The sequence below is a fragment of the Tachypleus tridentatus genome, chromosome 4 (assembly GCF_004210375.1).
Source record: "Tachypleus tridentatus isolate NWPU-2018 chromosome 4, ASM421037v1, whole genome shotgun sequence".
In the NCBI taxonomy this organism is placed as follows: domain Eukaryota; kingdom Metazoa; phylum Arthropoda; class Merostomata; order Xiphosura; family Limulidae; genus Tachypleus; species Tachypleus tridentatus.
In genome coordinates, this window is record NC_134828.1 from 70,945,689 (window position 1) to 71,017,777 (window position 72,089).

At 35.3% G+C, this 72,089-nt stretch overlaps 1 long non-coding RNA gene across 7 annotated transcripts; it reads right to left on the reverse strand.

Annotated features, from left to right (window-relative positions):
• Positions 1-25,773: 25,773 nt before the first annotated feature.
• On the reverse strand, positions 25,774-58,894 carry LOC143249398 (uncharacterized). 7 transcript variants are annotated; one of them, XR_013027756.1, is made up of 5 exons: positions 58,216-58,894; positions 57,722-57,866; positions 55,868-56,010; positions 26,965-27,018; positions 25,774-25,849 (listed from the first exon to the last, which is right to left on the reverse strand). It is a non-coding gene; the product is annotated as an uncharacterized LOC143249398 (long non-coding RNA). The 7 variants fall into 7 exon arrangements; XR_013027758.1 differs by lacking the exons at positions 25,774-25,849; positions 26,965-27,018 and adding exons at positions 34,961-35,160; positions 42,812-42,915; XR_013027759.1 differs by lacking the exons at positions 25,774-25,849; positions 26,965-27,018 and adding exons at positions 39,430-39,761; positions 42,892-42,915.
• Between the last annotated feature and the right edge of the window lie 13,195 nt (positions 58,895-72,089).

Sequence of the window (72,089 nt, forward strand, 5' to 3'; positions counted from 1 at the left end):
TGCCTTTACAGTGTCTAAGTTAAATGAAAAACGCCAAACACAAGTTGTAACAATCACAATATTTATTCATAAACAGAGTTAAGCTAACACTTGAACAAGTGTATTGGGTTAGTCTAAAGGAATTCCGACAAACCTGGGGAAAAAAAAATTATAGTACAGTAGTACCTCGGTTCTCGAACGACTCCTTTCTCGAACAATTCGGTTTTCGAACATACTGTTTCAGAAAAAAATGTCTTAGTTGTCGAATATAAACTCGGTTTCCGAAGCTAGCTGTCGTGGCCTGAACCCCCAAAATAATGACTGATGACCCGAACGACCTTTCAACCATTTTCGTCCTACACTAAGCTTGCCCAAAATATTTTACCCACACCAGTCACTCAGTCCACACCCCCACTAAAATCTGCTGGTGAAGTCTACAGTCTGCACCATACTGAAAAATAAAGAGTTCATCAAAGGAGCTGATATTGCAAAAGTAGTGACAGTGCTTACGAAACAAAGATCACAAACAGTGGAAGAGGTAGAAAAACTGTTATTGATTTGGGTAAACGAAAAACAGTTATCTGGTGATAGCATTTCTGAGACCATCATTTGTGAGAAAGCAAAGCAGTTGCATGCTAACCTCCTGAAAAACACCGCTGGAACGAGTACTGATACAAGTGATGCCTTTAAGGCTAGTGGGGGATGGTTTGAAAAAGTTAGGAAGAGAAGTGGCATACACAGTGTGGTGAGACATGGGGAGGGTGCCAGGCAGAAACAAATCTTATAAGACAAGTTTTTAGTGAGAAATAGGTCCAGTGAGTCTCAAAGAAGGTTGTCGCGGTGCAAAGCGACAGAAAAGAGAAATAACTCCAGAAGTATAGTTACCTGACGTTTTTACCTTCCAAACAATAATAACCCTCTTACTCTCCACGTTTCTCACCACCTTTCACTTACGCCATCAGCTCTCCTCAGCACAGGTAAAGTGTAGTTTAATTTTCATTTATTGTTTTTTTTTGTAGTTGACATGTATTATTATTCAGGTATAAATAGGCAATTTGGAGGTCTGTCACAGATTAATTTAATTTATAGTATTTCTTATGGGAAAAATTGATTCTGTTTTCGAACAGCCTTCTGGAACGGATTAATTTCGAGAACCGAGGTACCACGATACATATAAATTTCTCCTTCCCCAGACTGTTGGTGAAGCTTTAATATAAAGAGAAAAATCAACTATTTGGTCATGCGGGCGTAATCAGAATGTTGAGCATCCCGGTCGCGCCAAACATGCTCGCCCTTTCAGCCGTGGGGTGTTATAATGTAACGGTCAATCCCACTATTCGTTGGTAAAAGAGTAGCCCAAGAGTTGGCGGTGCGTGGTGATGAGTAGCTGCCTTCCCTCTATTTTTACACTGCTAAATTAGGGACGGCTAGCACAGATAGCCCTCGAGTAGCTTTATGCGAAATTTCAAAACAAACAAACAATCAGAGTGTTGGCTGTATTTTTACACACGAAAATTTTAAATCAAGATAAAAACTAGGAAATTTAGTTAAGTAGAAATTTATATAAAACGAAGAGAAACTAATACAGCAGTTGTTGTACTTCCTGGTGAAATAATCCTTAAAATTTTACGTATAAAAACAACAACCATTCATAATTTCATAACTTGTCCGCTGTACCATTTAATCATCAATCACAAGTTTGTTTTATTTTGTTTTTGTTTTGAATTTCGCACAAAGCTACTCGAGGGCTATCTGCGCTTGTTATACCTAATTTGGCAGTGTAAGACCAGAGGGAAGGTAGCTGGTCATCACCACCCACCGCAAACTCTTGGGCTACTCTTTTACCAATGAATAGTGGGATTGACGGTCACATTATAACGCCCCCACGGCTGAAGGGGTAAGCATGTTTGGTGCGACCGGGATTCAAACCCGTAACCCTCGGATTACGAGTCGCACGTCTTAACCTACCTGGCCATGCCGGCCCCAATCACGAGTAACTGGTGATTCTTCAAATTGCAGATTTATAGAGTAGTTTTTCAATCGGATGTTTTATTTCTTCTATTTTAATATCTAAGTCACTATCCTTGAAGCTGTGTACGTATTTATGTATTTATATATTGAATAAATTATGAGAAACAGCTCTGTGTATCTGTGAGCAGATAACGGCCCCTGGTGTTCATTTTCATCAACCAATCATTCGTGTTTTCCTCACTTTCATTGATATATCCAGAAAAATGTATTCATATTATAAGTATTCGAATATTTCAGCACACATTATAGGAATTTTATACATATAGAATATAACACAACTTCTTCAGATAGTTGACAAATTGAAACATGGCTCTTTTTCGTTTAGAGTGAAACGGTGATGTTACCTTGTCTCCAGGAAACATTTGCTTATGCTAGTGTTATGCTTTGTTTGTGTCAGAAATAGGAACTGTCGTCCATCACTGGGAGCGTAACCTTTTTTCCAGACATATCTATGTCTTTCAACCATTTGTCTTTTAAAATCACGTGAAAACTAAAGCACACTCCCGTGCCTTAGATAAACCATTTGATTACTTCTGGACAGAAACTTCTAGACTTGGTGTTGAAATTCCAGGTTAATAGTAATGTGGATAAATTTTTTGTACAATTTTATAAGAATTCAACTGCAAAAAACAAAAAGAATTGTTACACCTTTTATCTGTTGGTGCCATCTGTTGACTATTTATGACAATAACTCGAATATATCTGTACAAAGTATATTTAATGCAAGGGTGCAGAATTCCAAATTGTATTACGATAAATGTGCAAAATAACCTAGTGAGAGCATGGCCGAGCGCGTAAGGCGTGCAACTCGTAATCCGCGGGTTCGAATCCCCGTCGCACCAAACATGTTCGCCCTTTCAACCGTGGAGGCGTTATAATGTCACGGTCAATCCCACTATTCGTTGGTAAAAGAGTAGCCCAAGAGTTGGCGGTGGGTGGTGATGACTAGCTGCCTTCCCTCTAGTCTTACACTGCTAAATTAGGGACGTCTAGAGCAGATAGTCCTCGAGTATCTTTGCGCGAAATTCAGAACAAATAAATTAAAGAATCTTGTGACCCAGAAGTTAACGAATGTCTTAGGATGATGATGTATTCATTTTCTTCTCGCATTTACAAATATTACAAGTCGCTAACTTCATGATGGTTCACGCGCATGTTTCAGACTGTCCTTTTATTTTTGAAATTTTAATAACATGTAAGTTAGAAATTATGGAGTATAGAATGAAAATGTATCACTGTCTAACCCACTGTTCGACTGAAAGAAAAAAAACACTTCTTGGAATAACTGTTTCTTTTGTACGTAATAGTATTAGGCCTCTCTTTTTAAGAGTTTTCTAGACTCCTAAAAGATTCTGATGCTGTTTGGTATGGACGTTTATATTTTCGTGGGAAAAATCCTAATAGAGTTGGGTATACTGAATGGCTATCCCTTGGTTTGGTCCGACAGGTGCTGACCCCTAGCGTGAAAACTGACTGCCTCACTGGAGGTGGAACACGGCTACTTAACTCACCTAGCCACCTGTCAGTATAATGTTCTTATGCCTTTCCAAGGTACATAAATGGCATTTTGTCTTGCAATATTTTCTTTCCTTCTGAATGTCTCTGAAGGCCTTCCATGGTTACCAACTTCATTTCAGTATTTCATGACAGATCAACATCCTATTATGACTGTTGTATCAGATTAGACATATCACATTTTCAGCTTTCCTAGTTACGTTTACACTGACAAAATCTGTAACAGTGGCTTTACAACTAATTTCCTTTATCTTCTGCTATAAACCATCTGACTTTTACGCAGTCCTTAACGGATTAAGTCAGTAGTAGATATTATGTTGGTTGCACTGTCTATCTGTCGTTCATGGACTTCAGAAGTCCAGAGAAGAGCTAATTTTATGTCTTCTATGTCTTTCCTTTGGCTGCTGGTTCTACAGGCAACCAGCTTTCTCACTGGAACCACATGTAGTTGAGATAACAACTGTCGTAATTTTTACATATGTGCTGATCGGTTTTCTTCTGCTGCACTCGATCTCTTTGGTTTTTATTCTTTCAGCTGATGTCTACAGATCGTAATGATGTCAGGTGTTTATTTCACGTCCAGTCTCTCTGAGCTGATTTACACAGATCCTAATGACGTTAGAAGTTTATTCTGCATCCAGTCTTTTAGCTAACTTTTACATATCCTAATGACACCTGATTTCTACTGATCCTAATTATGTCAGATATTTATTATACATCCGATCTCCTTCAGCTGATGTCCACAAATCCTAATGATGTTTATTCCACGTATGGATGACGTTTGAGATCTTTATTTGATCAGTAATCTCGGTGATGAGTTTAGATCTTGTGAACTCATGACGGTCTCCTCATGCGACCTTTGGGCAGCCTCCTTATTGGTTGATGTCTATGTAGCTTCTGTGACACCTAATATCCAAACAGAAAAGAGTGGTCACTTAATAACAAAATGCACAATACTTACAGTTGAAGGCCCGGATGTAGAATAATGTTTATAAGAAATGTTGATGTCAAGCTGAGGCTTCATAGATGCGATAGGGTCTTAAAGGGTTTGGTTCTAAACAGATAACGAGTGAGTGTTGTTATTTAATAGGGTGAAGAAGGGTAATAGGGGGAGATTTTCTTTACCTGATGGCATAATCAACAAAACGTTAAGGTTAAGCAATGTCAAAGTAAAAAAAACAAAAGACGCTTAAAGGTCACCCACTGACCCACAATCATTTCAAATAATCGAAATAACATATCGATATTTCTGGAGGCTAACAACACTATAAAGTTATAAACTAAGTTTCGATACCCGTGATGGGTAGAGCACAGATAGCCCATTGTGTAGCTTTGTTTTTTAATTCCAAACAAACAATCAAATATATTATTATTAATCTATTATCATATTAATTTGAGAAGTTTCAAGCAACACTTTGGTTCATTAACTCTTCGTTTATAGATTTATTTATTAAGAAGATAAAATTGAGCAAAATTCTATAGGGATGTCCTGACTCCATTTATTTGAATACCAAAGACGTTTTATTACCTCTATCTTTACGATTTACCTCTATCTCAGGGACTCAGAATCTTCTGTAAACGAATGTATATAAATCTAGCTAAGTACACATAAACGCTCTACGGTTGGTAGCAAATATATTTTAACATGCAAAGCTAGAAAATGTCGAGCGTAGCTACTTCAAATATGGTTTTCTATAGAGACAGTTATGAACCCCCTGATGAACAGTTCTTATTTGGATACAAATTGTTGTAAATAGTTACGAAAATTTCATTAAATATCCTGTCTATATCTGCTCTCTCAATAAGCGATTAAAACGTGTTTAGTGCATTTCATGCGTTTAAGAGAACATCGAAGTCTTGTCAAAACTGGGAAAAGTGTAATTTATGGTTGATGTGCAATATACTAATATACAGTTATTCATATCCTTTATACACGGTAAGTAAAGTTTACTGGATGGTGTGTTTCGCGTAGTGTGCCACTGTTTCTTTGTCCAAACCTATGAAACAAAAGTGTATTTTCTGCAAACATAATTGGATGTTTTCGACCTCTAGTCGATAAGCATCGGAAACGAGACAACTGTCTAACAAATTTGTGTTCCCTGTATCTCCTGTCACGTACAACTCAGATTTCCATTCTTATTTCAACGACATAATGTGACACTTTAAAATCGGGTCTTTCGTCAACAGACCATTTGACGTACTTTAGGGAACATCTATATACATTTCCTTGGCTATGACTTGTTTAATTTCAAATGGTTAAATTTCGATTTTAATTATACACATGGGATTAAAAATGATTTCTTTCAATAGCAATCAAATTCTGAAACCTAATCAGACGTTTCGATATTATTACTTGTTGCAATAATAGAACAGTTTATTTGCGACGCTACTGTCATCAATAAACAGTGGAGAAGTTGATGTAAAACCGTATTTGTTTTTATAATTGACAGTATAGCCGCAATAACACTTGATTTGAAGTTATAGATACGGGCCCAGCATGGCCAACCGTGTTAAGGCGTTCGACTCGTAATCCGAGGGTTTCGGGTTCGAATCCCCATCGCGCCAAAAATGCTAGCCCTTTCAGCCGTGGGGGTAGTTATAATGTTACGGTCAATCCCACTATTCGTTGGTAAAAAAGTAGCCCAAGAGTTTGCGGTGGGTGGTGATGACTAGCTGCCTTTTCTCTTCTCTTACACTGTTAAATTAGGGACGGCTATCACAGCCCTCGAGTAGCTTTGTGCGAAATTCAAAAACAAACAAAACAAAAACAAACCACATGAAACGGTATGGTTGTGAACCAATTTGTAGTTGTCAGTTACAACTCTCAGCAGTGTTGATATGTTTTTGCGAAAGGTCCGTACTTAACTGAACACAACTATCTATGTAGAATTATTACAAGAAATGATAACATATATAAAACAAAACACATAGGAAAATATCATAAGAAATTTGACGAGAACGTGGATTATGGATTTTCTCACTTATTTTATGCAATAATGTACAGTTTTTTTTATAAAATTAGTTTTAGGTTTATTTTTAAAAGGTATTGATAACTTCTTCAACGGTATAAAACCTGACCCTACAGTTATGTGTTGTTCTGACTTTCAGTTCCCAGAACTGAGATCTACGCATTAGTCGGACATCCGGGAAAGTTACCTTGTAATATTACGCCGGAATCGGACACGGACGTGGTTTCGCTTATTCTTTGGTACAACAACAAATCGCCTTCTCCAATATATAGCCTAGACGCTAGAAGCGGGAGCGTACATTATGGTAGACATTGGAGAAGTGACGACTTAGCGTCGAGAGCGTATTTCGAGATGAACTTTGACCCCGCCTATCTTAAACTGGATCCAGTGATAGAGGAAGACGAAGGGATATTCATGTGTCGTGTGAACTTCTACAAAGCAAGAACACGGAATCACGAAGTCGGAGTGAACTTAATAGGTGGGTTTTAGATTTAAAAATATAATTATATAAATGGAAAATAAGTTTGACACATTTACGCATGAATAACAAAATAAATATCTGATGTCACATATTCTGGACAAAGGTAATTAAGACTCGCATACTTTGATATTAACAATTGATGCTACTGTTACAAAAGTACCAATGCAGTAATTCTAAATGTGAAAAGCGCTATGACTTTAGGGCCCCGGCATGGCCAGGTGGGTTAAGGCGTTCGACTCGTAATCCGAGGGTTGTGGGTTCAAATTCCGGTCGCATCAAACATGCTCGCCCTTTCTGCCGTGGGGGCGTTAAAATGTGACGGTTCATCTCACTATTCGTTAGTAAAAGAGTAGCCCAAGGGTTTGCAGTGGGTGGTGAATACTAGTTGCCTTCCCTCTATTCTTACACTGCTAAAGTAGAGACGGCTAGCACAGATAGCCCTCGAGTATCTTTGTGCGAAGTTCAAAATCAAAACAAAACAAACAAAGAGAGTGTGTCACATATTAACTGCGACACGTTCAGTCGTTGTTAAGGCCCACCGCTAATACAGCGATAAGTCTACGGATTTACAACGCTAAAATCAGGGTTTCGATTCCCATTGGTTGGCTCAGCAGATATTACGGTGTGGCTTTGCTAGAAGAAAACACACACACACTCGTTGTTTAGTGCAAAGCTACATCACTGGATGTCTGGACTGTACCCACCACAAGTATACAGATTTCTCCACTAGGAGGCGTATTGAACATTTTTCATTATTCTTAATGTTAATGTCATTATCAAAATATTTGAATTCCTTTTGTTTAGTTTGATTTTAATTAATAAATATATAAAGGACACGAACATCCGTTTTTTTTTAATTTAAATTACATATATGCGTAATATTTTGACCAGTTATATTTCACTGCGTTTCCTATAAAATTGGTGATTATACTGTAAGTTTGCATCTTTTCCTTCTTTCCTGGCCCTGCATGGGCAAGTGTGTTAAGGCATTCGACTCGTAATCCGAGGGTCACGGGTTCGAATCCCTGTCGCATCAAACACGCTCGCCGTTTCAGCCGTGGGGGCGTTATAATATGACCGTCAATCCCACTATTCGTTAGTAAAAGAGTAGCCCAAGGGTTTGCAGTGGGTGGTGAATACTAGTTGCCTTCCCTCTATTCTTACACTGCTAAAGTAGAGACGGCTAGCGCAGATACCCCTCGAGTAGCTTTGCGCGAAATTCAGAACAAACAAACAAATCCTTCTTTTCTTTCTAATTCATAATAAACGTTTGCAATGAAATTGTGATATAAAATTCATATACAAATTAGTTTCTGTATTTTTATTAGTTTTAATATTCAGTAAGTCCTAAAATTTCAAAGTTATTTGCGCCGTGTTTACCACAGGGAAAAAAATCGTGATTTGTAGCTGTATAAGACTCCAAACTTAGCACTAAACCACTGGTAAGGGCATGAAATGGACATCATTAGTGTCACGTCAATAGACAATGCGTTACATCAATACGTATTACCTATCGGGAAATATTCTTTGATGTTTTGCTTAAAAGTCTTCCTGACCTCTCTTCGTGAGGAGGTCAAAGGTCGCAAACTTGATAAGTTGTAATTTACTGTATGAAGGAAGTTAACTTTTTTCGTTTTCTTGGCGACTGCATAGGGTTTACGTGTCGTAAAACGTATCACTTTATTAGAATCTAAAGACATGCCCAAGTAATATCTTGTTTTAGAAGATATATATGGCTCCCTGTTTATCGCAAATAAATGTTTACCTTTAAAACCTTTGGGACAGTTGTTGATGTTAGTGGTAACAAATTATAACTAGAATACACAATTTCATTATACCTCCATTTTGTATTGGTTCAACTGTTACTACAACAAACTTATTTTAATATGTAAAAAATATCAGTTATGAAATATGTCATAACAGTCATAATAAATCTTCATTTATGTGATCCCCCAGTAACACAGCGGTATGTCTGCCCACTTCTACCACTAGAAATCGGGTTTCGATACCCTTGGTGGGCATAGCACAGATAGCCCATTGTGTAACTTTGTGCTTAATTCTAAAACAAACTGCTCGGCATAGCCAGGTGGTTAAGACACTCGACTCGCAATACGATGGTCGCAGGCTCGAATCCCCGTCGCACTAAACATGCTTGCATTTTCAACTGTAGGGGCGTTATAATGTCTCATTCAATCCCACTATTCCTTGGTAAAAGAGTAGCCCAAGTGTTGGCGGTGGGTGGTGATGACTTACTGCATTCCCTCTAGTCTTACACTGCTAAATTTGGGACGGCTAGCACAGAAAAAAACAATAAATTACCAACATGGCAAATTCGTAGCAGTTACACTGTTGAACTCATTTTTTATAAACAGTTTTGATGCGTTTCGAAATTAGAACCCACGTCATTTACAATAAAATTTATTATTTCTTATATGGACTCCCAAACATCTTCTAGTTTGCGAAAAGTTAGCTTGTGTTGGAAAGCCATAAAAACGTTATATCAAATAAGTCGAGATTCATGATACCACTTGGGGCATCCATTAAAATGGAAACAGGGTAGTGTATCAAGCTGAAATAATAAACAGAAAATCAAAGAACACATCTTTTTTTTTTTTTTTCAGTATCAAAAGCAGTGAAATGGTCAGATGCAGAAAGAAATGTCAGCTCGGATTTGGGAGCTTATAAGAAAATAATATCCATATATGTCATATATATCAGGTTTTGGATATTTTATGTAAAACAATAAGTATGTATGTGTTTTAAATTTCACAAAGCTACTCGAGAGCCATCTGTGCTACATGTTTCTAATTTAGCAGTGTAAGACTAGAGGGAAGGCAGCTAGTCATCAGCACCCACCGCCAACTCTTGGGCTTCTCTTTTACCAGCGAATAGTGGGATTGACCATCACATTATAACGCCCCCACGGCTAGGAGGGCGAGCATGTATGGCGCGACCGGGATGCGAACCCGCGACCCTCAGATTACGAGTCGCACGCCAGTCGTTATTTAAACACAGTATATAGAATTAAACAGCTTTGTTACAAAGTAACGAAGACTCGTTTCAGCAGAAGAAGACAAAAGTCAGAAGAATTATAATATTACGCCTTATGCGGTATCCCACCATTCTTAGATTACTTATTGAAAAATATTCCAAGGAAGATAAGTCTTGGGACTTTAAAGTTTTATACAAAACAACCAACATCACACGTGGGCTGGTTCCTCACGGGCAGAACTGTGAAACACAAGATTCAGGCACTTAACCCTCTGATTATGCTTGAAGATTTAGATATAAGTGTGTCATGAAAGTCACAGTTAACCCTTCGCCTTATTCAAAACTGAATTAAACACTTGAGGTATTGGGTACTGCTGATTGTCTGACGTCACTGTGGTCAGTAGTTTAAAATAAGGAATGGCTAGGACTCAGACCTAGGTCTCTGTCCTAGCGTTTGGCTTAAGAGTTAGATAGGTTTCAGGTTAACAATTAAAAATATACTGAAAACGTTACGTATTTAAGTTTGTAACGTTCTGACATTTATAGCGGGAACATACTGTTTCATATCGCACTTTAATATTCGTTTATGGAAACGCAGGGAACCGAGAAACTGGTAAGTGAAAAAGAACACTGGACGAGATGTCTGCCACTTAATTAAAGTTTTGCGTAATGTTTCGTTCCGATACAATTTATCAAAACAAAAAAAAAAACAATAGCTTTTTCCTAACACAGTAAATACACTTAAAAATTTAAATAAAACTCAATCGTAGATATTCTGTAACATCTCTCTGAAGAACCTCGAATTTTAAAAAATACCAAACCAAAATAAACTGGAGTGTATTAGATTTAATTAAAAAATAACAACATTGTAATCGTAGATGCTTCATTACTAACAACGCCATTTTGGTTGAATGCGTACAATTTTGTTTGTTTGTGTGTTTTTTAAATTTCGCACAAAGCTACTCGAGGGCTATCTGTGCTAGCCATCCCTAATTTAGCAGTGTAAGACTAGAGGGAAGGCAGCTAGTCATCACCACCCACCGCCAACTTTTAGGCTAATCTTTCACCAACGAATAGTGGGATTGGCCGTCACATTATAACGCCCTCACCACTGAAAGGGCGAGCATGTTTGGTGCGACGAGGATTCGAACCCGCGACCCACGGATTACGAGTCGGACGCCTTTACACACGCGGCCTCGCGAACAATTTTAATTGATTGAAACATCATTTCAAACGTTTATTGTTTATCAACTTACCATCAAGGGGAAATAGTAATTATTTAAAAACTATTCTTTGCAACAGAACTCATTGTTGGTTTATTAAAGACCTCCAAACCTGTTTTAAACACGTAACATTAATACATAATTATACTAAAATGCATTAGCTCTTCACCAAATCATTTCACTTGTCGGTAACTAAGACGTTATACTTTCCGAGAAAAAGTCTTTTGTTTTTATCGAAATACTCCAGTGGTTTCAAACAGCGACACAACAGACATGTTACACATACACTTTACAACGATTATCATAAGTGTAATAGAATCATACATATAAATAAATTCATATGATTACTTTTGAGAAGGTATGACCAAGCGTGTTAAGGCGTGCGACTCGTAATCTGAGGGTCACCGGTTCGAATGCCGCTCGCACCAAAGAGGCTCGCCCTTTCAGCCGTGGGGGCGTTATAATATGACGGTCAATCCCACTATTCGTTGGAAAAAGAGTAGCCCAAGAGTTGGCTAAATTAGGGACGGCTAGCACAGATAGCCCTCGAGTAGTTTTGTGCGAAATTCAAAAAACAAACAAACTTTTGAGAAAAAAACAGTTGGGTTATTATCAATGCATTGCTAAAATTTGGGTTTCGATACCCGTGTTGGGCAGAGCACAGATAGCCCATTGTGTAGCTTTGCGCTTAATTCCAAACAAACAAACAAAACAATCAATACATTGGCAAACAACAAATATCTGAAAAAGGATAAGCCGTTATTTATGACTAAGCTATCTCATCTGCACTTCAGACGCATAACCAAATAATTTTATAAACTTAGCTAATGTTTGAAATTAAGTCTTGCAAAAATCGAGATAAATTTATATTTAAGTTTAAATACCAGCGACGTAAGACGAGATTACGTAAATACAGATTAAAAACTACTAGAAAGTATGAATCGTTTTTGCAAATGTATGATGTAAATTCACCCCTTTGTTGTTCACGGTTTTATGTAGATTCAATAGTTACATTAACAAATATTATTAGGGAATACTTCTCCCTTTGCTTACCCCCGTTGCTAGTGACATTTATCTTCCTGTTTAACTTCATTGCTAGGGACATTTCCTACACTGAATATACCCCGTTACGAAGGACATTTCCCCACTGCTTACCCGTTGCTAGGGGCATTTCCCGCACTGCTTACAACCGTTACTAGGGACATTTCCCCCACTTCCTAACCCCGCTGATATGGACATTTCGGACATTGCTAACCCCCGTTTCTAGGGACATTTCCGACACTGCTTATCCTCGTTGGTAGGGACATTCTTCCCTTTGGTAACACCCTAAAATAAAGATTTTTCCCCCTCTCCTTTACCCCGTTGCAAGGAAGATTTCCCCTACTGTTTACCTCCGTTGTTAGGGACATTTACCCCACTGAATACATCACGTTGCTAGGGACATTTACCCCACTGAATACATCACGTTGCTAGGGACATTTCCCCCACTGCTTTCCACACGTTGCTAAGGACATTTCCCCCACTACTTTCCACACGTTGCTAAGGACATTTCCACTATTGCTTACCTCTTGTTGCTACGGACATTTCCATCTGAAAACAACTCGTTGATAGGTAAATTTCCCCCACTGCATTCCCTCTTTGCTAGGGACATTTCCCCCCCTTCTTACTTCCGTTGCTAGGTACATTTCTCTTACTGCTACCACCCGTTTCTAGGAACACTTCCCTTATTAACTACCCCCGTTTGTAAAGAAATTTAGCTCACTGTTTACCTCTGTTGCTAGGGACATTTTCCCACTGCTTACCCCTGTTGCCAAATGCATTAAACCCAATGACCCTGTTCTTAGGGTCATTTTCCGCAATGGTTTTCCCCGTTGTTAGGGACATTTCCCCCACTGCTTACCCCCGTTGCTAGGGACATTAACTCACTGTTTAACACAGATGCTAGGGACATTTCGACACTGCTTAACCCTTTGCTGAGGACATTTCCAACTTTGCTTACCACCAGTTGCTAGAAACATTCCCCCACTGTTTACCCCCATTGCTAGGGTCATTTTTCCCACTTCTTTCCCTTCGTTGCGAGGGAAATTTCCCCCACTGCTTAACCCTGTTGCTAGGGTCATTTCCCTGCTGCTTACCCCTATTGCTAAGGTCATTAACCCATTTCTTAACACCGTTGCTAAGGGTATTTCGGACACTACTTGCCCCTGTTGCTAATGACATATCCGACACTCCTTACACCCCATTACTAGGGACATTTTCCTTACTGATAACCACCCTTTGCTTACTCCCGTTTCTAGGGACATTTACCTTGCTGTTTATCTCTGTTTCTAGGGACGTTTTCCCCACTGAATACACCCCTTTCTAAAAACATTTCGCCCACTGCTTATCCCCGTTGCTAGGGACATTTACCTTACTGTTTAGCTTCATTGCTTGGAACATTACCCCCTTTTAATACACCCCGTTGCTAAAAACATTTCCCCACTGCTTACATTGTTGCTAGGGGCATTTCGGACACTGCTTAACAACGTTCTAAGGAACATTTTGGACACTGCTTACCCCCTTTCCTAAAGCCATTACCAACACTGCTTACCACCGTTGCTAGGGTCATTTCTAACACTGCTTACCCCCGTTTCTAGGGACATTTCCCTTACTGTTTATTCCCGATTCTAGGGACAGTTCTTCCACTGCTTTCCCCCCGTTGCTACGGACATTCCCCCACTGCCTATAGGTGTTGCTAGGGGCATTTCGGACACTGCTTACCCCCGTTGTTAGAGGCATTTCCCCCATTGCCTATAGGTGTTGCTAGGGGCATTTCGGACACTGCTTACCCCCGTTGCTAGGGACATTTCCCCCACTGCTTACACCCGTTGCAAGGGACATTTCCCTTATTGGTTACCACCCGTTGCTAGGGAAACTTCCCCACTGTTTACCCCGTTGCTTATGACATTTCCTCAATGTTTATCACCGTTGCTAGGGACATTTCAGACACTGCTTATCCCTATGCTAGGAACATTTCCCCTACTGTTTACCCCTATTGCTAGGGACATTTCCCCACTGCTCACTCCGTTGCTAGGGATATTTACCCCACTTTTTGACCTCGTTGCTAGGGACCTTTTCCCCACTCATTACTTCCATTGCTAGGGACATTTACTTTTTAGTTCTAATAATGAATCATTAAAACACAATAGTTTGAAGATCACGATAACTTAACACGTTTAATGATTTACCAGCAAGTTGGAATATACCTAAGCCTAAAGCAAGGTTGCTACTGCAGCCTGTGTTTTTCAACTCTTCTGCAAAAACACATTTTCTGGGACTTTGAGAAAATTTTTTTTTTTTTTTATCTAATGGGGGTATTTCGCTGTTATACATGATAACTTGTATAACTACCTCTTTTTATAGGGCATTCGCCTCTGGCAAAAAAGGTTCAGAGCAGAGCAGGTATACGATACATTAAGCCTTATTTTTTGACTGTTTAGAAAGTTGGAAAGTCATTTCTGAGATAAAGTTATTATATTAAATTAGAACAAATTTTAAACGTTAATTGGAAGAGATGTTTTTAAACAATGAGATACGGTGCTTAAAAGTACAACCTACTTTACTCTCTTTCCAAATCTGAAGATATTGCTAAATTTTCTGCCGAAATTCTCTGCCATGATTCTTTTCTAAATTTATTTAAATAAAACTTGTCCCTTAGCGACAAGTGAGTTCTGCTTTTGACGTAATTACGTATAGGCGGTGTTTCTATTGGACACTGTTACAAACCAACGTTGTTTTATATTAGGTAATGATTGTTTCTGCTGCGATCTAAATTAATTTTGAAATACAAAAAAAAGGAAGTTTGATATAAAAATAATAAAATTTAGGAACCTTTATTGCCACCCAATGTTTCAAGCATAAACCCTTTCTTTCAAGTTATTTCTGTTAAATATACACGATTCGAATATCACTAAAATATAACAAGTAGATAATTTTTTTTAATATCGCGCAAAGCTACTCGACGGCTATATGCGCTAGCCGTTGCTATTTTTCAAGTCTTCAACCTTCAGAAAAGTATGAAATGTAATTCATTTAAACTTCTATCGAGTGTTTTTTAATCAGAAATAATATATTTTGTTGTTTGTATTTTAAAACAGCAGATAACGCTACTAAAGTTTTATTGTAACCACCTTTTTTTAAATTTCGCACAAAGCTATACTAGGGCTATTTGTGCTAGCCGTCCCTAATTTAGCAGTGTAAGACAAGAGGGAAGGCAACTTGTCATCAACATACACCACCAACTCTTGAACTACTCTTTTACCAACGAATAGTAGGATTGACTGTCACATATAACGCCCCCAAAGATGAAAGGGCGAGCATGTTTAGCGCGATGGGGATGCGAACCCACGACCCTAAGATTACAAGTCGCACGTCTTAACACGCTTGGCCATGCCGGGCGAGATTTGAGAAGCAGTTGTATTTCAGTATTTTCACATAGCAAAGCCACATCGGGCTATCTGCTGAGCCCACCGAAAGGAATCGATCCCCTGATTTTAGCGTTGTAAATCTGAAGACATACCGCTGTACTAGCGGGGGGCGTTTGAAAAGCAAACATATTCCTGACACGAGTAGTGATAAAGTACTTTACACTATACAAAATAAAAATTGTTGTTTTAATGTTTCTAAAAGTATGATACTTAACTGAAAACATTTGTAATTGAATTATTGTTTCTTCAACAAAATTCTCATTTTTCTCATAAAAATAAATATTTTCGTGTAATGTGCCATAAGGAGTTGAGAAAATGAAAATGTTATTTATCTTTATTCATGGAATAGTTTTTCATCTGCATAATCAGTTTTGTTTTCATTGTGAACTGTTTTGTCAGTCTTCTAAGTATCATTTTCTAATTCCTTATGTTGAACACTTGGCCTCCAGTCTGATTTCCTTCAGAAAAATATATTTAGGTTTATATTGTATTTATTAACATATCAGACATCTTTGATGTATGTTCATTGTGTAGATTAGAATGTAGAAACTTGAACGTTTCGAAACTGAACCATCCTTCTATTCTTATTTATATGGATGGTTTGAAATCAGGTCACTCTGTGGGCTCTGCCATCGTTTGTTGTGGCTTGGTGTTCGTACACAGAATCCCCTCAACATTTTCTGTGTTCACTGCTGAACTGTATGCCATTTCTCTTATCCTGGAGTAACTGGTTTTCTCATATGATTTAAAAAAAAAAACAACATTTTGGGACTGTAATAAGCCATGGTGAGATGGGCTGACCAGTGAATACTGCTATGTTATCCAAGAGCAGACCCAATGTATTTTGTAGCTCTCCAACCATTGTAGCACAAGCATCTTTGGACTCATTTGTATGGTCTCAATGCAGATATATGGATTTGAAATTTTTTATTCATCAGAACTTCAAATGCTCTGTAGAGATGAGGAACCCATATTGTTCCTAGGATGTTCACAGGATTTAATGTTTTTTTCTTCTAGAGCATCACTGACACTTTTTTAATTCCCTGCTTGCTTTTGCACTCAAATGATACTATTTGTAAAGTCCTAACAGAAGGTATTTTATGTCCGATAAAAACTTTCAATTCCTTCACAGCATCCAACAGTCCCCTTTCAAATAAGTTGGCCACACACTACACCCCAACTAACCATGGCATCCCATCTCTAGTAAGAAGAGCGATAAGTCCATTTTCTGCTCCATTATTGATGGAAACATCAATAGTGGTTGCCTTTCTTTTGCAGTTCTCTACACCAACTGTCTCAAGTGCTTTCTAAATTGCTGTTTCTAATCCTGTGGCAATATCACTTGGTGGGGCTTGCAAGTCCATAAATTTTGTAACAACATTTCCTACCTAAACAAATACAGTTTCTTCTTCAATTACTTCAGTGTCTTTAGATACATCTAAGATGAAGAAAAACACTGCAGCATTATCAAGGTCTGCACACAGATCTTCCATCATGTCGTCATAAATACATATGATAAAATTTTTTGCTGATTTATCATTTATGTACGTGTCTCCTAGCTGCACTCCATTTATTTTCTGTAACTGACATCAAGGCCCATATAGAGAAAACGGCTGTTTTGTTACTACTAAGTAATAGGTGGTGATGAAAAGTTTTTCCAGTTTTTCAAGCTGATAAGCATGTAAATTTCTCATACATAAATCCATCTGCTGAATCTGTGGTTTAAATTCAGCATTGGCAGCTTGAACACACGGAGTATGCCTTCCACTTATATCATGCGCTTTGATCAATTGTAGCCTAGTACTCAGTACTAACCTTGCTCACTTGAACTTGTTCACTTTTTCATACAGTCTTAAATTGATTTTGTTGATTTCTCGGTTCTTTAAACTAACGTTATATGAAGACGGTGCCACAGTACAGTATTACTACTAGTAGGTTTGTGTATACATAACAAAGTTAAGAATCATGTTGTCATACATGTCGAAGTCTTACGCAATTTAACCTAAAAGATCGAATTATCGTCTTTAGACTGCTACGATCAGGCAGTTGTTTTCCCAGCTTTTCAGAAATGAAATAGAACATTTACTGATCTCAATTTACTGTAGCAAAATAGTTGAATTACACCTAAAAGTTTGTCGTCATTGTCTCCGTGCTTCTGTCTCGAACTGTTTGTTCGTCTCATAAAAATATCACCAGCGGGCTGGGTGGGGGCATTATGACTTCAGGGTAGGATCAAAGAAGAAGTTAGGAGAATATAATCGTGATCTCCATTTTTGGGTTCCAAATTAAACCCAAAAAACTACGATTCTTGAAAGTTTCGGTTAGAAACAAAAAAATTACAAAACACACATGAATAATGCAGTGCTAACGTAAATAGAACGAAAACAAACGAGACAATAACCAAATATAACATACGAAAACAGGAGCCGAAAGAACATAAAACTAGCCACATCTCTGTACACATTTGTCACCATTTCGTTTGACTTATGTTTCTATGGTATTATACTCATATTTTTCTGTAAATGTGACTGAATAAAACAAAACAGCCATAAACAAAATATGTGAAGCAGCGCGGAACATTATATAAGTAATTCGCAAGATATACGTGGTCCTTCCTCAAAATCAGTATCAAGATTTATTAGGTCCATGAGAGGTACACAAAAGTTTTTAATTTTGTGGTTTTATAAACATTTTTTCATTTGTTCGTACAAAGAAGTAGCTTTTCATGTTCTAAGATAATATTTCATTAATCACAAATTGTATACATTTTCTTTCCACGGGACAGTTACTTCGGGTTTTATATAATATATCATGAGATTTACCCTATCTGGCCAGACCTCGTGATTTAGCGACCAATTTCTTTCTCAATGATTTGTCTACTTGATGCAGTTTTTTTCTTACATACAGTTAATGGTCTTATCCGACTCCATCTGTAATTAACACACAATCAATCATTATTTTCAATTGATGATTAATGTTTCTTTTCAACAGTCTGATTACTCTACCAAGTACAAAGCTGTAATCGCTAATATCCTCTATGTGAACTTGTATTTAACACGCATAATAATAACAAACTAACTACATTACATTGAACACTCTATTTAATATAACTTCCTCATCAAAACAAGCCCACCGCTAGTAAAGCGGAGTGTCTAAAGATTTACAACGCTAAAATGAGGGGTTTGCTTCCCTGGGTGGGCTCAGCAGATAGCCCGATGTGGCTTTGCTGTAACAAAGACACTCATCAAAACAAAATCAAAAGTATGGTTTATAGGTGTCTTTAATTCGACAAATACCATTGGACAAAATCCCAAGAAGTCAATGTTTAAGAAATGAAATGAGTAACTGTTGTTGGTTGCTGAAATTTGCGCAAAGCTATTCTACAGTTGACTGCACTAGACGTCCACGCTTTTGAAGTGAATAATTAGACTGAAAGAAATTATACAATACCATTCACTGCCAATACATTTGTTATTCTTATCGAACACTTGGATTTGACTGTCTCTCTTACAGCACACCCAGTGCAGAACACCTTTTTTCTCTCTATGGCAAGGAGGTGCGAATCTCTGACATATGGTCCAGGTCGATAACCACTGGACCCTAACTAAAGTGAAGTTTTTAATAGGAATATAAGCTAAATGTTAATTACTTTGCAAACATTTTCTAAAACCTATAGAACAATTTAACACTGAGAGTTGTGTGTTCATAAATCAAATATTTGGATGGATATTATTCTTCGTAAACTCATGATGTCGGTAAAATACGTAGGTTGAAGAAATTTTCATAGAAATGAATTAGAAATCGTGTAACCCAAGCGCTTTGTTTTTTTTTTTTATGTAAAAACGCAAAGCCACACGAGTACTATCTACGCTAGCCGTCCCAAATTTAGCAATGTACGACTAGAGAAATTAATCTAGTCATCACCACTCACCGCCAACTCTTGGAATACTCTTTTACCATTGAATAGTGTGATTGACCGTCACATTACAACGCCCCCACGGTTGAAATGGTGAGCATGTTTTTCTTTGACCAGGATTCGAACCTGCGAACCTCAGAGAGTCGAGAGCGCTTTGGAAAGGTGAACTTTTCTTCTTTAGCAGCAAATTATGTAAATGATAATAAAATGTTTCATTACGTATGCGAAAAACATTGTTGGTTTTAATTTTACAAGGGAGAATTGAAATAAAAAATACCCTTATAACTATAATAATTGGGTTCCGATGCCCGCGGTGAACACAGAAAAGGTAACACATTGCGTAGCGTTGTGCTCAAAATACAGTTTTCACTACTTCAAATATATCTTTGTTCCCTGTGTCAACGGTAAGCCTGCAATCTCGAAGTATTTCCTCTAAAAATGACCCAGTCTGTTGAGGTATAAGATAGCCCCATTTAACATAAATTTTGTTCCTGGATAGTATGTGTTATTTCTTAATTGCTTATGTTGCATAAGTACAGAAAATGGCCATTATTCCCTTCAAACTTCGCTTTTGTGACCTGGATAATGAAATTTAGAAACTAACTTATTTTCTCGGTAAAAATGGGAAAATTTGCACATTTTTATTTCCGTAACTTACAATAAAACAGCATATGAATCAAGACTTACATGTATTTATTCTTAGGTTATAAAAAAATGAACAAAAATTTTAGAAATGACTAGTTTTTCGAAATATGAGACTGTAATGCATATCATTATCACGTATCAGTCCAAAAATATAGTCTCCCATCATGTTTTCGTTATTCGCTCTCAGGTCACAAAAGCAAAGTTTGAAGAGAAAAATTGGTCTTTTCGATTTACTTTACGCACAAGCAGTTGTAAAACTACACTTTCTTCCCAGAACTGTTGTTGTTTTGTTTGTTTTGGAATTTCGCATAAAGCTACACGAGGGCTGTCTGTGCTAGCCGTCCCTAATATAGCAGTGTAAAACTAGATGGAAGGCAGCTAGTCATCATCACCTACCGCCAACTCTTGGGCTACTCTTTTACCAACGAATAGTGGGATTGACCGTCACATTATAACGCCCCCACGGCTGGGAGGGCGAGCATGTTTGGCGCGAACCCGTGACCCTCAGATTACGAAGCGCACGCCTTAACGCGCTAGGCCATGCCAGGCCCCGTAAAAAATGAGGATATTTTACTGATTGTGATAAGTACTTTTAGTTATTAATAAAGTCATGTAAACAACTTCGCCCGAGGTATATGCAAATTAACTTCTTATTTTCTATCGTGGCTGAAAATTAGACTTTATAGTGTACTTAATGATTGGTAGTTGGGAATTATACTAGTTAGTTTAGATAACTGGTTGGATCCTTTTATACCAGTATAATTTGTCCACTGGGCTGCTAATTAGTGCCTTATCACCATAAGGGAGTTATAATGCCTCCTTCAGAAAGTACGTTTATCTTACTTTCAAGTGGTAGTATCTTATTATTTTCATTTTCTTCTTCTTTGCTTTGGAGAACTATCATCTTTCCATAAGTGTCTGCAGGCAGTGAAGGGTGATATAGATGTAGGATGTTCTGGGCTTGAGTACCCACGTCTTGCTCTCCTAATTTCTATTTCATTTTATTATTTATGAATTTCATCATGAGAGATTGTCGAACGGAAGTTAAGACTAGTAGACAGTGTATCTCCACTGCAATGTGTATCCTACTTCAGCAGTCACTTTCATCCTACAGTACATTTTATATCCAACATTACAGTCTGTACCTTGTGGATCATTTGATTGGTGCAGTATTTTTTAAAATTTTGTACGTGTTTGTTTTCATTTATTACAAATACATGTTACATAATATATTAATTGTAGAAATGTAAAGCAATAAGTTACTAACAAGTGCAATACGTATGAAATGTTATAGATGCAAATCTGTAAATGTAAATCATATATAGAACTATTTGCTTATTTTCTGTTTAAAATTAAGCACACACATAATGGGTAATCTGCGTCAGTCCACCAGGACTATCTAAACCTGTAATAACACTTTATGTATATAGGAACAACCATCTCTATTTATAAAACAAATGGAAGTATATAATAATGCTGTTTGTTTTTGTTTATTAAAAAAATACAATATCATTATAATTTATGCAGCTTATGTAAAAAATAATCACTTTCTTTGAAACAAACACGGAATTTTAAACGGGGTAAAACCAGACAAATTTATATTCTATGTTGTTTTATATTTTCTGTTAACATACCTTTTATTTTAACTTTTTTCATCCATGGGAAATTTCTAAAAATCCGGGACAAGGAAACATAAATCGAGCTCCAGTATCTCTAATTGGTAGAGAAAATCGACGAGGATGGAAAAGATCTTCAGTTTGGTTCTATGGACTATCGGAATCTGTGTTTGATAGCTGTTTAAATTTATGTTTTAATTCTTTGTAATACAGTGGTCGGTATGCTTTGTATTTGGTGAATTTTTTTTCTTTGTTTTTTTCCTAAAAACAACAAGAATCATAATAAGTTGACGTTAAATACCATTATATAGAAAATTAATACAGTGCAACAACTGATAACTGGTTTATATCAATTTAATGGATATCAGTTAAAATAACACATCTTCAATCAACATTTCTATTTAAATATCCAAATTTTAAACAAACTAATTAGCTCCATGATTGATTTTTAATAAGTAAAATGTGGGGAATGTTTATCTTATATATATCAAAATATTTACAACTTTAATGATTTTCGGGATAGTCTGTAGAAAATATCACATTGCTCTTGTACTAATGAGAATAAAATGTAAACAATTATTCATAAGTGATATCAAAAATATGAGAATTTCAAAAGTAATAAATAACAGAAGAAATTGAAATGAAAAGGGTTTCGGTATTTACAGCTTTACGTTTGAAAATGTTAAATTGTGTGATGCATATTTAGGTTAGTTTAGTGTAAAGTTTCCTCTATGTTTATTTGTTTGTTTTTTATCAGAAAGCTTTGTGTGTTTTTCTTTTAGCAAAGCCACAAAGGCTATCTGCTCAGCCCACTGAGGGGAATCGAACCCCCTGATTTTAGCGTTGTAAATCCGGCACAAATATTAAAAGCAGTCTTAGAGTAATAAGCACTCGATCTTACTACTGAGTTCCACCAGAGGTCCTTAATCTATGACTGCTTTTTCATTTCAATATTCTAACATTCAAGGTTTGTCTGGAAAACGTTTAGGTTTGTCTGAAAGCCGTTTAGCTTCGAGATGGCGCTGCAATATTTATCAACGTCGAGAATATAGATTTGAATTAAGACGCAAGAGGAAGGAGAACAAGATAATAATGATGCTTTATAAAAAATGAAATGAAACATTTTTAAACTTTCTGTGGACCTTAAAATAATCCAATACTTTCTAGCCAACATAAATGTAAATTCGTTAACGAATTTCTACTGTTTCGAAATTTGTCATGACGAAAGGGGTGTTTGGATATTAGATAAGATACATCAAAGTTCCGCAATTATCCTAGCAAAAACAATTGGCAAATGTCGGATTTTTTAAACAGCAAACTAAATAAAGCAAATATAAATAAAGAACTTACTATCATTGGGTAAGTTGTGAATTGCTAGCCAATTCCTATTACTTGCTTTATGAACTAAAACTAGTTGCTGGGGTTCATAATAAAATTCAAATTTTCACGCAATGAAAAAAGAACAAGAAGAACAACAATAAAGTATTATTGTTTCATCTGAGGCAAGAGGGACAGTGTGGTATCCTAAACTACTTAGACTACCTATATATGTCAATTATCATTGTAATTATAACATATGAAGGGTTTAAGTCCTCAAATCATACTTTTGATAAGTCTCTGTACTAGTAAATAGGATAAGCACGACCCCACTTCAGAAGTGAATGACTCATAAAGACAGACAAGCGATACAACCTTACAGAATAAACATTTATTAAATATTTGGAGACGGCGTGAATGGTAATGAAGAAAATATTATTGTATACTAGCTGGAGTACTAGTCCTCTGGACGAAGGTTACCTAAATTTATGAATAATGAAAGTTATCTTTGGACATGAAGAATCTTTTCCCTTATATGTAAACAGATCAGTAAAAACCATGAAATAAATACTTAGAAAACTCTCTCTGTAGCAGGTTTAATGCTGTCATTTAAAACAGCTTCAATACAATTGGAAGTGTTTTCAAATGGCCAGGTTAGAAACATCTTAAAATATCTTTCCAAATGTTAAAACAGTAGAAAATGTGTAATTTTTTCACTTTTGTTGTCTGTACATTTCATTATATACTTTCAGTTTATAGACTAACAACAATATCAGGTTATAACATTTGTTGTTAAGAAACATGACACAAAGTGATTGTTGTTATAAAGGGAAGCTGTACACCAAACTTGGTTAAGATTCATCCGTAGCTGTGTAAATTGTACACTTACTGTGGAAACACATGACGCATAAACAGGGTCAAGTGAGTATAAAAATTTCATGTATGTTTGGAAATGGCTGCAGAGATAAAGAAGAAACCTGTATTATATATACAACGTTTCGAGAAAGTAGTTATCACTAGGTGTCCATTCAAACCGTCTATAATTTCCATCTGAAAAGTGATACCGTGCCATCAAATTGAAACTTTTATTTTAAGGTGGAAGATTAGAGAGTACAGTTTATAACCTTAATACGTTATATTTATAACGGAGTCTAAATTTCATGAAGAACACAAGCATAAAATGTATAGAAAGTAAGTTAACATACGTGACTGAAGATATATTACATTATTCTTATGTTTGTTTATTTGAAATTAAACACAGTGATCTATCTGTGCTTTACCCACCACGGCTTAACGACACTCGGTTTCTAGCGTTATAAGTCCTCAGACCTACCGCTTTGCCACTTCAAGGCTCTTACTATGAAAGAGAATAATATGATAACATTTTCTATCATTCCATTACTTACTTGAGGCAGTTGAACATTCCGCACTTTCCTTGGTCTATTTTTTCATATTATTGTGTGGTTTTCTATTGTTTTTAAATGTTTATTTGATTTTACTATTGAGTTTTGTGGTTTTAATGTATTTTCTCGACGATCACCTCATCTTTTTTCCCCTTTCTGATTGGCAGCAGCATTTCAAATTATAAGACTACGGAAGAAAACCACCAATAAATAACATAGGTGATTTAATTTGACTATAATTTATACATCAGTGTTATTTCAATTGAAATTAGAATCTAATTTTAATCTACAAATAATAATATTTAGCAACCAGAGGTACAGGGGCTTCTTCAACATGTTGAATGGCAGTAATTAAACAGAAATAAAATGTTATAACTTAAGAGGGATAAATTAATAAATATTGTACTTGCTGATAAATTCCACTTTTAATTAAATACCATATTAAAATAAATTGGAAATCATTAATTAGTTAAATAACTTGTTTGAATGAAAATGCCTTTTGTATTTATCTCAAGTGTTTTCTAATTACTCTAGGGGCCTGGCATGGCCTAGCGCGTTAAGGCGTGCGCTTCGTAATCTGAGGGTCGCAGGTTCGCGCCAAACATGCTCGCCCTCCCAGCCTTGGGGACGTTATAATGTGACGATCAATCCCACTATTCGTTGGTAAAAGAGTAGCCCAAGAGTTGGCGGTGGGTGGTGATGACTAGCTGCCTTCCCTCTAGTCTTACACTGCTAAATTAGGGACGGCTAGCACAGATAGCCCTCGAGTAGCTTTGTGCGAAATTCCAAAACAAACAAACCAATTACTCTAATTGTAAAAGTTTAGGTTGCCAATATTTTACACGTTTCAACTTTAAGTATTTGTACTAACACACAGTACCTTTTTGTATTTACATATAAAACTGGTTGAACAATAACATACTTACAAGAACTTGTAATGTTGGTTGAAAAAAGTGTTCCACAATTTAAGTTTTAAATGAAGATCCACATATAAATTACAGTTTATTATAGACTAATGATGCTAATTTCACTTTATTATTTCTTTCTACTGCAAGTGTTTGTAACAATTATTTATTATTCCAGTTAATGAACATTTTGGATTACTCAGCCACTTGAAATTCATCATCGAGAATACACACAAATGGTTCAACTATTATTATCTTAGAAATTATATTAAGATCTATTCAACTAAAATAAACTAAAAATAATAGTTTTTCTTGCCTTAAACAAGTTATCAAAAGTATTACTCCTGCTGCACCAATGATGAGGGGAATGGGATGATCTAATATTGATGTTACTGAAATGGAAAAATACAAGTTGAAAGAAAATGAATTTAGAGCAGTTTGTTTTTGTTCTGTGATAATATTGAAGGAGATTATGTTTCATTTATTATACCTACGGTTAAAACAACCATATAATGACAGTGTTCTGAGTTACTAGAATCAAATTTCCACTCTGTATTCAGAGATGCATATACACATCGATAAAACAGTACAGGTAACGAAGTGTGAATTATCAGTATAGCTTCACTTCTCCAGTGATAATACCAGTAAATATATTTATTTATCACATTTTAAAATTTGTTTTCTCTCTTGTTTTTGTAGTTTATAATAACCAAATACACCGACTGTGTTTTCACATTAAAACAGTATGATAATTTTATGTAACATGTGACTAAACACCTTTATTTTAGATATATTTATAACAAGACAAAAGACAAGAGTAACGATTTCTCAGACTTTCAAAGATCATGATTTTCGATACTGACTTGCTAACAATTTGTAAACTGAATACTGTTTATCTGATAGATTACTCATAGAAATCTATAATTAGTGTCTACAAGAACTAAAAACGAAAAAGAATACCTTGTAAAACAATCGGTAACAATTCAAAGTGAATAAACGTTGTTTTTTTTTAAACACAAATAGATCTAAGATTCTCCTTTAGTTAACCGCTTTTTCAAAAATAGTTACGATTTCAATAATAGAACAGTACCAGCAGAATGAAAATATTTATGGAAGACAATTCTGACCCAAAAACTTACTTCAGACAACAGAAAAGTTTATACTGTGAACAGTGAATTATTGGAAATGAATAATGTGTTTTGGTCTATCGTGTTTTACGGGTGGTGAAATGGTAAGAGATGTATTCTTCATAATAGAAAATAATGTCCACAATGTACTGGAATATTATAAAAGATCGTGTCTTTACACATTACTACATTTTTTACCTTCATTAATAAGGGACTGAAGACATTCAATGGGAACAAAGAACAACACGCGTGCAACACAAACATAGGTCACTATAACCAGTAATATTCTTCCGTCACGACATCTTGTCACCAGCCTTTCTAAACATATAGTCTCACGTTGAAAATAAGCTTTGAATAACATCATTTGTATAGTAACTTACTTTTGTTTGGAGAAGGAATGCATGTCTCGTCATCCATTCCTGGTTGACACGGATCTAAGAAATGTATCTATATGTAAATAGTGTTAACTTTGACAATTAATAATAAAATAAATGATGAAATATATAATTAATAATTGACTGCTTAGTTTGTTCAAAACAGTGTTTCCTTTTTCGATTTATTTTAAAATTAGAAGTCACAAATACTGGTCACACATGTAAACGTTTTGAAGGAAAGCTCAACTTACAACAGAGATTAAATCTCATCGCGTATCTATCAGGACATTGTTTAGATTTATGTTAAATTCCAAACAAACAGTACAAAGTTCGTATGCTAAAATAAAGAATAATATAATTCACAGTTCAAGTATTGTTGACACCAGAAAAACTACTTTGTACTGTTTGTTTGGAATTTAATATAAACCTAAACAATGAGCTATCTGTGCTCTGTCCACTACGGATATCGAGACCCGGTTTTTAGCACTGGAAGTTTTACCGACATATCGCTGTTTTGAACTGATATATTGGCCCGGCATGGCCGAGCGCGTTAGGCGTGCGACTCATAATCCGAGGGTCGCGCCCGCGTCGCGCTAAACATGCTCGCCCTCCCAGCCGTGAGGGTGTATAATGTGACGGTCAATCCCACTATTCGTTGGTAAAAGAGTAGCCCAAGAGTTGGCGGTGGGTGGTGATGACTAGCTGCCTTCCCTCTAGTCTTACACTGCTAAATTAGGGACGGCTAGCACAGATAGCCCTCGAGTAGCTTTGTGCGAAATTCCAAAAACAAACAAACTGATATAACATTAATGTTATTATACCAAACTTTTACAAGTCGATAAACTACGTTTTATTAAATAGATAAAGAGCAAGATAAGCTCTCAACTAAATATGTTACACTTTGTTTATACCTAATAGGATATTCGATTTATGAGCTTTCCTGAAGAAAAGTAGTTAATAATTTATTACGACCCTAAAATATATTTTTGGTATTGTAAGTCACCACAGGTTTCAACTCAATATATTTTCATAATTAACAATAAATAAGGATTTACAATGCTAAAATCAAGGGTTCGATTTACCCTCGGGAAGACACGAGGATTTCCCGTTGTTGCTTTGCTATAAGAAAAACACACATTTTCATGTCTTCCGCCAGTACAGCGGTAAGTCTATGGATTTAGAGCGCTAAAATTAGGGATTCGATTCCCCTCGGTAGGCTCAGCACATGGCCCCATGTGGCTTTGCTATAAGTAAAACAATACAAAACTAACTTCATTTTGCCCCCCAGTAGCAAAGTGATATGTCTGTGAACTTACACACTAAAAACCGTGTTTCGATACCCGTGGTGGGCAGAGCATAGGTAGCCCATTGTGTAGCTTTGTGCTTACTTCAAAACAAACAAACACATTTTCACAACAAGAAAAAAACATAACGTGACTGGAAATGTTGGAAAGAAGATATTCCAAAAATATCAAAATTATTTACGAAATAGTGAATTTATCCTCTTTTACGGAATAGAGAGTAAACAGGTCCCGGCATGGCCAGGTGTTTAAACTTATTTAGCGAAGTTTTAAATGTTTTCACACTTGAGAAGTTTTCTTTTCCTTTCTGTTTTCAGTCACTTCCTTATCAATTAATTGATGTACATTATAATATTTACACAAATTTTGTTCAGTATTCTTTTTTTCTTTTTTGCAAATAGTCCAGGATAGCCAGGTGTTTAAGCCAGTCGATTCATAATATAATGGTCACGGGTTCGATTCCCCGCCACACCAAACATACTCGCCCTTTCAGTCGCGGGGTCGTTACAATGTAAATGCGGTGAGTGGGTTCTAGCCTTACATTGCTAAATTCGGAACGACTGGCGCAGATGGCCCACGTGTAGCTTTGCACGAAATTCAAAACAAACAAATGTAAGTGAACCAACTACAGAATACATTTAAAACACATACAGATCCAGATATAAATGCTTATTTTTACAACAAAGTCACAAATTATACAGTAAACAACAAAGAACAATTTGAAACAATTTTCTTAACAAGTATATCTCAGACAAATACCAGACACATCACAAATTACAAAGACACGATCCTAACGAAAGAAATATTCATACATGAACTTCTTGAAGCAATAAAAAGCAAATCTCCGTGTAAAGATGAGATACAAGCCATCCTCCTAAAACAGGGCACTCCAAAATTGTTTGACCACCTAAAACACTTTTTAACTTGTCACTATCCTCAGAACACAAACCAGTTTCTTGGAAGCATGCTAATATATTAATGTTCCATAAGGAATAAAAGCCAGCAAATAAACCTAATAGCTACCGACCACTCAGCCTGACCAGCTGTGCAGGCAAAATTCTTGAGTTAACAGTCAGTAACAGATTCTCCACATTCTTGAAGATAACATGAAAGTTACCAGAAGAACAAAATGGATTCAGAAAATTTCGACAAACTACTAAAGAGATAATCGACAGCTTTAACGAAACCAGTGAACTGTCTCCTGCTTTCTTGACAATGAGAAAGCATTTGATACTGTATGGTACAATGGTCTAGGTTCCACATGAATGAAATGGGACTACCGCGTGGAATTATTCACTGTAATCTTACTTTTTTGAAACTAGAAAATGTAAAATAAATGTAGAGGGAACCTTTTCTGAGTACTTTACTCCAGAAGCTGGCGTCCCTCAGGAAGGGTGGTTAGCCCTATACCCTTCATCATGTATGTAAACAATTTGCCATTGAAGGGTCCTAATCATATATTCTCCTCACAGTTCGCTGATGATGTGGCTGACTGGAAAAGTGCTACAACACCAACAATAGCAGCCACAAACATACAACCACAACGAAACAGAATAAGCGACTACTGCAAAAAATACAGAATAAAGATAAATACAGCAAAAACACAACTTGTGTGTCTTTACAAAGTTGAGAAAAAACCAAAACCTACAGCCTGATATGTATATGAATGGAACACTACTTCCGCCTACCACATCGGCAAAATTTCTAGGACTAACCTATGACTCAAAATTAACATGGATTAACCATGTAAATTAAATTAAAAATAAAGTCTGGCAAAGAACCAACTATGCTAGAGTTTCATTCTGCAAGAATAGTGAAGCATCAACAGACAACATACCAAAATTTACAAAACATACATTAGACCAGTAATCGACTATGCAGCTCCAGCATGGATAAATGTAAGTGACAAAACAATTAAAACGAAGTTACAGAAAATCCAAAACACACACCTCAAAACAGCATAGAGAGTTTCCAAAGCAACATTATCCAAATTCATACACAAATATTCAAACATACCAGATAGACTCTTGCATCGTACAATAAAGTATGTTGATAAAGATTGGCTGAAAAATGAATTATTAAGCGAACTGGAGAAGTACCTCATGCACGATGAAGATAGTCCTAAACACTTCTATCCGATCAGCATATATTTTAAACACAAAAATAAATAAAAATAACAAAATAATAAGATAATATATATATTTAAAAAAAGGGCCACCATCAAACTAGACTTCCTACTAATATGGCAAAATAATATCTATATATGTATACCAGTATATGGACATTGATCTTAAAAGGGTCGGAGTAAATTCAGCCCACTCTGACCCTAAAGCAGTAACTAACACTAACATTGCATGACCATATAAGTAAAGAAAGGAGGAAGAGGTCAAAGAGCACCTGACCCTCCAGAGTGCATATGATATCCAACACCCAAGAGCGAGAGAGAACAACACGCAGTGCTTTATTTATTTTCGAATTTTGCCTTTTTCATTGACACGTATAACATTAACTTCTGACAGATGAAGATATCTACCGAGATCAAAATTAAAGATTTGTTTTTGAATTTCGCACAAACCTACATGAGGGCTATCTGCGCTAGCCGTCCCTAATTTAGCAGTGTTAGACTAGACGGAAAAGCAGTTAGTCATCACCATCCACCACCAACTCTTAGGCTACTCTTTTACCAACGAATAGTGGGATTTACCGTCACATTATAACCCCCCAAGGTTGAAAAGACGAGCATATTTGGTGCGACAGGGATTCGAACCCGCGACCATCAAATTACGAGTCGAACGCCTTAACCCACCTGGCCATGTCGGGCCCAAAATTAACGATATACTCAGCAATAGATATTAACTACTTAATAAAATAAGCTGTTCAAGGCGTCGAGTTTAATACCTTCACGTGTAACTTTTGTGCGTGTTGGCATTGCGGTTAATTCAGCACCTATTGCTATAAAAATAAATGCCTGTAAAAATAATTTCATCTTCACTCGAATTTAATGTCTGCTTGCAGGAAAATATAAACGTTTCATGTAACGAAGGTAATAAAATTTTCCTAATTTCTGTGTTGCTAAGAGACTAAATCATTGTTAATATTATTAATGTTGTAACCACGCGTTTCTATAAAGCTTTGAGGCAACAAAGATACAAGACAAATAATGTATTATAACAATTTACGGATTAAACGCCAAAAGCTGACAAAGTACAGAAACTAGAAGGTGGAACATTTGTGGTAACACAACAGAACTACAATTCAATTTGGAAACAGCTTTGATTTGAATTCAAAATAGACAAATTTAAAAGGAGGTGGAAAAAAAATCTAAAGATTATGTCTGTGTTTGTTTTCCTTACAGCAAAGTCACATCGGGCTATCTGCTTAGCTCACAGAAGGCTAAAGTTTACGCGATTTTTTATAACAAAACATTGTTGTTTGACAATAATACTTGTTCTTCTTCTTCTTATGCCTCTTGATTCCTTGAGGAACATAGGGCCGCAACAACACCTCCCCAGCGGACGCGGTTATGGGCTATCCTCTTCAGCTCAGCCCATGTCTTACCGGCTGCCTTCGCCTCTGCGTCGTTACTTCTGCGCCAAGTCTGTTTTGGTCGACCCACTTTCCGCTTCCCTTGTGGATTCCAGTCAAGGGCCTGCCTGGTGACACTAGAAGCAGGCTTGCGCAACGTGTGGCCGATCCATCCCCATTTCCGTTTATTGATGTCATTCTCAATTGGGTCTCGTCTGGTCCTGTCTCACAGTTGGTGAGACATCTGTTGATAATGTCTAGAGTTTGTGGGTATTGGTCTGGGTTACCCGCCAGGTTTCTGAGCCGTAAAGTAGGACTGACTTGATGTTGGTGTTGAAGATCCGGATCTTGTTGCGGAGTGAGAGGGATGTTGATCTCCAGATGGGCCGCAGAGTATTGAAGGTGTGTCGGGCTTTGTTTATTCGGCATTTGATGTCCTCATCTGTCCCCCCATCTTTGCTGACGACGCTTCCTAGGTAGACAAACTTGTCGACTTCCTTGATGCCTTTTTGGTGTAGTCGCACTGGGTCTTGCTGGCTGTTGTTTACCCTCATGACCTCCGTCTTCCCAATGTTGAGTTGGAGGCCAGTCTTCTCAGCTTCTTCTGCAACCCGGCTCAGTTTCTCCTGCGCATTTTGTTGTTTGTGGGAGAGAAGATAATACTTGTTAGATAATCACAATTATTGCTGTGAAAATTCTTTAACACTCCTACGAAAAGACGTTTCTAGTCCTGATTTCTCCAAACCCGTTCCCCTGGCTGTGGTTTCGCTAGATAGTAGATAGGGACAGTGGGAATCTCGTTAATCCATTCATTAATGGATTTAAATGGCAATTTCATTTAAATACAAAATTATTAGCCTAATATTAATAACCTTTCAAGTTGCTCTGGGGCCTAATAGGCCCCACTTTTCGTAGTAGTGTTAAACAACTCGTCTGGCAGGTATATTATATAATTTAAGAACAAACAAAAAAGGGGCTATGTCAGTTTATATATTTTATGTAAAAGTTCTTGGTTTGATACAAATCTACCAATGTCCCATATACAAGAGTCGTTCAGTTCGACAGTAAAAGCTTGGGTTAAATTATAGTGAATAAAATCATTAAACGCGTAATTTTCGCTTACTGTTAAAGTGTTATTATTGTAACAGTTACAAAACATCAAAGATATGGCATTGCATGATTTATGGTGTAATGAGTGATTAATCTTTAAAGCTATCCAAGTGTTGTGTGATTACTCGTGGTTGGGTAAACAGGACTTCAGGTTGTATCTACAGAAATACTGAATACAAGCTGACGGGGTCATAACTTCATTAAACATATCACTGGTTAGATTTCATTTGAAATATTGTGTTGTTTTTTGTTTGAATTTTGTGCAAAGCAGTACGAGGGCTATCTGTGTTAATCGTCCATAATTTAGCAGTGTAAGACAAAAGGGAAGGCAGCTAGTCAACATCGCTCACCGTCAACTTTTGGGCTACTCTTTTTCCAATGAATAGTGGGATTAAGCGCTACATTATAAAGCCCCACGGCTGAAAGAGCGAGCATATTGGGTGTGACAGAGATTCAAACCTGCGCCTCTCCGCTTACGAGTCGAATGCCTTAACCACCCGGCCTGATGGTTACTACGGTACCTGGGATAGAGGGTGTTGTCATAAAAGGAGAGGCTGAAATATAAAAGTTTGATTGACCTTTGGATGTTGTAGTGGCAGTAAATACGAGTTCAAAAGAAAGCTTCATTAGTATATGAATGATAAGGGTTGGTTTTAAATCTTTTTACTTATGTTAATTTTTGTAGGAGATGGAACAGCCGAGGTGGACCAACAGGTTATATGTTTTCCCAAAACGTTGTGTTAATAGACGTGTCAAATTACAAAATCGTTACGCTACTCATGGCGCTCGAAAAACGAGCCTCTGGCGACACTTTCTGGAACAACGACGCCATACTGAGCAATTTGGTGACAAATTTTGGAAATATGTCGTCATTGTTTTGAATTAAGCACAAAGCTACACAATGGTCTATCTGTGCTCTGCCCACCACGGATATCGAAACCTGGTTTTTAGCGTTTAATTTTGTAGACATGCAGCTGAACCACTGGAGTGCAATATGTTGTCATCAAAGATAATGACAACATTCCTTTCCCACTTCAGACCGGCATATACGTAGCGACATCTAACGGCCTGGTGCACAAGACCTAGGATAACTATTTACGCTTATTGATTTTTTGTAACTAATATACAAAGTTGCATGTTGTATAGTAAAAACAAGTTGTTGTACTTCAAAATATACCTGACATGTAACATTTAAAATATTGTGTACCTGATTACGTTTTACCTATTGTTTTTATTTACATATGTATCAGAGTTTAAATACCTTATAGTTTTATCAGCAACATTTCTGTATTATTGTACACGTACAATTTGAAATTTATACAATAAGTTGGGTACAAAATGTATGCTAACAATATTCTCTGTCATAAACTTTTTCAGGATAATGACGAAATTTACGTATCTAGAAAATATCTTTCCTGTAATCTCTTCAGTCTTCACTGTTTTCGTTTATTTCCAACAGTTGCTTCTATTTAAATTACTGTCAGTCATTAAAGTGTGCTGCAAAATTTTATTCAGTACAAATCCTATCCTTATGGTTATAACGCGCATATGTTTGCTGTGAATGAAACTTAAATATTCAGGTCTCTGACATAACAAAGACCTACGACAATTCCAAGAGTCGTTCAGTCGTTTTTCAGGTATAACGGCCAAGTCGATAAAGCAGTTCGTTTTCGTCCCATTACCTTCAATATCAGAAAGAATAAAAATAGAATTAAATATGAGAACATAAAATGTGGAGCAATATTGTGCCAGAGAGGAAATAATGTAAACGGTACAATGATATAAATGTATTCTAGTGACACTTGAACCAGATATTTAAAGACAAGTAGTGTTCATCATGATTGTTGAGTTTGATGATAAAAAGAGAACTGTTAAGTTTCAAATCACCAACAGATAGCGGATCAACAATGATCGACGTACTTTTTATATTTATTTTCAATTGTATTTACAATTGGAAATTGGTAGGATGGTGAAGCAATTTTTTTGTTTTTTATTACTAAGTCGTTTACTTCTCTTATGTGTTTCTGTTTAACATTAATTCCATCAACCTACTTCCATCATACCAGTGAACACACTCAATGTTTTATTATCTCATCCGGGTTACAGTAACGTGTTATATATCAGCCAGTAGACACTAATATGACGTCATACAATGGATGCTTAATACTGCAATTTGTACTGTTGTGAAGTCAGTAAAACGTGTGACTGTCATGAATCACGAAAAGAATTAGGCATTCTGTAGACGAGAACACGATGTACATGTGACCTAAAAATAAAATAAAAATATTTGTTACTCCATAACTTGGATTCATTTACTCTTGAAACAGAAAATTTTCGTAGACTTGTTTCAGAGTTTAAAAGTAGGTTTACTATGTTTTAGGTTTGGTTTCGAATTTCGCGCAAAGCTATACGAGGGCTATTTGCGCTAGTCATCCCTAATTTAGCAGTGCAAGATTAGGTGAAAGGCAGCCAGTCATCACCAAGTATCGTGCTACTCTTTTACCAACGAATAGTAGGATTAACCGTAACTTTTTAACGCTCCTACGGCTGAAAGAGCGAGCATGTTTGATGCGACAGGGATTCGAACGCCCTAACCACCTGGGCATGCCGGGCCTATTCTTTAGGTCCAGTATCTTTCACACGTTAATATATTTTTAAATCCAGGTTTTATTTAAATATAATTCAACACTTTCCTAACATTGTTTCACCCTAAAAGTAAAACGGTGCTTTTGTTAACATCACATTAAATATTAATATGAATAATTTTAAAATACAGGAATAATTTTAAAATACAGGCTATCTGCTAGCCGTCCCTAATTTTTTGAAATAACACAAAAGTTTCTAATTGCACATACCTAAATAAGCATGTCTACTTGTGTTCGGTCTAACGGAGTTAAGTCTTTATTTAATAAGTACGGCCTGTATTTATTAGACAAGTAAACACTAAGTTTTTTGCTTTCGTTTATTAAGGACAAAGTTCACCGTACGTAATACTATCAACGGATAAACTTGAATTATATTACCACCTTACGTTAGACATTAAAAAAAAAAATTAATATATCGTGCAAAATGTATACTAAATTATTTTTACACTCGCCTTTTGCTTACATCAGTTATTATAAAATACAACATATACTGAAACTTATCATGTTTTTTTTGGTCCTTTGTTTTCTCCAAAACTAGTGCAACATAAATATGTTACTTCTACAAGTGAGACATCAAAATTAACAACCTACAAAATTCCCCAAATAAAGAACAGTTACACAAACGAACTTGCAACATAAATACACATAATACAACAGTAACTGGAGAATTTCAAATGTGAGAGACCCAAAGTACTACTGTAACATCCTCACAAATTTACATTATGTTTACGTAATTCACTCAGCAAATTCAAAATGGCCTCAAAGACTACAAGAATTGAAAAACATTAAATCCATTTGTGTCAATTAGATAATACGTTGTTAATGAATACTGTTCTGACGATAAATTATTTTTGCATAGCAGAAACAATATTTTCAATTCTGTGAGAATTTTGTAGGTGGAAGTAAAACGTAGCTTCATTTCCCTATTCTAAGTATATGGATTTACATTCAAACATGATTTATTCCAACTTTCATAAAGTACAAATTAATGATAAAGCAATCTTTTCAAAATCTTAATTAATTTACAGGTACATATAAGAATTATATTAACAGAATCAACTTGGTTACAAATTTTCATCAGTACAAGTTACCCTTACTGAAATTATAATTTAATATCGCCATAAATAATTCTAATTCAGAAATTTTATTATAGCAGTTGTTTCACTAGTCTGAATATTTATATGCAATTCCATTAATGTCCAAGAAAAGTCAGTTTTATCAAACCAAAATAATGAATAATTATTCCAGAAGCATAACATATTTGTCAATCAGTCAATAACACATTCCATTAAAGATGTTCAAAATGTTTGTCTGTGTTGTAAACCACTATGGTAATCAAAACAACAGTATAAGTTTAATATGAAAAGTAAGATACATCCAACTTATTATTCTTTGTATGATTGTTATTAACCTACAACTGACAAGAGTTCTTTGTTTTGTGACTGGATTCTCTCACCCCACCCTAACAAAAATCTAGTTTCAGGTTGCCACTGTCCTGGTAAATTAGCAAATACCATTAAAGTATACACATTTTGGCTAGTTGTTTACTATGTGATTATTTGAAATATCTTATGGAAGGAATTCGAGCTGTGTTTTCAAATCACCAGACATAATATTTGAAGAATGTTAATTACCTCTGTTTGAATGCAAATAGAAAATACATTCCTTTTTCTCTGAGTCTGTCAGATGTTTCTAAGTGAAAGTTAACACAACCTTATATCATTTACTATAATTGAATCCAAATAAAGAAAGAAATATTACTCTTCACACTTAAAAATAATTTCTTTCACACCTTATACTGCATATTACTGCATTTTTGTCATACTACACATGTGATATAATTAATGTAACACACTGTGACATGAACAGAGAAATTTTTTTTTTTTACATTTAAGAGCACTTTGGAATAGTTCTATGCACATAACGTGCTTTGTTCAGAAGTTTGTTATTATTACGGTACTGCATTATTCTTCACGCAATTCCTTTATGCACTGTAAAATAAATAATTAAAAAGGTGGATGAAATAAGTTAAGTGTATGTAAATGCATCATAAAGATTAAACCTGTTAAAGGAGACAATAAACAAATATTCAGTGAATCAATATTTGATTGAATTTATTTGAATACAAGAATGTATGATAATAATAAAGTACTATGTACTGAAAATATAATATACTGAACTTGTATCGACCAGATACTGGAATGTGCATGATATGAAATTCACCTGTTAACTTTGTGAGGTTCACATGTATCTCTTAATTATCAATCACTTAAACCTATGCAATAAGAAATGGCTTGAGAAAATATATAAATCGATTATAACTTACATGTATGAAATAATATTATTGTATGCTTAAACAATGCAACATGTAATTAGATATTAATTTACAAACAGCTTAAAATTGTCAACAAAAACCTTTTTGTGACATTTGCAATAAAAGATATGATCTACATGTATACCACCTTTAATAAACCAATAATAGCAATAATAAAAGTTATTTGACTAAGTCTTAAACTATAAATTTTAAGAAAAATACATGTCCTCATTACCACACATTTCTTACATTTTCTAGGACACAATGAATAACTAAACCTTAACATCATATTAAAGACATTTCAATTTCATTTAAATGTGTACTCATGTTGAATTACCTTTGTGTATTACTAGTTTAAAATATTGGAATGATATTCAATTGGCTTAAACTGCTACTTGTAAACAGATGTGCAAAAAATGTTAGGCATAAATATCATTACATAACAAGCAATGCTTAAGATGAATACATGTCAAAACTGTTATATAACAAACAACCTTTTTTGGGTCGCACTTTAAAGTTTTTTTCTCAATTAAAAAATAACAAACTTTTTTATTTACACCTAGTAATACAGCAGGACTTTTAAATGTGATGTAATAAGTGTTAATTAAGATTTATTAATCTATTACAGTACTTTGTTTTAAATAAGACACCATTTTTTATTATTACACAAAATGACCTTAAAATAACTTGTCAACTAGTATGTACAAAGCATACTTAGTTTTGTTTCTTCCTGCCCAAAAAAGGATAAAATCAAACACTGTAAATGTCTGGAATTGTTTAATACTTTGTGAAATGTACAGAGAATGGACTTATAATGGTTCACTGAATAAAGCGATTGTTAACCTTCTGTTTACATGTAGATACTACAGAAGTAAAATTTAGTTCATCTTGGTGCTACAGCTGTTTCTGTTTGTGCAACTGTCATTCCAACAGTTACTGTAAACAGATAACCTTTTATACTAATTATTTCATCATTATGTTTAAAACTGACAACTATGAATAACTTCTGAATTCTTAATAATATATTGGAAACATGCAGCATTTGAAGATCTGTTCATGCAGGTACAGCTTAACATTCACTTTTGAAATGGCAGTAGAACAAGTATGAATAATGTTAATACCAAACTTTATTTCACAAGTATGATATTCTATATTTATCAGACTATCATTAACATTTCAAAATGTGACGTACTATAAGAAATACAAATGTACATTTACCATGTGTTACTGTTGAGCAGCTTTTAGCACAACTGAAGTGATTAATTATTTTATGGTGTGAAGTATAAAAAGCTCGGAGCTTTGGCTCTAAGTGAAACCAAGAGTGCAAAAAAGTTAACCTTTTTAAAGTTCATAAATAATTTATATTGGTAGATTAACTTAAACAGTAACTGTCACTGGGGACAGGTACTTTTGCTAGACTTAACTTAAACACCAACCATCACTATAAATGGGTGATTTTGCTTGTTACATTCTATTTTAAACCACACATCATCACCAATAATTAATTTGGAACAATTATAATGATCAAAGTGATAAATTCAACAGTTTTAACATGACTCAATGTTAGACAAATGTAACATCCTTAATAAGCATGAACCAAAGTGATGACAGTAAAAAATATATAGTAGTTTCACAACTGAAAGTTTAATTTCTTCCAAAGCTCTGAATTTGTATTTGTACAATGATGAATGTGGCACACAGAATATTATACAACATTTTAGTTTATACCTGACAACATGTTCATATTTGATTGTTTCTGCACTAAATGAACAGTGCATATTTCAGCTCTGACTTGTAAAAATTATTTCCAAAAGAAGGTGTAACAAAAATTATTCTTAGTTCATCTAAGTTAATCCAGTAACTAGCCGTGATTTCTTCTTGTGTAGCACTGGACTACAGATTGAAAACCTAAAAATGAAAAAAAAATATTAGTCTTATGACTTTTAATGCAAGTTCATTTTGCTTTAGCTTGAGCATTTAAAACAATATCTTACCATGCAGCTCTGTGCCATAGGTAGTGCAAGAAGTAAGTTTCACGTGATGACAAGAAACCCACTTGAAATAAAAATGGATCTCAGGATGGCTGAGATAGGTATTAACTCTTTCACTAATAAAGCAGAGAACAATGTTTTGAACTTCTTAGGTTAACCTGAAGATGACTTAAGGTCAAAATGTTGTTCTCCACTTTATTAGTAAAAGTGTTAATACCCATACCAGCCATTCTGAGATACAAGAAGTAGATGTACATGGAGATTATGATAATATAAAGGACCAAAACCTGGCTTTCTGTACCAGCAGAAATCAAGCTTCCAAGACACAACTGAAAGTAGTAATAGAGGATGTCACTACTGACCTCTATCAGGTGTTCTGCATGTTTCCCATTTACTATAACAACAGTATACAACCAATGCAACATGTGGCATGCTGAATCACACCGGCTTCCAAATTTTCTTTTATGGCTCATTACATTACCACAAATGTTACTTATAAATTCCACCAACACAACAGGTTGTTGCTTTAGCACCCACCTTATTAAAATCTATTTGTTTTCTCTTTGCAGTGTCACGACTTGCTGAAGGATTGAATCAAGGTATCTAGCTTCCCAACACAAACTTGTGTGTCGATGTCCTGATTCTTCTGTAGCTGTAACTGAAAAGTGAGAAAGTGCACGAAGTTGCCTGATGCCGCTTGCTGCAACTTTGTCCTGAAAGCTGAAACGTGATTTGCAGACTGACAGACAAGCTGATTTCTGCCTTGCAACTTCAAATTCAGATCATTCAAGTGTTGTGTCATGTCGACCAGAAAGGTCAAATCAGCTTGCCATGCTGGATCAGTCATGGAACTCACTTCTGTGTCTTTGTTGTTGCTTCTGAGGAATTCTATCACCTCATCAATCAACTCCCAGAATCTTCTGAGCATCTTCTCTCGACTCAGCCAGTGTACTTCACAGTGATACACAAGGTCACCATAGTCTGAATCAATTTCTTCAAGAAGACTTCGAAACTGATGGTAATTGAGCCCTCGTGATTTGATGAAATTAATGGTTTTCATCACAAATGCCATAAGTGCCTGAAAACCAAGTTCTTTACTGCACAGGTTCTGTTGGTGAATAATACAGTGCAACTTCACCAACTGTCTGTTCTGCTTTCCTCGATGCTTCATCAACAGTGCTACCAGCCCACTACTTTTTCCGGTCATGGCTGGTGCTCCATCAGTTGTCACACTTACCAGTTTCATGAAATCCAATGAAACACTACTACACAGTCGTACTGTCTCCTCAAATAGAGCAGACCCAGTTGTCTGACCCTCATTGGAACCCATGCCAGTTAGTTCCTCTGTGATATCAAATGATGATGACGCACTACGAACAAAAACTAGTAGCTGTGCTGTTGAACTGATGTCAGTCGACTCGTCTGCTGCCAAAGAGAAGTAGACAAAGTTGGCTGCTTTATATGTAAGCTGCCTTGTCACGTCTGCTGAGAGGTGTGAAATTCTTCGTTGAACTGTCATACGATTCAAAGCCACCGTCTGTAGCTTGCGAACTGCTTCCGGGCACAACTTTTCCAATGCAGTAATCATACACTGCTTGACCCTCAGTGAACAGTCGGCAAGATTTCGCTATCATCAACAAAATATCGTAACTGACCTCACATGCTGCACCCAAATCTGCTGACTGTTTTGAGAAAACATTCTGCTGGTGATTCAGTGACCTCTGCAGAGATTCAATTTGAGCTGTTCGTTCGTCATCGACAATGTTGTGAAAATCTTTATGCTTCAACTCATAATGACACTTTATATTGGATACCTTCACCACTGCTACTGTCAAATGACACAGCAGACAAATCACATTCTTCTGTTGTTGAACAAAACAGTATTGCGCAGTCCAATCATCATGAAACTGCTGGTTTTTATCATCAACTTTTCTTTTACTATTAGCTTCCATTTTTGTTACGAAATAGGGCTCGTCAGTAAATCTTGAAGAACAATTAGAACGTGTGAGATTTTATTAGGGAAATATTACATCATTGCGCCAATGATTAAATGCCTATGCATTAACAAGATTTGCTTATTAAATTTTCTTTATTGCTCAACACAAATATGGAACCATCCAGTATTTAATCTAATGCATATTCTTCTATAGCATTTAATCTTCGTGACCACTTGCCACTCAGTGACTCATCGAGGGCAGGATTTGGCCCGCAGACTGGCCTTTGTGCACCAGTAATTTACAGTAACATATATTAAAAGCTCTTCACAAAAATCAAATAATGATGGCTTAGTTTAAAACTGTTAAGGTTTCCCACATGAAAACAAATAATGTTAAACTTTCCAAAAGTATACATCTTTATCAAATGTTAAATATCTTCAGCTTAATTATGTCAGACACACATCATGTAATATTACAGAAATAATTTTTCCTGTTCAATATAACAAATTCACTGATACAGTTTCTTTATTCAGCTGCATTCACCTGTCAACTTGTAACCTTTCCAGTGTCTATATAAACTAAAAACATGTTGATAATGTTTTATACACCACATAAAAGTACTTATTAATCTAAAGTTTACAAATATATGTTGTAACACATATTTACTGATTTTTTACTTTATGTAGAACTTTCATAATTTCTAAACAACTTATTACAAGATAACATTAAACACTGTTAGGTGTTGATTATCATAGATTTTGTACCATGTTATTAATATCAAAGCTAAGTTCACTGACTTGTAAATGATAATTGAGTAAACTTAACAATCCTAGCAATGTCATGTTCTATATACTCAAATCTGGATATATGTAAATATTAATGTCTGGGTATACATATTAAAGGACTCATATAGGTAACTATCAACAGAAGTATTTCATTATACCAGTGAAATACATATTTTTTTAATTTACACCTTTTCATGTTAATCATAAAAGAATAACTATTAACTATTATCATATTTAGTACTTACACAGATATTAATGTAAATCTCTTTCAAACAACTCAGCAACACTTTCTGTTTAGCTTCACACACAACAAGCTTAGACTCACCAGTTAACTAATCCATCCACAAATCTAAAAAAATAGGGTAAAATAAAATACATAACAAACAAAACAGAAACCCAAAGACTTTGTTAACTACTAGAAGTTAGATTAATATATAATTTAATGTTCTTGTTTTTAAAGTCCACTTTAATTCACACAGAATAATTAGTATATAGTACTGACTAACTACGTCTCAAGAAACAGAAACTTTGAATTTTGTTACATACTGTTCTTTTCTTTCCTCCGTACTCTCACCATCAATTTCACAAGTAAACATTCTGAACTGAGTTAGGATTCTACAATATTACCTTATCATAAATAAGTCACTCTATTAACAACATAATTGTCTCTTCATAAATCTGAAGAGCAGTAACTTCATATCAGATAGATATGCTATTTTCTACTCCTATTATACTGTGAAACAAGGATTACAGTTTATGACAAAATTTTGATGAGTCACAAATTTATCACATTACAACTAATTCATAACTTGTATATATCACTGAATGATAATGTTTAAGTTGGCATAAATATTTCTTTCACATAGAACCATTTAATTTTACTTCTTCAGTGTTGCTGTTTGTTTAGCACCTGGGTCTGTGATGACCTTACAGAAGCTGAAAAAAAACAACAAAAATAAATCCAATAACTGAATATATATACTGTTATTTAGTTTCTGTTTTCTACATTCTCCTGGTATGAACAGATTCTTTTTTTTAGTATGTTACACACTGTAATATTATATAGCAGCCAATATTACTGGAGTGGTTACTCTAGTTAGGGATATTACCATGTATATGATATTGTTATAAAGTAACAATCATTTTGTTGAAACATATCATGATTACTACCTTTTGTTTCTTTTAGTAATAAATCTTTTCAAGCAGTATTGTGCTCTTTGAACTGATAGCTCTATAGACTGAAGATGAACTGGAAATGGCTGAAGTGGCAGTTGAAAAATATCTCAACATGAAAAAGAAACACTGAGCCAGTGTCAAAACACACATACCTATCTTCAACAACCAACCAAGTGTGCCAGGAGGATACTGTCCATGATGAAGCTAGAAAACATCATTTGTCCATGTAATGACGTAAATAAAGTTCCTGGGAATGAAACATCTATCATCAACTCTGATTATCCAACATAAACGACGAAGAGGCCAAGGAAAGGCCAAACTAAACATCTTGAAACTGATAGACCATGTGGTTAACTCTAAGAAACTGACAAGATGTTGAGAATATGGAAGCATGGAAGTAAGCATCAGACATCTCAAATTTGTCATCCACAAACCTGGAGTAAGCACCTAACAAAGTGACTTAAACGACTCCACACTGTCTGTTTGTGGACAGCAAACAACCAGAAATAGAAGCTGAAATGACCCATAGATTCTACAGTACTTTCGGAAAGAAGGTCCTGATCTGCTTCTGATAGATAATAGTAGGGATTCCCTAGGAGAAGGAAGGGAACTGGAAAAAGAGTTTAAAAATGAAGTAAGAGTTCTATAAAAAAAGACTTTTAATGCCCAAGGTAGGTGGGGAAAGTTCTATAAACATGGACAGTCTTATACAGCTTGGTCTCCATGGTTCTGTACATGCCAAGCTGCCACTGAAACTTATTACAGCAGAGGGATTGGCAGCAAAAAATAAGATGACTTGAGTCAGAAGCTTTGGAAAAATGAGCTGACCAGGGACAAAATGGGAGAGAGATGAACAGGGGAAGATTGAGACACATGAGTGGCAAAGGAGTATAAGGAAGACTGAGATGAGATGACTCCACTCACAACTCTAATGACTAAAAGCTGCATCCAAAATAGACTAATGCATTAAAGCAGCCATATGTAAACGTGTTATTCTCTTAAAGATGAGAGGAATAAATACACCTGTGTAAAAATTGAATTCTGCCCAACAACACCAGAGCAAAGGAAATCAAATGTACACAACAATACTGAATGACCAACATCCTAAAAACTTTGGAAAATAATAAATAGCATATGACAAAAAATGAATGATTGGAAGGTAACACAGAAGGGAGATTAAATATAAACAAAGATTGGAAAACTGAGCATATGAAGTATCTGGGTCTTAAACCCAAACTCGGATATAGAACCCAACTGTAAAGAATCCAAAGAAGAATTTGAATCCCAATGATAGGCCAAAGTGTGAGTATGTAAGATATTAAGGAAGGGAAAAGACACAAACTATTCAGGAAAATGATGCACATCATGTAACAAAATAAAGTTTATGTGATACAGAGCATGAGAACAAAACATAAAAAGCTGTCTGTGCCTTTATCTTTTTATGCAGCATCCCTATGGTAAGGGAGAAAAAATGAGTATCTGGAGAACCCACAGACTGCAGGAATGACTCCTTATATTTCTGTAAATGAGTTCCCAAACTCTTCTGCAAATAAAGTTCATTTGTGATTACAGCAACAGATGGTTTATTTAGGGTACTGGTAGCAGTTGAAGTCATAACAATAAAAAACAAATTCATAACTAAATAAGTTAATAAATCAAGATGAAAAATCTTGGTAAACAAAATATTTCATCAAATAAATTCAACATACACATAACTGCTTTTAGACAATGAAAGTTGGAAGTTAAATTCCAAACACTAAGTTCAAAACTATGAACAAAGCTAAGCAAAGAATAAGTCTTAAACACTTGAGTGACAAAATAAGAAGAAAGTAGACTATAATTCAGGGAGAGTGACCTTCATAAAAAGTGTGTGTCACACTGTCACCAGCAGGTTGTTGCATGATTATTTTCATGCTACAGAACAGCTAAACCATGTTAATCACATAAACATAGGTGAGAGTGTGGAGGATAGTGGAAAGCAAAATTCTTGAGCATATAAAGAATAGTAATAATAAATAAGTTTTTATGTGAGTAGAAATATTTTACTGAAAGTTTTCATCACCTTCATACTTTTCTGTTTCTTAACATTAGAAACATTTTGTGATTTAAAGAACATATGAATGATAAAGATATACATGTTATGTATGTGAAGAATAAGTATTTCCCCTTGTAATTAATTATTTATAAATGAATACAGCATGAAAGTTAATTAAATATTGCCACAGTATATTTTCATGCCTTGACTTTTTAAGACACTAACAATTTATTTAAGCTTTGAAATTTTGCTTTTTTCATCAGTTAATACTGTTTGAAACACCTATAGCTTTTATAATCTTTTTACAGAATCAATTTTACATAGTTTACATGTTAAACTACTCCTGACACAGATGTTTTTTATTTTGTTAATGTTCATGATATGCAAAAATACAACTGCTATAACAGTATAAAAAGCATAGTTTTCTGCTTAACAACAACTAATTAAATTTTAACCTTTGAGACAACGTAATAAGATTTCCTGGAGTTGTTCTTTAGTTTGTAATTTGGTTTGTTTTGAATTTAACGCAAAGCTACCTGTACTAAACATCCCTAATTTTGCAGTGTAAGGCTGGAGGGAAAGCAACTGGCTACCACAACACACCGGCTCTTGGGCTACTCTTTTACCAAAAAATTCTCACTTTGAACTTTAAGCCCTGTAAGCAAATTATTTACTTATACCTTAATATTTATTTATATTTTAAAAAGTTTTCTTCTAGATTTTTTAATTGCAAAGTCTTTGATTAAGTCCTCAAAACTAATTTGGCATAACAAATCTGCTTCTATACTTACCAGAGACAAGGCATCCTGCCTGTCTTGTCACATAGTTATTCTGTTAGGATTTTTAATATGCTTGAATTGAGAAAATGAATGCTCAGTTGTGCAGTTTGTGACCATTAATGTCAAAAATACACGCAATGCAATGTCTACGTTTGGAAACGCACACCCAAGTTTGTCATCTGAAATTATTTTACAAAGTTCAGCATGACTAAATCTGTTTATTACAGTTTTTGTTGCTCTGAACTTATGGCGCACGAGTGAAACTGCTGAAGCTTGGCAGAGAGATTAGTGTCCAAGTCCTCTGGGTAAGCATCAATTAACTTTTCAGAACACTGAGAGTACCTTTCAGTTTCAGTAGATGAAGTGACTTCTTTTGGCACATCACTTAGGAAAGAAACTCTATTTGCTATGTCTCAAGCTTCCAAAGTCTCAAAGACTTCAAAATTGATGTTGTTGCCATAGCATGTGTCTCCCATCTGATATCAGGGAGGGATTTTAACACACTTTCATTTCCAAGACAAGCTTTAAGAATTTCCCACTGGCTGATTGAGGCTGAAAAAATTTCCAGAGCAAATGCATCATAGAGAAAAATTAACTGTGACTTGACAGAAGTCAAAAGCTCTTTGGTCTACCAGATTCAGTGAAGAGGCTGCACAGGGCACATATATGGCAAACTTATTTTCTTCTAAAATCTTTTGCTGGGTATCCTTATAATGCCCAGACATGTCAGCAGCTCTGTCATCAGACTGATCCCTACATTTTGAAAAAATTAAGTTTGCAAACTTCACATAAGTACTGCAATACCTGGTTTGCCATTTCAACCAGTCAATGGCTTTTCAGTTCCAGAAAGGTTAAAAAGCATTCAATAGGCTGCCCATCTTTTAAGTATTGAAGTACATCACTTAACTGATGTATATGTGGTAGATGTTGTGTCGAGTCAACTGACAAGCTAAAATAACCAGAAGCATTTACTTCATCAACAATGAATGAGTGTACCTTCTGAGCCATTGGTTCAATGAGTTCATCATAGGTGGTTTTGAACAAGTAAGTGCCCTGTTAAAAATGGATCAAACTGACTTATGAGCTCAAGCAAACCTAAAAATTCCCATTCTGCTGTGAACCAAATTTTATCTGTTCCTTGAAAAGCCATGCCACATTCAGCTAATGTACAAATAACAGCTATTACATGCTCCAAGATATATTCCCAGTAATTGTACTCATTTTTAATTTGTTTTTCCAACTCTTGTCGCAAGCCTACACCTTGTCTGAGAGTTAAGTATGTTAGCTAGTCTCAATGAGTAGTGCTTCTTTCATGATGATCAATTACAATAGTATTTCACCTGCCAATGACCCCTTCTCTTTCAAAAAAACATGAGAAAAGTTTAGGGACAAAGAATCGATAGTGAATACAATAACCACTCTCTCTTGTATTACTCACCATTGGCTTTTACCCCAAAGAAAAGTTTTTACAAACAGTGTCTCGTTGGTTTGCTACTATTCAAAGTCCAGCAAAATTTAACAAATGGCCCATTGTGGTGTTAACAGTCAGTGGGTCCACAAGCAATCCAATAAGCTACATCTGCAGCAGAGAAATTGAGCCACAACCCTGCGTCTTTTGCTTTAGTTTCTTCATCTTTTGTAGACTAAAGCATTTTACCAGATTTTCATTTTCAGAAATTATTTCAACTTCAAACTGCATCACTAGAAATATCTGGAGAATTTACAGGCAAAGTAACATCAGTTGTGGAACTTGTGCCTCTTGAGCAAGCTTGTGACACCTCAACATCATCATGATGTTCTGACCTTGAAGTGGACAAAGTGAAACTTATAGGTGTGAAGCTTGGTTCAACTTCAATCTTGTCAGAGTCAGATACAGTACAAGTGACTTCTGATGGCAGAGATGGGTTTTGATTTGGAAGATCTTGTTGTGCAAGGTCAGTGAAAAAAATTAGTCTGTTATCTAGTCTTGGCCACTAAATTCAAAGCCTTTTGTTGGTTCTTTTTTGCCAGTTTTTTCATTTCTGCATCACTTAACTGAACATGTTTCATCTTGCAGTGTGGAAAATATGGAAACAAAAAAACAACACAAAAGAATATGGATCACATGTAGTTATAACAATAAGAAAAACACTGAAAATCATAAAGAAAACATTCATAAGACAGTCAAACATACTAAACTCTAGTTCTACATTTAGACAAAGACTGATGGCAAGTTATCCTATGGTCCAGATCCATCAGCACATAAACATAAATTCATAAATACCTTTATTGACTTGCTGCATTCTGATATGTTGAAAACCATTCATAACAGGCTACAATCCATTTTAGGAAAATTAGTTTTCAGTCATTCTAAAAGTTTCATTAAGGTTGTTGCTATGGTAGTTGTTTGCAAGAAGCAACGTCAATGATAATATGCAAATCCATTGTGAGCCAAAAAGCATTCCAAAACAATTTGTGTTCAACAACACATACTGCAGTCGCCTATATACCAAGTGATCATTCTGTACTGGTACACATATTATCAATTGTAAACTGTACTGGACACTGAACTACTAAATACTGGGTTAGGCCTAGGCTAGAGTACTTTAATCCTGATCAAATACATGATTTCGCACTAACAGAATTAGATTCTTTCGATAAGGCTTACGTTGGTTAGTGATAACTTTAGGCATAGCTGGTTTTCCTTTAAAGATAGGTCAAAAGGAAGTTAAGCTGTAACTTTGATTGTAAAAGATTAGATATAAATATATGCTCAGTACTCCCTTTAGCGAAATAAATTATTTTCGTTATCTTTTTCAATACTCACAGTAATATATCAATCGTTAGACCTTCCACAACGATTAACTTACCTTTTTACTTTTCTTTGGCCTTATTCCGTTACGTAACATCTCGTCTGCTAATTTTTGTCTGTCTCTCTACTTTTACTATTTATTTCACACTATGTATTTATCTTTTGCGCTGATAGCTTAGTTGCTTTGCGCCATAAAACACCAAAACAAACTATTTATCTTTATTAAACCTAATCGTCTGTTGTCTATATTATATACATTAATAAATTTCACGCGACACTTGATAATCTCTACATCAATGAATTACAAACAACACGTACGATTCCTATCGAGTTTCGTAATTAAACTTGTTGAAATGTTTACTTCAAATTAATTGATTGTGACTCTCATGTTACGAATAAAGCTAAACAATCATTAAGTATTTATTCTTAAACTAAGAATCCCAGCGGTATGTCTGCGGTCTTACAAAGCTAAAAACCGGGTTTCAATACCCGTGGTGGGCAGAATACAGATAGCCCATTGTGTTGCTTTGTGCTTCATTCAAAAACAACCACAACAACTTCTTAAAATAAATTAACAATATCCACACTTAACAGCCTTTTATATAATTTATTCGATAAACGTATAAACTTGTGTAATTATATACATATATGACTTATCAGACGTTACGCTCCCCGGCATGGTCAAGGGCACTCGATTCGTAATCTTAGAGTCATGGATTCGAATCCACGTTAAACTAAACATGTTCGCCCTTTCATTCATAGGGCGTTATTATGGTCAATCCCATTATTCGTTGGAACGAGTACTCCAGGAATTGCTTTTTCTCTTGTCTGCTAAATTAGAGACAACTAGCGTAGATTGTTTTCGTGTAGCTTTGCGCAAAATTCAAAACAAAAAAACAAACCCACCTAACGTAACTACAACTTCAAGAATGGAGTATTATATTATACAGTGCTTATAGTACACTGTTTGTTATGTTAGTAGAAGCAATATTAATCACTTTCATTCACATCATTAGTTGGTTTGCATACAACTACTCGAGGATCTGCATGATATAAGATTCTTATCATATATCATTAGGGGAGTATTCGACATATCATTTTTTTATTACTGGGGCTCTTATCTTCACTTCTAGTGTCTTTCTGAAATGTTCCCTGTTATTATTACTTCATCAACTACCACAACACTAACATCTTCTGACACTGAGGTTTCTATCTGTTTATCTCTTCCTCATCAAAAGGTAATTCAATCTCACTAGAGTTAACAATTTTATTTTGTAATAGATTTACTGTTGTATATTTGGTGTAGTACCTTCTCTTCTTTCAGTGTAATTTTAGTTTTTCTTATGACGTTTTCTGTGGGTTGTGTAATTCACAAGTCCTGCCTGTTCTCGAAATTAATAGAAGATTCTCGATCGTAAGAATCAACAAAGTACCAGGTGTGTATGTAATGCTAGCGATTGACAATTTTTTCCAAGCGACTTTCAGTGAATGATCTAGTTTTGCATGATTTGTATAAAAGCAGCACACCAAGAGAGAAGAAGAATATTGTTATTGGACATCTACAGTCAGTGTGCTATAGACCTAGGAAACTATAGTTGTGATTAATGCCTATTAATCCAGAAAACAATAGAATTTAACCGCCAACATTTATATATTTCGAACATTACATACTGTTCAACTCAGCAACACTTTAGCTTCCGAGACAACAAGCTTGGACTCATTAGTAAACCAATCCATCTACAGGTCTAAAGAAGTAGGATAAAATAAAATACATAACAAACAAAACAGAATCCAAAAATCTTACGTTAAGAATTACAAGTGACAATTTTTTCATAAAAGAAACCATAGTAACAAAGAGTTACGCTTCTGGCAAGAGAGAGAGAATACAGTTTTACATCTTTAAGAACACGATTTTATGTGGTGTTTCTAATCCAATCTGTACCCGATTTTTTTTAAACGAATAATACAAGAATATCTTAGCTTAATCAATTAAAAAGTAATGAGTGGATAAAATAGTCAATATATGTGAAATTCATGAAGTTATAACAAACATAAACAAGTGTAGTTCAGTGTTTTACATGTTGTGATTAGCATATTTTCAGTCTTGCAGATTGAAATATTTGTGAAAAACAAGCATTTTTATTGCATATTTTATTTTATTTTTTTTCATCAGAAAGATGACAGATTTGAAGCTTCAAAATTCTTGATGTAAGCGTAATAAGGAGAGGCATTGCCACTCGCGTGGCGGAACATTGTAATTTGTACAGCAACTGTTACATAATTTGTAAATGAAAGAAATCCCCCAGGAAAAAAAAAATAATGTTATTTACCGGTGTGTCTGTGTGATACTTGTAGGAAAATCGATTTTAACCTGAAGATACCACACAGTTGAGTCATTATCAAAATTCCAACTGGATTGTCGTATATTACGAAAATACCAAATCTGTAGTTACTTAACATTTCTTTTGAATAGTTTGTTCTTTCTATCTTGAATTATACTGTTATCAACAGTATAACTTTCACCTACTTTGTTCAGGATTTCCACACAGCTCTTACAAAAACATGAAAATTTGTCTCAAACTTTCGTATGAAGTGGTTTTCATAAGTAAAGCACGGGAGTATCGTGTGTATACAATACACTAGTTCTGGAAGTAGTTGGGCTACCCGTACTTAAGTTTATGATTATTAGACGAAAGTCAACAACAGTATAAACTATTAACACACTGGAGAAAGATTAGTCACTTACCACTTGTATTTCACTCACTTTTCTATAATAATTTATAAAACTGTACATAAATAACATTATATCTTTTGAAAACAAACTTGCCTTTTGATCTGTTTCATGGTTATTCAAAATACTTTTTTTTTTGTCGAAAGATATAAAATTTCAATTTATTTATTTGCTTGTTAGTATTTTTCTGAAATCACAAACATAACATATTTTAAAATTATGTATTTAAAACAAGTTAAACGCACCTACAAACATTTTTAGACTATGATGACTACAGTTCTATCTTAAATGTGACAGTTCATGCCGAAAGTCCACTTAGGCTTATTAAGTTATTTTAGAATCCATTTCACAAGCTAAACTAATTTAGAATACCCTGTAACAAGTTATTCTCCATATTTCTATCAAACTGTTGAATTCATTTTTAAATATCAACCAATGAAATTGTACACTCAAATTATGACTAACTTCACATTATCTAACTTTTTACTAACTGTACACTTCTGTTCAATTTGCCACTGCTATTTATACGTTTATCACTGAGGCCTTTGGAATTTTGTATATCCTCTGCAGCAATGAATTTCAAACATAACATTTTACTCTCTTACCAAATTATGTAACTAAATTTGTCATAACTGTCACCTTTCAAATAATTGCTTTGAACGTTTTGGTTATGAAAAATGCAACAATCATTAAATATTAATTCCTGTTGTAAATAATATTGCCTACACTAAACATTATTATGTTTCCAATGATATATATATATACTTAATAGTACAGTATGAAAATTTAAATGGTTCACATGTTACATTTTTGCCTTCACAAGTTGTGACATGAGGACTAAAGTAAACTAATTACAATGAAAATGTTTTGTAGATAATCTACAGATGAATTTGTTTAAAATTGTTTTATTACAAGGATAGATCTTGTAAACTCACTCTGATTTTTCACAGGTGAGGTTTCAGATATTCCATTTTAAACACAAAATTTATTCATTTTTCTGGTGTTACTCGTGTGTTGAGATGTGTTTATTCTTTTGGTTCTCACTGGGTAAATCATGATTTTAATTGTTTAATTTCTGAAATGGAATTTCATTATTATATTTTCTTCACACTGAATAAATCCTTTAAGCAAATTTCACAGGCTTCCCCTTTGTTTTTCTCACACTCTACATAAAACAGTTGTTTGATTTACATATTTCCACAATGAATTTGAGATTCATGTTCTCATTTTGGGTATTATATCTGTAGCACTATCTTCATAAAGTGCAAGTGAAGGAAATCTGTCATGTAATTCATTTGATATTAACCACTGTGAGATTGTTAATTATGTGGGTTACCCTTCTTTTCCTTAACTTGCTCCATTAATCTTTCTATATGAGATGAACCTGTGTGGGCTGATGAAAATTTGATAGTTTTTTAACACCAGTGGATTTTGCTGTGTTTTTCTTCCTCTTACCTGCAGAATCAGCTAGTCCTAATATGGCAGGTATTGACATGATTTCTCAGTATGTTATGTTTTATCTGATTTTGGATTTTACTGTGATTCTTTCGTACTTCCATATTGGCTCAGTTGTCTTCTTAGGCTCTTGCTTTAAACAGGTAGTTTCACTTAGTTGTGATTTTCTATGTCTCAATGCGACCTTGTACTAGGTATGTTTGCTTCTTCTTTCTTTACAGATTTCTGCATTTTCTTTAGTAAAATGTTTTTGGTCTTAAATCAAAGACTTTGGAATCTTGTGTTATTTGTGTATCAACACTCAACCCTTTCTTCTTTGTATGCATATTTGTCACAATTGGAGCCATGACACACACCTATTTATCTCTTATCCCTGTTCCTCTTCCATAGGTTTCTCATTATTTTATTTAACATTGATGAGCATAATGGCAGCAGTACCAGGTACTCATCATAAGATTTTAGTCCAGTGGATGCTTTTCTGTATTGTTATCCTTTAGTAATTTTTCACTACTGTTCCATGAGTTCTTCAGGTGTTATCAGAGAGATATGCCCTACTATTTCTTTTCCCTCCTCTTTGTGCCTGGTACCATTTTCCTTCCACTTTGAATTCTGCCACCAACCTGCATCTGTCTGAACCTGTAGAAGAATTTCTGTCTTTATGAGCTCTATGCTATCCACCCACCAAACTGGAGACTGATGGCCTGTAATAGGTTTGTCACACCTAATCCTCATTTTTAATCTATCTGATATTACTCTAGACTTGTTTCTCTGCCTTTGGTAGGCTTTTTTCATAGATTTATGAATAACAAAGAGGAAATTCACAAAGGATTATTTGTATACCTTGTGGTTTTGTTACATGTGACCCACTCATTTTTGCTTATTCTCCATGGGGTGGTTTCTCTGTTTTGCACACTGGCATTTGGATTTCCTTCAGTCCTGTAGGTTTTGTCAGCCATTCAGAGAATTTGTTTATCACTTGTGCTCTTGGATTAGTTTTCCTCTTTCTATGGTTCATTGGCTATATTTTATTATTATTTTAACTTAGTACAACTGAAACATAGTTAGATGATTGGTTAAGGAAACAGTTAATATTTTGTTGTCTCTTTTTTACTTTAGTAACTGCAGATGGTTGTTCTGGTACTACTGCAAGATATTTACTGAAAGTGTCTTTTGATATTTTATTTTAAATGTTCCTGACATTCACTCACATAAAGCTTCTTTGCAAGTAACTTTTGATTTGTCAAGTTTTTAATCAAATCTGAAATATGCTCAATTGGGTTGAGATTGGGGATCTTTGGGAGGTAATTGCATTATTTGAATGATATCAGTAGCTTAATTTATCACTAAGTAATTTCTGCATAGGTTGTATGAGTATTTGAGGTCATTATAATTTTGGTAGTAGAATCCTTTACCAATAATACACAAATTACAGGGTACACCCGACTGGATCAATACCTCATTGTACTTGTGCTGTTCTTTTATTCCATATCTTTGTAGATATTTTCTGTCACTTCAGCAGAAAAATATCCCTACATCATCACACTGTTTCTACCAAACTTTATGGCAGGTACTATGCATAGCATACTAAGCATTTTTCTACTGTCTTCAGCCAGATGTGCAACCTACACTTTGACCCAAATACTTAAAACTTGGACTTACCCATCCATAACATCTTTTTCCAATTATTAGCAGTCCAGTTTTTGTATTTTTCAGCAAATATAAATCTTGCCAATATTTGGATATCAAAGTAAATGTTTTTTAACTGATACACAACCAAATATTCCAGTTTATAAAGACAAATACAACATATTGGAGAATGAAATGGAAGTCATTCTTAAAAAAACAAAAAACAAAAAAACACTTACCAGTAATATACAAGTTGATTTTCGAAAAATATATATTTTATTTATGCCATGTTGCTTTTAAGACTTTCTTAAGAAAACAAGTTGGAAATAGAGAAGTTAATAATATGGAATATCTTTTATTTCAAGAAAACAGAAAATTAAGCCAAACAAACTTACTTCAAAGTAGGAAAGTTGAAATAATTTTGGTATTGTTTCCACAAAATGTTGTAAATGAATTTTCTAATTTTATGAAATAAAGTTGTATATTATCATTATTATTATTGGTTTAATACTGTAGTTGTTTAAAGATGTTATTCTAAAGTGTCTATCTCATTTCTCAACCTATATTTGCTATTCTACACAATGAGCTAGTTGTGATCTGCCCACCATAGGTGATGAATCCCAATTTGTAGTGTTATAAGCCTGCAAAATTATCACTGAACCACTGAGGGCCCTATTCTAGTAGTCAGATACCAATAAGAGATCATACCTGTAGTTTGGTGTTGGTGTCTCCCTGCAGATTACTTTCCATCTGCTTCTGTAGGTCTTGTAGCTGCTGCTTTAAGATGTCTAGAGCTTTCTCATGACTCTCTGAAGCCTGTTGCATCTGCTTTGCAAAGCCGTTCTTTAATTCTATTAAAAAGAAACACAAAGATATTGCAGAACCACTCAACAAACACAGCCATGACAAAAGCTATCTCAATATCATTTTTTTGTCTTTTTGCATTTGCCTCTAAACCTCGTACCTAAGCATTAACATCATTTGATGATAGCTAATTTTTAATAGATCTTTCATAAATCTAACCATGCTGTAACAGACAAACAAAACCTTTTCCCCTCCGGTGATATAATTAGGATTCTTTGCTATACAAATGTAAAACTCAGTACTACTAAGACTTCATACAAAATATGTATTTTAGCTGACACACCTAACAAAAATTAATCATTATTCAGGCCTAACTTCAGGTTTTCTGTGAATCTGGAAAGAATGAGTTGCGATGTGACTGGTGCTGACCAAACAAACAGTTACTGACAATAAATATGACTAACTTTAACTGAAGGAATAGTTACTGACAACAATATGACTGATTTCAGCTGAAAGAATGGTTACTGACAACAAGCATAACTGATATCAACTGAAGGAATGGTTACTGACAACAAATATGACTGATTTCAGCTGAAGGAATGGTTACTGACAAAAAATATGGCTGACTTCAGCTGAAGGAATTGTTACTGACAACAAATATGACTGATTTCAGCTGAAGAAATGGTTACTGACAACAGATATGGCTGATTTCAAATGAAGGAAAGGTAACTGACAACAAATATGACTGGATTCAAATGAAGGAATGGTTACTGACAACAAATATGACTGATGTTAATTGAAATAATGGTTACTGACAACAAATATGACTGGTTTCAAATGAAGGAATGGTAACTGACAACAAATATGATTGGTTTCAAATGAAGGAATGGTTACTGACAACAAATACGACTGATGTTAACTGAAATAATGGTTACTGACAACAAATATGACTGATGTTAACTGAAATAATGGTTACTGACAACAAATATGACTGATTTCAGCTGAAGGAATGGTAACTGACAACAAATATGGCTGATTTCAAATGAAGGAATGGTTAGTGACAACAAATATGACTGATTTCAAATGAAAAAATGGTTAGTGACAACAAATATGACTGATTTCAACTGAAGGAATGGTTAGTGATAACAAATATGACTGATTTCAAATGAAGAAATGGTTAGTGACAACAAATATGACTGATGTTTCTGTATTTTCCTTCTCTGATACTTTCTTATCATGTGCTTTGGTTGGCAAATAAATGGTCTTTTTTATAATGATGACACCTTTCTCATCCGGTTCAACAGGTGAGCAGATCTTTAATTCCTCCTTTTCAATAAATTTCAAATTCTGCTAAAGACACGTAGTTATTAATTTTGCAACTATAAAGTAATAATTCTAAGCCTTTGATATATTTACAGAATATGTGTGTATAAGTTTTTTTTTTATAGCAAAATCCTATCTGTTGAGTCCACCGAGGGGAATCAAGCCCCTGATTTTTAGAGTTGTAAATCTGTAGATTTACAGCTGTACCAGTGGGGTACATTTACAGACTAACTGGGAACTTAATGTTCTGATACCAGTTAAGTAATGAAAGGGATATTTGAATTGCATAATACCAAAACTTTGAAGAAAAGACAATAATCCTAAAATGTCATGAGTAAATATTAGTAAAATAACTCAAAAGTAATTCAACAGATAATCCTTTAACAGTGTTCAAATGAAAGATTTTTAAACAGATTGTTTGAGTTAAAATCTTACCTTTAATTCCCGAAGGAGTAGAAGACATAACCCAAGGTTAAGAAATACCGTAAACATTGCATAGTAGACTATAAAGTTCCTTAGTTTATGTAAGTAGGAATCTTCTTCGGAGCAACCTTGGTTACATGTTTTATAATCAGGATATCTGATGACAGAAAGAAGATTTAGAGTTGTTAAGTAATGATATCTGTAATTTATATAACATGGTGAATAAACCCTTAGTCTCACATAAGTATTGATAACAGAGATACAAATATTTCCAGAAATATGTATTACCAACAAGTACAATTACATCATTGTAAATATACTGTAACTGGAAAAATTAACACAAAATATAATTATTGATCCCACAACACATTTAAAGTGACACAATATAATATGCGTTGCTTTAGTTCCACATATATTTCCAAATCAAATACTTTTGACCTTAAAAATTAATTTGACTGTCTCAAGTATATGTATACAAACAAATATCACTATGTCTCATGACTTACCCATAATCAGGATACTTCTCGTTCATAACCCAAATGAGAAAGTATTTCAGCTTCCAACCATGGTTGTTACCTTCGTGCGTTATTTTGCGTATGCACATTAAAAATATGATTTTAAACACAAGTGCAGCCGTTATAAGTGATACCACAGCTGACAAGAAAAATATGAAGAATTTAATGGCGTTCGTCAAACGGTTTGCAGACCTAGGCCTAATTAATGTTACATATATTACGGCCAACGCTATCGAAATATAACAAACAAAAAGTTGATATAAGCTATCCAGTGGCAATGATTTTTCAACCCACTGTAAGTAAATGGAAATTATACGATTAATATTCATAGTATACGAAAAGAAATCAATTTTTTCAAGAACAAATTCGATAATCTCTATGATACGTTTTTCGCTTCTACCTTCTTTCTCGCTTTGTTTTACTTAGTTTCTAAGCAACATGACGTAATTATAATATCAGATAGGTAATTGGTCCACGGGGTGACAGAAAATTCTTGTAATTTCTATTTTAATGTGTTATTAAAACGATCCAGATAAATAAATAAAATAAAATATTTTTGTTCAAACCAACGTTTTTCCTTTGCTTCTATCTTCAGGATTAGTATATATAACTTTTTGATATCAGAATATTCGTTACATTATAAAACTGCTTGTAATATTTTATTTCTCGAGTCTTTCATATCTTCCGTATAAAAACGTATAAAACAGTGATTCTCAACTTGTGTGCCACGGCGTTTTTGAAACACATTCAACTTTCTTGGGATTTTACAAGCAAGTCGAACACATCAGTTAATAAAAGCTACTATAGATACACTGTGAAACCTTCCAAATCATTCGATTTGAAGGATCAAGTTTGCGAACACTTCGAAGCGCCTCAAGATGAATTATCTCTGCTATGGTCTCTTCAAGTTCATGAGTCTACTGACGTCAGTGGAAAAGCTCAGGTTCTGTCTTTTATTCGATTCATAAAAGATGGAAAAATCGTAAACGAAAACTTATTTTGCAAAGATTTAAAAAGTACAGCGAAAGGCTAAGACATTTTCGAGTTGGTGAATGAAAACATTTTGCTTTTTAAATTACATTGGAATAACTGTGTCAGCGTTTGCACCGACGGCTGCTCTTTAATGCAAGGAAAAAAGAAGGGATTCGTCACTCTGGTGCGCCAACAAAATCCGAGCATTAGGATTGTTCACTGCATGATTCACAGAGAGGCTCTCGCCTCCAAATCTTTGCCGAAATATTTGCAGTCTGTTATGAATCAAGTTATTCAAGTGGTGAATTTCATCAAGTCTCGGCCACTCAATATCGACGATGAATTCAGACTAAAAATGCTACTGTATCCCACTGAAGTTCGATGGCTTTCGAAAGGAAAGCTGTTAAAGCGTCTTGTCCAACTAAAACTGAAGTAATTTCTTTCTTGGAGGTTGAAGAAGCAGGTTTTGAATTTTCTTTTCATGATGAAGACTGAATGTTCAATTTCTCTCCGACTTGTTTAACAAATTAAATTTTTTGAACTTAAATTTTCAGGACATCTGAAAACATTATTACTGCAAGTCCAAACTGAAAGTCTTCGGTGAAAACGTGACGCTGTGGAAGAATAAGATATTATTTTCCTTCTGTTCACGAATGTCCGTCAAAAAAGAAAATAGTCCCTCAAATTTTGAACACATTAAGCGACCTACAGTTCGCACTGAAACAATATCTCCCGTCACTTGCTGTCGACAAATATAACTGGGTGAACTATCCAATCGGAATCAACGAGACAACAAACCTTACAACTGAAGAGGATTGTTTTGTTTTGTTTTGGAATTTCGCACAAAGCTACTCGAGGGCTATCTGTGCTAGCCGTCCCTAATTTAGCAGTGTAAGACTAGAGGGAAGGCAGCTAGTCATCACCACCCACCGCCAACTCTTGGGCTACTCTTTTACCAACGAATAGTGGGATTGACCGTCACATTATACACCCCCACGGCTGGGAGGGCGAGCATGTTTAGCGCGACGCGGGCTCGAACCCGCGACCCTCGGATTACGAGTCGCACGCCTTACGCGCTCGGCCATGCCGGGCCAACTGAAGAGGAAGAACAGCTCATTGATTTACGATATGACAAATTTTGTCAGTACTTGTTTCCCGAAGAGAGCTTGGATGAGTTTTAGATCTCCATTAGAAATTCATAACCTGCAATCAGTTCAAAAGCAGTTGAAGTTCTGCTTCCATTTGCATCTTCGTGGTTTTGCGAAATTGAATTGTCAGCATTGACGGAGATTAAAGCCAGAAAAAGAGAGAGGCTTTTTACAGTCGATGATGAAATGCGAGCTTGTTTGTCTACGTTAGAGCTTCGCTTCAATTTGATTTGCTCTCGAAAGCAGGCACAAGCGTCACATTGAGAACATATGTAAAAATAAAAAGTTTTGATTTTTCTGCGATACCACAAAGAACCCTCTTCAGCCCTCCAATATTGTTACTTACATATATTCATAAAAACCGTAAAAAATATGCATAAACACATACACCAAAAACGCACTCAACAATAAACAAACAATAATAAATCCAAAGAAAAAAGAAAACCTTCCGCTGCTACATTCCATATATTCTTGATATAATCGAAAAAATAACTAACACTGGAAAAAAACAACAAACAACTTAGCTCAAAACGTAATATTTCAGAAGTATTCAGAACTGAAACTAAAATTAAATCGATATAAAGGAACAACTTTATACATATATGAATTAATAACCTAAAATCTAAGTGCAGCGCTCCTACAACCACGTACCCGCTTACGCTCTCTTCCCTAAGATATGTGCAATGCAAAAGTCTCGAGCAAACTCTCTTTCTTAACCCGAAGATCGAAAAGTTGTTCTGTACTTTATTTTAATTGAAGATTTAATACTGTCTTTAGGATACAAGTTGTTAGACTGTGTTATACTCCATAACGTGAGCTATGTGAAACTGTTTGTTTGTTTGTTTGTTTTGGAATTTCGCACAAAGCCACTCGAGGGCTATCTGTGCTAGCCGTCCCTAATTTAGCAGTGTAAGACTAGAGGGAAGGCAGCCAGTCATCACCACCCACCGCCAACTCTTGGGCTACTCTTTTACCAACGAATAGTGAAATTGACCGTCACATTATAACGCCCCCACGGCTGGGAGCGCGAGCATGTTTGGTGCGACTCTGGCGCGAACCCGCGACCCTCAGATTACGAAGCGCACGCCTTAACGCGCTCGGCCATGCCAGGCCCTATGTGAAACTGAAACTGGTACTATTGTGTATATTGGTACAATGCTCTGTTTTATAAATGGTGATTTAATTCCAAGTACCACCTAGCATTCATGCTAGCAAGTCGTATTCTTCTTTCCTCTTCTGTTAAAATGTCTCCTGATCCGAGAACAAGCCAATATTAACGTATATTTTAATGAATGTTTAAAGTATTCTAAAATTATGAATTGGTAATACCCCATCAGTTAAGTCCTTCTATCAAGAATACGATTGTTTTCTCTACGACAGTACGTTTTCAATTGAGACATTCAATTCCTGCTATTCATTTAGAGTAGTTAACAGGTTAGTGTGGTTGAGGGGGGGACGATGACTTTTCTATCGTTTCAAAACTAGGTACGGCTAAAGCAATCAGACATGAACAGCTTTGTGTAAAAATGAACAAAGAATAACAACAATTAAAATATAGCCAATCATTACAGTTTATTGCTTAATCAAACAGTTACTTTGTTTCATTTTACTACAGCATAATGTGTTGATGTTCACTGTTTTTCTAAACATTAAACAAAATGTAACAGCTCACAAAATAAAAGCTTTCAAATTTTGATAATTTTCTTTAAAAATACAGATGTTTTAAGACATTTCCAGTTCATAAAACCTAAACTTCTGTATCGAAATGCTTTTTAAATGCATGTGTAATACAAAAATAGTTACGTTAATTGTAAAAGAAAACCTTGAAAGACTTTTTCAGACACATTCGAGATGTTTCATGTTTTGTTTGTGTTGTTTTGAGATTTAAGTAAGCATAGATAAAAATATGTGTAACACAAAAGGAGAAAAATAAAATAAAAGTAAAACATTGTTGAGCAAAACAACAATTTTTTTTGTAGGTTTTAGTGACGAATTAATTACTTGATACATCGCAAAGATTTGTATTAATATAATTCTCATAATACGATCTTTATTTTCTGGTAACTTGGGCAAAACGGTCTGGAATGGAGTTCCGCTTCTTAAGAGTTTAAGATATCAGTGTATCCAGAATTCTGATTGAATTACACTGTATTTCGTTTGGCTACTACAATATGGGTCAGAAATGTGATCCTATCTCTTTCAAATCCAAACAATACTGGTACCATAGTTTGATAGATTATAATTATATTAATTATTTGCCTTCCCACCTTTCTTTATAGTGAAATACAATTTTGATTTGTTCTTCTCTTTCTCTTTCATTTTTGTGAAGCACAGTGTTAATTTATGTGTGGTGAAGTATAGTGTTGATTTGTTTATCTCTTTCTCTTGTTTTATTGTGAAGTACAGTGTTTATGTGTTGTTCTATTTCTTTTGTTTTATACGAATATACACTTATTTATACACGTGTATATATCATATATTACATAGCTATGTAATAAATGAATTAGTCTTTTCAAGGTGAGAATGTTAAGACTAATGTCTTAGGCCTGGCATGGCCAAGCGTCTTAAGGCGTGCGACTCGTAATCTGAGGGTCGCGGGGCCGCATCCGCGTCGCGCCAAACATGCTCGCCCTCCCAGCCGTGGGGGCGTTATAATGTGACGCTCAATCCCACTATTCGTTGGTAAAAGAGTAGCCCAAGAGTTGGCGGTGGGTGGTGATGACTAGCTGCCTTCCCTCTAGTCTTACACTGCTAAATTAGGGACGGCTGGCACAGATAGCCCTCGAGTAGCTTTGTGCGAAATTCTAAAAAACAAACAAACTAATGTTTTAGAGAGTTAAGGGAGAGAAAGAATTTAGAATGTGTTACAACCACCAGATGAAAATCATGGATCAGAAGAGAAATTCTACCATATGATTAATAATTTAAAAATTAATGACATTGTATTGTCATTATTATGTCGAAATTATTTCTTGCTATGACACATAAAGGGCTAGAGACCTTCCCATCACTCATGAGCACAAAATGATCGTTTATTCGTACGATTCGAATCAAAACATATTACGATTGTCACCCAATTAAAATAAAAATTTCTGACATACCGCTGGGTCACTGGTGTGTGTGTGTGAGGGGGGTGGGGAAATAATACCAAAGAAGATAAACTATTATTTTTTTAGTGTGTTACGTATTATAATTTATTTCAATCGAGTATCAGATTTTTAAAGTTACGTACGTTACGTATCAGTATTCCATACAACTAGGAATTTTAATTCAGAAGTTAATTGAATTTCGTTATGTATGAAATTTATATTTGTCAACAATACTGATGCACACAATTTTCTTTCTTGACACTATTATATTTTAATGTACAAAAAATACAACGTATAATGACACTTATTACAAATAATTACTACAAAAAAAAAAACATTTTACAAACTATCGAGTCTGGAACATAACATTTTATCGACGATACAAGTCTACGAAGCGCAAATTACATTTGTGTTGATATGCAGATATCCTTCACTTTACGAAAATGCTAGCAAACTTACTTCTGTTTGGCTTAACGCGGTTTAGAAGTTTACTTTTCACAGAGGAAGGTGATATCTAATGTCTTCATAAGTATACTGCCATCTGAAGTTGAATGGCTCGTAATGTTATCGGAGACTGCATCCGTAACGCTTCATATAAGCTTCTACTCTAGCAAAGCTAAACAAATGAAATATTACTTATTTGATAAGGCAGCTGTTGCCTACAGTCTTATTATATAGTTCAGATAAACAGAAACGTTGCTGAGAGTTGAGGTGTTACTAATTTAATGGCTTGGAATCAGTCATACAAGGTATCAAAATAGCAGAAAAACTCCATCAGAATCTTCTTTCTCAGCTAACATACTAATCCAAATGTTTATAACTTAATAACCTTCAGAAAATTTTAAATTTAATGTCGACATATCTTTTTGATTCTTGAAATAATACGCTCTCACATATACACACACATATATATAAAACAATGAATGGGATAGCTTTATTAAACCTCATATACAATTCATAATTTATACGTTTCATGCTTGTTCAATAAAGGTCCCTAAAATTGACGTAATTGAAAACTTCCCCATCAAATTAAGAATATCAAAAAACACTTGTTTTAGAACATATTTCAACAGAATTGATAGCACATCTAAGTGACGAAACTATTTCAGTTATGAATACTAAATGTCAAGCTGTTGAATATTTACGTTTCTATAGATATAGTTCATACTAAATATTGTGAACACGGGTATGTCTCAAATCTGAAGAAAAATAGCACGAAATCCAAAGATTATTGATTAACGTACGAAATGGTGCATTTAGAATAAATACAGAAGTTATAAAAGGGACTTAAGGGTACTTTGTGTAACAGTCAGTAACTGTCAAAAACAGTTTTTTCTGTGAACCTGACGATGACCGAAGAAGGTCGAAACATTGTTCGCTCCTCTACGTAAAATATTTTCTCAACCAAAACGAGCCGTTTTTACATATATATTTTTCTCTACAAGTGAGCTTTGCTCGACATTCCTGTTATAAGACACTGGATATTATTCATCTTTGTCGCAACAAATAAAAAAATTGATTTGAATTTCACGCGAAGCTACATTCGGGCTATCTGTGCAAGTCGTCCCTAATTTAACAGTGTAAGACTACGGCACTAACAGCTAGTTAACACCACCCACCGCCAACTCTTTGGCTACACTTTTACTAACGAATAGTTGGATTAACCTTAACGTTATAACGTTAAAACTTTCATGTATAGCATTTTTTTAAATGAGCAATAAATCCTCTGTATCTACCAACCATTCAAGTAGCGCCATCACGTGCACAAACTATTATATTTTCAAAAGAGATTTTTTAAAACAATTCTTCACATCTTTAAAAATTGTTTCATATCACCTTTGATGTCTGTTGTAAGCTTTCGAGCAAAAAGCACTTCCTCTCTGAACTGATTATCACCCAAAAATCTAATATGTGTCATCAGTAGGGCTTCATTATCCTGTAAACAGGATTCGTCAATTTGCAGAGCAAACTCTCCAACTTGTAATTGTGAGACTAGTTAATTTTCAACACCATTTGCCATATCATCGATACGCTTTGATACTTATAGGGATGACCTGAGTAATTTCATGTGCACTTTGATTTACTACAGTTGAAATTACAACAGACACGGCTGGCAAAATCAAATATTCACCTACATCACGTGACTTGCCAGCTTTTGCTACTGAATTCGAAATCTCGTAGGATATTTTTACTTTTTGTAGTTCCTGGGTATGGCCCCTAGTGACTCAAAGGTATATGTGCGGACTTACAACACTAGAAACTGGCTTTTCATACTCGTGGTGGCCATTGTGTACTTTGTGCTTAATTCAAAACAACATGGCATGGCCTAGCGCGTTAAGGCGTGCGCTTCGTAATCTGAGGGTCGCGGGTTCGCGCCCGAGTCGCACCAAACATGCTCGCCCTCCCAGCCGTGGGGGCGTTATAATGTGACGGTCAATCCCACTTTTCGTTGGTAAAAGAGTAGCCCAAGAGTTGGCGGTGGATGGTGATGACTAGCTGCCTTCCCTCTAGTCTTACACTGCTAAATTAGGGACGGCTAGCACAGATAGCCTTCGAGTAGCGTTGTGCGAAATTACAAAACAAACAAACTAACTAACTTGTAATTGTGAGACTAGTTAATTTTCAACATCATTTCACATATCATCGATAAGCTTTGATACTTATAGGGATGACCTGAGTAAGTTCATGTGCAATTTGATTTACTACAGTTGAAATTACAACAGACACGGCTGGCAAAATCAAATATTCACCTACATCATGTGGCTTGCCAGCTTTTGCTACTGAATTGGAAATCTCGTAGGATCTTTTTACTTTTTGTAGTTCCTGGGTATGGCCCCTAGGGACTCAAAGATATGTGTGCGGACTTACAACACTAGAAACGGGGTTTTCATACCGTGGTGGCCATTGTGTACTTTGTGCTTAATTCAAAACAACATGGCATGGCCTAGCGCGTTAAGGCGTGCGCTTCGTAATCTGAGGGTCGCGAGTTGGCGCCGGAGTCGCACCAAACATGCTCGCCCTCCCAGCCGTGGGGGCGTTATAATGTGACGGTCAATCCCACTTTTCGTTGGTAAAAGAGTAGGCTAAGAGTTGGCGGTGGATAGTGATGACTAGCTGCTTTCCCTCTAGTCTTACACTGCTAAATTAGGGACGGCTAGCACAGATAGCCTTCGAGTAGCGTTGTGCGAAATTACAAAACAAACAAACTAACTAACTTGTAATTGTGAGACTAGTTAATTTTCAACATCATTTCACATATCATCGATAAGCTTTGATACTTATAGGGATGACCTGAGTAAGTTCATGTGCAATTTGATTTACTACAGTTGAAATTACAACAGACACGGCTGGCAAAATCAAATATTCACCTACATCATGTGGCTTGCCAGCTTTTGCTACTGAATTGGAAATCTCGTAGGATCTTTTTACTTTTTGTAGTTCCTGGGTATGGCCCCTAGGGACTCAAAGATATGTGTGCGGACTTACAACACTAGAAACGGGGTTTTCATACCGTGGTGGCCATTGTGTACTTTGTGCTTAATTCAAAACAACATGGCATGGCCTAGCGCGTTAAGGCGTGCGCTTCGTAATCTGAGGGTCGCGAGTTGGCGCCGGAGTCGCACCAAACATGCTCGGCCTCCCAGCCGTGGGGGCGTTATAATGTGACGGTCAATCCCACTTTTCGTTGGTAAAAGAGTAGGCTAAGAGTTGGCGGTGGATAGTGATGACTAGCTGCTTTCCCTCTAGTCTTACACTGCTAAATTAGGGACGGCTAGCACAGATAGCCCTCGAGTAGCTTTGTGCGAAATTCCCAAAACAAACAAACAATCTTTCTCTTTCATTTTTGTGAAGTACAGTGTTAATTTGTGTGTGGTGAAGGATAGTGTTGATTTGTTTATCTCTTTCTCTTGTTTTATTGTGAAGTACAGTGTTTATGTATTGTTCTATTTCTTTTGTTTTATACGAATATACACTTATCTATACACGTGTATATATCACATATTACATAGCTATGTAATAAATGAATTAGTCTTTTCAAGGTGAGAATGTTAAGACTAATGTCTTAGGCCCGGCATGGCCAAGCGTCTTAAGGCGTGCGACTCGTAATCTGAGGGTCGCGGGGCCGCATCCGCGTCGCGCCACACATGCTCGCCCTCCCAGCCGTGGGGGCGTTATAATGTGACGCTCAATCCCACTTTTCGTTGGTAAAAGAGTATTCCAAGAGTTGGCGGTGAGTGGTGATGACTAGATTAATTCCCTCTAGTCGTACATTGCTAAATTTGGGACGGCTAGCGCAGATAGTACTCGTGTAGCTTTGCGTTTTTACATAAAAAAAACCAAACAAAGCGCTTGGGTTACACGATTTCTAATTCATTTCTATGAACATTTCTTCAACCTACGTATTTTACCGACATCATGAGTTTACGAAGAATAATATCCATCCAAATATTTGATTTATGAACACACAACTCTCAGTGTTAAATTGTTCTATAGGTTTTAAGAAATGTTTGCAAAGTAATAAACATTTAGCTTATATTCCTATTAAAAACTTCACTTTAGTTCGGGTCCAGTGGTTATCGACCTGGACCATATGTCAGAGATTCGCACCTCCTTGCCATAGAGAGATAAAAAGGTGTCCTGCACTGGGTGTGCTGTAAGAGAGACAGTCAAATCCAAGTGTTCGATAAGAATAACAAATGTATTGGCAGTGAATGGTATTGTATAATTTCTTTCAGTCTAATTATTCACTTCAAAAGCGTGGACGTCTAGTGCAGTCAACTGTAGAATAACTTTGCGCAAATTTCAGCAACCAACAACAGTTACTCATTTCATTTCTTAAACATTGACTTCTTGGGATTTTGTCCAATGGTATTTGTCGAATTAAAGACACCTATAAACCATACTTTTGATTTTGTTTTGATGAGTGTCTTTTGTTACAGCAAAGCCACATCGGGCTATCTGCTGAGCCCACCCAGGGGAAGCAAACCCCTCATTTTAGCGTTGTAAATCTTTAGACACTCCGCTTTACTAGCGGTGGGCTTGTTTTGATGAGGAAATTATATTAAATAGAGTGTTCAATGTAATGTAGTTAGTTTGTTATTATTATGCGTGTTAAATACAAGTTCACATAGAGGATATTAGCGATTACAGCTTTGTACTTGGTAGAGTAATCAGACTGTTGAAAAGAAACATTAATCATCAATTGAAAATAATGATTGGTTGTGTGTTAATTACAGATGGAGTCGGGATAAGACCATTAACTGTATGTAAGAAAAAAACCGCATTAAGTAGACAAATCATTGAGAAAGAAATTGGTCGCTAAATCACGAGGTCTGGCCAGATAGGGTAAATCTCATGATATATTATATAAAACCCGAAGTAACCGTCCCGTGGAAAGAAAATGTATACAATTTGTGATTAATGAAATATTATCTTAGAACATGAAAAGCTGCTTCTTTGTACGAACAAATGAAAAAATGTTTATAAAACCACAAAATTAAAAACTTTTGTGTACCTCTCATGGACCTAATAAATCTTGATACTGATTTTGAGGAAGGACCACGTATATCTTGCGAATTACTTATATAATGTTCCCCGCTGCTTCACATATTTTGTTTATGGCTGTTTTGTTTTATTCAGTCACATTTACAGAAAAATATGAGTATAATACCATAGAAACATAAGTCAAACGAAATGGTGACAAATGTGTACAGAGATGTGGCTAGTTTTATGTTCTTTTGGCTCCTGTTTTCGTATGTTATATTTGGTTATTGTCTCGTTTGTGTTTTTTCTATTTACGTTAGCACTGCATTATTCATGTGTGTTTTGTAATATTTTTTGTTTCTAACCGAAACTTTCAAGAATCGTAGTTTTTTGGGTTTAATTTGGAACCCAAAAATGGAGATCACGATTATATTCTCCTAACTTCTTCTTTGATCCTACCCTGAAGTCATAATGCCCTCACCCAGCCCACTGGTGATATTTTTATGAGACGAACAAACAGTTCGAGACAGAAGCACGGAGACAATGACGACAAACTTTTAGGTGTAATTCAACTATTTTGCTACAGTAAATTGAGATCAGTAAATGTTCTATTTCATTTCTGAAAAGCTGGGAAAACAACTGCCTGATCGTAGCAGTCTAAAGACGATAATTCGATCTTTTAGGTTAAATTGCGTAAGACTTCGACATGTATGACAACATGATTCTTAACTTTGTTAAGAAGAAACTGTATTTGTTTAGGTAGGAAATGTTGTTACAAAATTTATGGACTTGCAAGCCCCACCAAGTGATATTGCCACAGGATTAGAAACAGCAATTTAGAAAGCACTTGAGACAGTTGGTGTAGAGAACTGCAAAAGAAAGGCAACCACTATTGATGTTTCCATCAATAATGGAGCAGAAAATGGACTTATCGCTCTTCTTACTAGAGATGGGATGCCATGGTTAGTTGGGGTGTAGTGTGTGGCCCACTTATTTGAAAGGAGACTGTTGGTTGCTGTGAAGGAATTGAAAGTTTTTATCGGACATAAAATACCTTCTGTTAGGACTTTACAAATAGTATCATTTGAGTGCAAAAGCAAGCAGGGAATTAAAAAAGTGTCAGTGATGCTCTAGAAGAAAAAAACATTAAATCCTGTGAACATCCTAGGAACAATATGGGTTCCTCATCTCTACAGAGCATTTGAAGTTCTGACGAATAAAAAATTTCAAATCCATATATCTGCATTGAGACCATACAACTGAGTCCAAAGATGCTTGTGCTACAATGGTTGGAGAGCTACAAAATACATTGGGTCTGCTCTTGGATAACATAGCAGTATTCACTGGTCAGCCCATCTCACCATGGCTTATTACAGTCCCCAAATGTTGTCTTTTTTTAAAATCATATGAGAAAACCAGTTACTTCAGGATAAGAGAAATGGCATACAGTTCAGCAGTGAACACAGAAAATGTTGAGGGGATTCTGTGTACGAACACCAAGCCACAACAAACGATGGCAGAGCCCACAGAGTGACCTGATTTCAAACCATCCATATAAATAGGAATAGAAGGATGGTTCAAAATCAGGTGACTGTGTGGGCACTGTCATGGTTTATTGTGGTTCGATGGTTGCACACAGAATCCCCTTAACATTTTCTGTGTTCACTGCTGAACTGTATGCCATTTCTCTTGCCCTGCATCACATAGAAGCATAGCAGAACTCAAATTGCACAATTTGTACTGACTCGCTTAGTTCTCTACTGGCCCGGGAATTGCTTCACATCAGTTCTCACCAATATTCAAAAGTGACTGGTCCATTTCTCTTTTAACATATACTTCTATCCAGTTTTTCTAGATACAAGGTGATATAAACACCCATTCATAGGAATGGGTTTGCTGATACTGGAGCTAAATCTGTCTGCTCTGGCACTATTACTGCTGTGTCTCTTCCATACATGGACTATGTACGGTCCTGTATTCAAGACTCGGCTCTGTGCCAGTTGGCTTAAGAGTGAGCAACGTAAAAATGAGCTTTTTCAAATAAAACCCTCTATTCAACTTTGGCCATCTTGCTTCCATAAATACCAGAAAAAGGAAGTTTTCTTTACTGGACTATGCATTGGTCAAAGTTTTTTTAACTCATTGTTTTCTATTATCTGGCACTGATGCACTACTGTGTTGTCTCTGTAACATTCAGGTCACAACAAGCCACATTTTGCTGTCTTGTTGTCGTTTACGACTCTCAAAGACAGCACCAATTTAAACATGTTTTGTCCTCTGGTCTATCAGTAACATTACAAATATATTTAGTTCTTTAAAGGCCATTAATCTTTTTAATGCCATTTAAGTTTTTAATTTATACATTACATGTTTTTCAATGTAATTCTCTTTTAATTATTAAAATTTTGCTACAAGTCTTTTAAAACTTGTCTTATGTTACTTTCTGAAAGCGGCCATAATGCCAAATAACTCTAAACTGAAGCTTCTAGAAATCAAGAGAAAGAATTTATTCTGTATATTTAGCAAGAATGTTCACTGCTTTATTGAAACAATATTGATGAAGTAATACCAATTCTACAAGTTGCAGCCTGTGAATGAAGAGTGGATATTGTTCACTGATACCATCAATACAGGTCCAAAATGTGTTGTCCTTCAAAACAGTAACATATATGTATCTGTTCCTATTAGTCAATCGATTCACTTGAAGGAAACATTCAAAACTATCAAAATTCTGTTAATAAGGTCTAATACATAGAACGTGGCTGGCTATTTTGTGGAAACTTGAAAGTCCTTTAAATGTTGTTGTATTAAACACCCAATCAGACAAAGATTTCACATTTTGTGTGTGAAATGGGATAAATGACACAAAACCAGTGCTGGATAAGAAGTAATGGCCACACAAAGTCAGCCAGATACCAGAATAAAAAACACTGAATGTGAAAGTTTGGTTGACACAAAGAATGTCCTATTATCTTTATTTCATATAAAACTGGGCTTGATAGATCAGTTTGTAATGATCTTAAACAAACATGGTGACTGTTTTAAGTACCTGTTTGAGGAATTCCCAGCAATTTCAGATGCAACACTTAAAAGGATTTTGTGTAGCCTCAGATTATGAAACTGACTTAAAATGAACATATCTAAGTCTGTTTGTTTATTTGAAATTTTTCAT